We start from the raw sequence: 72,089 nt of genomic DNA, 5'->3' as shown, positions 1-72,089 counted from the left end.
TCCTGAAGTTCAATATGTTTGCATTGCCATTAACCCTCGCTGCTCAACGCACTCTACTTGCTGTGAACTCCCAGTGAACTCCCTTGATGGAGTGCTGGCGGATCACGCGGCACGTTCACTGAAGGGCCACGTGGGAGTTTGGCTTATGGATGAAACAGACCTTGACTTGGTGAGCTGCCTCAGATCGGTGTATTTCTATAGACGCCGTTTAAATACCATAAAACCTTTTTTGAAACGATAGGAAAAGATTCCGGCTACGGCCAAGTTGAAATTGGTAAGAGATGCATTCTCTTAAAGCAGGGCTCCCCAACGCACCCACCAACACCTTTTCCAGCTCCCGCCAAGTGTTTTCAGAAAGTGGGAGGGACCTGTTATATCTCAAATTTGAAAATGTGGGGAAACGCAAGGGGAGAGCGAGGTGACCTCTGATGGTTGGAAACGGCATGCACAATCCAGACATAGATCCAAAGTCATTGGAGGGGTGACGGCGAGCGAAACCCATGCATAAAAAAAGGAGAAGAGTTGGTTTCTATATGCAGACTTTCTCTACCACTTAAGGAAGAATCAAATCAGCTTACAATCACCTTCCCTCCCCCTCCCCACAACAGACACCCTGTGAGGTAGTTGAGGCTGAGAGAGTGTGACTGGCCCAAGGTCACCCAGCTGGCTTCGTGTGGAGGAGTGGGGAAACAAACCCGGTTCTCCAGATCAGAGTCCACCCCTCCAAACCACCGCTCTTAACCACTACACCACGCTGGCTCCATAGTGAAAAGACCCAAATTAGCTGCTCTATTCTCTGATCTGAACTTGTTTAGATTCCAACTTGGGGCTGTTGGAAGAGGCATGCCAAAGAGGTGGCCTTAACAGTTGTGTGAGGACCTCACACTAGGGCTGTTGGGGAAAAAAATCGGCAAAATTCGGATCCGGAAAAATTCGGCCTGTTTTTATTCAGGGAATGCCAAAGTCTGAACTCCCCTGATTCGGATTCGTGGAATTTGGCACTCAGTTCGCAAATAAATTCGGCCATTTAAAGCCATTAAAAACACATTTGTGCCTTTCCGTGGCTCCAGGGGGGCATGTTTGGAGGTAGAGGTCCCAAACTTTCAGTGTAGCTTGAGGGGACCCTTCTTGCAAGAACCCCCAAGTTTTGTAAATATTGGGTCAGGGGGTCCTGAGATATGGGGCCCAGAAGGGGTCCCCTCAAAATTGCCCATTGGAATAAAGCCAGTAAAAACACATTTGCGGCTTTCCACGGCTCCGGGGGGGGCATTTTTGGAGGTAGAGGTCTCAAACTTTCAGTGTAGCTTGAGGGGACCCTTCTTGCAAGAACCCCCAAGTGTTGTGAAAATTGGGTCAGGGGGTCCCGAGATATGCGGTACCCCCATCTGCCCATTAGAATGAATGGGAGAAGGCGATCCGTAATGTGCATCTAGAGAGCGGCAAATCCAAGGCAAAACCTCCCATTGTTTCTGGGGCAGCCAGAGAGAGACTCACCACCGACCCACACTGACCTCCAAGCGAAGGTGGCAACCAGTGAAAACAGCAACAATCACACTCGCAAAGAGATCAAGCCCCCCCCCAGGACTGGTCACCCCCCCCACCACACACAGTAGAAGCCAGTCCGTGGCTTCTAAGAGCCGATGTAACTATGCCGAAAGTGCATCCCGCTCAAAGCGTAAGTAAACAGCGTAAGTATCATGGGTACCGTACGTATCTTTTCATTTCAACACAGCCAAAGTGCATCTTATAACGCTACTTGCGTAAGTGCGACATGCGCATATTGCGTCTCTTCAATATTGATAGATGTCATGCTGCTGGATTCAAATCTTCCACAGCAACACTCACACTCGCAAAGAGATCAAGCCCCCCCAGGACAGGTAACCCCCCAAATCACACTCCACAGAGGCAATCAAGCCCCCCCCCCAACAGAACAGCCCCCTCGAACCAGAAGATGCAAATTCCAAATGAAGGAGAAGAACGGGCCAGGCAGAGAGAGAGTGAGAAACTCACTGACATGGGATGTACTAAAACGAATGACAGGCTAGCCCATTGTAAACAACAGGAGCGGCTGCACAGCCCATTGGAAACAATAGGAACCAGCCAGAGAGAGACTCTGTTAACCCACAACTTCCGGACGAAGTTGGCAACCAGTGAAAACAGCAGAAAGCACAGTCCCAAACAGAGGCAATCAAGCCCACCACCCAGCAGAATAGGTAAACCCACCCCCCTTTGGCTTCCTCCCTCACAGACACACAGACACACACACACACCACACACAGAGAGAATCTCCCCCCCTCACACATACACACACACAGGAAAAAAGTTATAGACAAAAGCCCCAAAATGGGTTATACTGTGGATGGCTTCTTCTCTTCCATCAAGAGCAGGGACTGGGAGTCAGGACTCAGGAGTAATTCAATACGATTCTAGCAGACTCACACACACAGGCTCTCTCTGGGCATTTATGCACGGGAGGTTTTGCCTTGGATTTGCCGCTCTCTAGATGCACACATTACGGATCGCCTGCTCCCATTAATTTCCAGAGCCGTGGAAAGCCGCGAATGTGTTTTTAATGGCTGTATTCCAATGGGCAATTTTGGGGGGACCCCTTCCAGGCCCCATATGTCAGGACCCCCTGACCCAAACTTTACAAAACTTGGGCGTTCTTGCAAGAAGGGTCCCCTCAAGCTACCCTGAAAGTTTGGGACCTCTACCTCTAAAAATGCCCCCCCCCGGAGCCGTGGAAAGCCGCGAATGTGTTTTTACTGGCTTTATTCCAATGGACAATTTTGAGGGGGACCCCTTCCGGGCCCCATATCTCGGGACCTCCTTACCCAATCTTTACAAAACTTGGGGGTTCTTGCAAGAAGGGTCCCCTCAAGCTACCCTGAAGGTTTGGGACCTCTACCTCAAAAAATGCCCCCTCCCCGGAGCCACAGAAAGGTGCGAATGTGCACACGCACCCCCCCACCCACGGGGATCTCTCTCTCACACAAACAGACACTCCCAGTCTCTCTTTCTCTCCCCAGGCCGCACAGCGGCTGGGGTCACTCACTCATCCACGACTGATTGGCCAGAAGAAGACCCAGCTTGGCCGCCGATTGGCCGCGGGAGAATGCTGCTTTTGGGGCTCTGAACTTGTACGAATGTATCCGGCGTCCACCCGAACTCACTGAGTTCGGTTCGTCGTTTTCCCGTCTTTTTTTGACTTTGGTTCTATCCAAAGTAGAAACCGCCTAATCAGGGAAAATTCGGCTTTTTTTCTTTTTGGATGGAACCAAATAGACAGCCCTACCTCACACCCACACACATGTGCACAAACGCACACACATATACATGAAATTGCACTCTACTAAATCAGACCATCGGTCCATCAAGGTCAGTTTTGTCTGCTCAGACGGGCAGCGGCTCTCCAGGTTCTCAGCTTGAGGTCTTTCACATTCCCCACCATCTGATCCTTTTGAGCTGGACGTGCCAGGGATTGAACCCGAGACCTCCTGCATGCCAAGCAGATGCTCTACCACTAAGCCACAGCTCCTCTCTACACACTGTGCCTTGCCAGATAAGGCTCTGTGCTGCTAAGCCTGAACAGGAGAGAGTATCAAACATGATTGTGCTGGAAAGCTCTGTGTTGTTGTTTTTTCATTAGATAAATGTGTTTCTAGAGGGGAGTACGAATGTCAGAAACACTAATTAAGCAGTGTAACTTTCTTCCCCATGGGCAGGCACTGTAATTTGCAAGCTTCTCATGTAACTATCATTCAAAATGATATGGTCAAGCAAAAAGTTTGGGGCTTGCAAATTTAGGACGGCAATGCAATCCTAACTGGAGTTATGCCCTTCTATGTGCCTCAGTGGGTTTCAACTGTGGGCGGAGAGGTACCGGCTGGATATTAGGAAAAGGTTTTGTACAGTAAGGTCTTTTTTGCATGGGAGTTTTACCTGAGGTTTGTTGCTCACTGGACCCACACTTTCCTGGTGGGAATCTATGCACCAGCAGTTCTCCAAGCTCAAATCAAGTCCCCTCCCCCTGAAATGCTGCTTTGTAATTGGCTTACTTTGTAGAGCTTACTGTGAGGGGGAAAACCCAAACCCAATTGCTGCATAAAAAATCATTTTAGAAGAAAAAACAAAAAACGGAGCAATCTGAAAGGAGGGGAGAGAAATCCAAGCCTCGGTTTTAAAAAGCCTTTCTTAGGCTCAGAAAGAGCTCCCAGGAAGCAGGAATCATTTGAATCCCTGCCTCTTTACACCCTGCTTTGTAATTGGCTGTGATAGAAACCAAGCTTCTGTGTCCCACACTTTGCCTTATGCATGGGGATTTCAAGCGGGCTGAGTTCAGGGGAGAGGGAAATGGGAAACCCTGGGACTTGTGAGGGCTGGCCACGAGGTCATCCCTAATGGAGGGAAAACTCATGCATAACTCCAAGGTACAACCAAGACAGACCGGGGGCAAACGTGAGTGAAAGTACCCATGCATAAACGACCTAAGAGTCTTCCAACTCTATCATTCTATGAGTCTATGGTCGTTTATGCATGGGAGTTTTTCCTGAGGTTCGCGGCTCGCTGGACCCACACTTTCCTGTTGGGAGTCTATGCACCAGCAGTCTCCAAGCTCAAATCAGGAAGAATTTCAATCTTCGGCACTTGAAATGTTTCTTTGTAATTGAGAGAAAAGCCCCCCCCCCAAAAAAAACCAATTGCTGCATAAAAAAGCATTTAAAGAGCATTTTAAGAACAAAAACAAAAAAACAGAGCTATTTGAAAGGAAGGGGGGAAACCCAAGCCTCGTTTTTAAAAGCCTTCTGCTCAGGAAGTACTCTGAGGAAGCAGGAAGCATTTGAATCCTCGCCCCTTGACATGCTGCTTTGTAATTGGCTGTCTGCTTGCTGTGAGAGAAACCAAGCTTCTGTGTCCCAGTCTGCCTTATGCGTGGGGATTTCACCCGGGCTGAGCTCAGGGGAGAGGGAAGAATCAGCTTAATAGAGGGACGGGAAGTCCCAGGATTTGTGAGGGCTGGCAGCATGGTCATATCCAATGGAGGGAAAATTCATGCATAACTCCAAGGACCAGAACCAACGGGTTAAAATTAAATCAAAAGAGTTTCCGGCTAAACATTAGGAAGAACTTTCTGACAGTTAGAGTGGTTCCTCAGTGGAACAGGCTTTCTCGGGAGGTAGTGAGCTCTCCTTCCTTGGAGGTTTTGAAGCAGAGGCTAGATGGCTGTCTGTCAGCAATGCTGATTCTATGAACTTGGGCAGATCAGGAGAATTCCCAAGCATCACGGATGCAGCGATGCCACTTCAGGTTGCTCAACTGGAAGTGACGTCATTGCCTTTGCACCATTTCTTCCCAGTTTCTCCCTCCCACTTCTCTGAAGAGTGAGGGTGGGAGCAGGCGTGGGACATGGGAGGTTGCTCACCTGGCCACCCTTGGGTGGTCCCCAGAACTGCTTTCTTGCATGTACCCACTCATGGAATATTTAGGTCCTACTCTCATGGCAATTATGGAAATGATTTAAATCATACAAAAATACCGTGCAAATTGCAAATTAAAATTGTTTGTTTCATATGCAGCATATATTTAAACGCGTACACCATTTTATCGTCATCCCAGCCACCTCAAAAACTCTGAGAAAAAGGGGAGGAAACGCTTTTCATAAAAAAAGGAACCAAACAATGTTGCAAGGCAGATTAAGACAAAGCCTGCCTCAAGATCATAGTTGAAGAGGAGATTTGAACCCCAGTCCCACAAACGATGTGCTATAGGACACTGCATGTGATATAATCTGCTTTGAGCATTTAGAGAAAAATGATGTTATTATTAACAGTATTTTTACAAGAACATGCGGGCACATCCCATTTCACCTCCCCCACTATTTCATCTTTCCCTTCCCTGGCAGTTCCCATAGATTCTCCCCTTCCCCTGCTTCCTTCTCTCCTTCCCGCCACCTCCCCACCACTAGCCAACCTACTTTTATCTGCCCACAGATTCGACATACCTTTATTCAAGAGGGCTTTTCTACACTGGCAACAGGGTTGCACTGTGCAAAATAACTCACAAAGTTACTAGGATAAATGATTAGGGACTGTGGTTTATATTAATGTGCACAGTGTGCTATAAGTAGGATCCTACAATGTAATTTTGCATAATTTAATGTGTCTTGTTACTGCGCAGGCTTTGCTTCACTTCTGTTTTTACATGTCTGGTTGGCTCCACAACCCTAATCCTCTTGCATTCTTTATGGAATGTCCCATCCTATTGTATCAACTCACTGGGTGCAATCCGCCTTGAAGCCCAGTGAAAAGTTGGACTAGAAATAATGGGGTGCATCAACAGAGGCCTAACATCCAAATCGCAAGATGTCATAGTTCCACTGTACACCGCATTGGTCAAGCCGCACCTGGAGTCTTATGTGCAGTTCTGGAGGCCTCACTTTAAAACACTGGTTCCCAACCAGGGGTCCGTGGACCCCCAGGGGTCCGTGAGAGCTAAATTAAGGTCCGCGAAACAAAGTTATAAACCCATAATAAATTAATATTTTCAATTAAAAGTTTCTATTATAAAAATATATATTCAAATATTATTCTAAGTTTAATGTTTAACTAACAGTTATGATTAAAGTTTATTTTCAAATTCTCAGAATTTTTATTTTGAACCTTGGGGTCCCTGCACCGAACAAAAAAGTCCTAGTGGTCCCTAGTCAAAAAAAGGTTGGGAACCACTGCTTTAAAAGGATGTGGACAGAATGGAGCGGGTGCAGAGGAGAGCGAGGAGGATGATCGGGGGCCTGGAGACCGAGCCATACGAGGAGAGGCTGAGAGAGTTGGGAATGATCAGTCTGGAGAAGGGGATGCTGAGGGGGGACAGGATTGCTCTCTTGAAGTATTTGAAGGGCTGTCACTGAGAAGAGGGCAGGGAGCTGTTCCTGTTGGCAGCAGAGGATAGGACTCGCAATAATGGGTTTAAATTGCAGGCGGAGAGGTACCGTCTGTATATTAGGAAAAAGCTTTTTACAGTAAGGGTTGTTTGACAGTGGAATCAGCTTCCTAGGGAGGTGGTGGGCTCCCCCTCGCTGGCAGTCTTTAAGCAGAGGCTGGACAAGCACTTGTCAGGGATGTTCTAGGCAGATCCTGCATTGAGCAGGGGGTTGGACTAGATGGCCTGTAAGGCCCCTTGCAACTTTATGATTCTATAGATGTGAATAAATAAAGACATATATTTTCAGTATGAAACTGGCTTCCATTCTCCTTCCAAACAAAATTAATCTCACAAAATTAGACGAAGGCTTCCATGATTATGCAGGCATGAAGACTCTGGCGTTTGCTTCCTACTGCTGGCCAAATCGTTTCTCTCCTTTAACGGCTCACCTTCTCACTGGAGCATTTTTCGCACCGGCGACTCAATTTCCACCAACCTTGGCCTTGCTCCTTTTGATCCCTGAGACGTGCTGGACCAGCTATTGCAGCGAGCGGGTTTTGTCTGAAGCCTTTTCATCCCGTTACTCAGCGGTTGCAAAGCCGCCAGCCGACTGGAGATCTCCTAAAGAGTTGCCGCCTCCCCGGGCGATCGCAGGATTTACCGCCACCGATCACATCCTTGCTACCGCCTAATCTGCAACACTGTCAAACAATAAGTAAAACAGAAAGCAGGCATTCAGAAACCCCCGGTGCCTAGAAGGGACTGCACACATTGATGTTTTCGGCTTTAAGTATGCAGGAGTATATACTCCAAAACCACTGAGTCCTGCTTCGGGCTGTGAATATGCAAAAAAGGGAAGAAGAGAGGAATATATTGCGGGGGAGAAACCATGCAAATGCATCCAATTTGTATGATGTATATTATCCTGTCTCTGGATTGCTTTTTTAACTCTGGGTTATGTTGTGCCCATATGTGGAGGGGTTGGGTATGAAGGGCAGAGCGTCTGTCTTGGACATCAAAGTCCCCAGGTTCAACCCCTGGCATCTCCAGTGCAAGTCTTGGGAAAGAATTTTCTGCCAGCATGAGAGCCAGCGTGGTGTAGGGGTTAAGAGCAGTGGGCTCTGATCTGGAGAACTGGGTTCAATTCCCCAATCCTTCACATGAGTGGTGGAGGCTAATATGGTCAACCGGGTTGGTTTCCCCACTCCTCCATATGAAGCCAGCTGGGTATCCTTGGGCTAGTCACAGCTCTCTTAGAGCTCTCTCAGCCCCACCTACCTCACAGGGTTTCTGTTGTGGGGAGGGGAAGGGAAGGTGATTGTAAGCCGGTTTGAGTCTCCCTTAAGTAGTAGAGAAAGTTGGCATATAAAAACCAACTCTTCTTCTTCTTCTTTGAATCATAGAATCATAGAGTTGGAAGGGACCACCAGGGTCATCTAGTCCAACCCCCTGCACAATGCAGGAAATTCACAACTACCTCCCTCACACACATATCCCCAGTTACCCCTACTCCATGCCCAGAAATGGCCAAGATGCCCTCCCTCTCATGAACTGCCTAAAGTCATAGAATCAGCATTGCTGATTCTTCTTCTTCTTCTTCTTCTTCTTCGCGAACTCTTCTTGTTCTTTAAAAAGGTAGAGAAAATCAGGATATAAAAAACCAACAACTCCTCCTCCCCTCCCCCTCCCCCTCCCCCTCCCCCTCCCCTCCTCCTCCTCTTCTTCTTCTTCTTCTTCTTCTTCTTCTTCTTCTTCTTCTTCTTCTTCTTCTTCTTCTTCTTCTTCTTCTGCCTGAGACCTTGGAGAGCTGTTATCAGTCAGAGGAGCAAAAAACTGAGCGAGACAGATCAATGGTCCGACACAGAATAATGCCTTTTCATCATATGTTCAACCATATGTTCATACGTATGGCAGCCATGGAGATGTAAAGAGGAAGATCTGGCTCCATCGTGGGTTGACTTTGGCAAAATGCTGTCCGGCATGTTCATGAGACTGGAGGCCAAACGACACGGTATGCCCAACGCATGCCAGCTCACAGGGGTGCTGCCCGACACAGAGACTATGACTTTTTCCGCAAGCTCGAGTTGCTCCTGATTTTGTTGTGAGTCGATCCACAAACACCGGGATCGGTTTGGGCAGGGTTCTTCCGCACATGTGCCCCCCTGTGCATTTTTACAATTGTGGAGTCAGTTTATTTTCTTCCGCACGTGAATTAAATAATGAGGATTTTCCAGGGAGGGAGATGTCGTCTTTATCAGTGATGTCAGAGCACACCTCCTGTATGTTTTAAAACACGGCCCTAAAATAGCAATATAACACTGTAGTATTGCAATGACAGTTTAAGCGAGTTTTCTGAATCCCCAACTTTCTTTTTTAAAATAAGTCTCTAGCCTGTTCCCTCATTGAGATATGCCTTTCCCCCTTATATCTATGTGAGGGAAGGAGATAGAGAACATAAGACAAGCCATGATGAATGAGACCAAGGTCCATCAAGTCCAGCAGTATGTTTATGCAGTGGCCAACCAGGTGCCTCTAGGAAGCCCACAAACAAGACAACTGTAGTAGCATTCTCCTGCCTGTGCTCCACAGCACCTAACAGAATAAGCCTACTCCTCTGATCCTGGAGAGAATAGGTATGCATCATGACTAGTATTCATTTTGACTAGTAGCGCCATGGATAGCCCTCTCATCCATGAACATGTTCAAAGCCTTCTTAAAGCCACGAGCAACGGACTCTAATCTGGTGAACCGGGTTGGTTTCCCATCTCCTACACAGGGTAGGGTTGCCAGATTGCTAGAGTTTGGAGTTAGAGGGTAAACGAGAAGTGACATAATCATGTTGTGTGCATGCATGCGCAATCTCCACCCCACATCGCCCCCAAAAACCTTCCGCAAGAAGAGAGGGGGGACCTGGCAACCCTACTGCTGGGTTCCCTTGGGCTATTCACAGTTCTCTCCAAACTCTGTCAGTTCCACCTACTTCACAAGGTGTCCGTCATGGGGAGAGGAAGGGAAGGTGATTGAGTCTCCTTAAAGGTAGAGAAAACCAGGGTATAAAAACCAACTCTTCTTCAAAATACTTGAGCTGATTAGCACTATTACGTCATGGCAACAACAATATTGCATAATGGTAGAAACACTGCAATGGTGGTAATAGTACCAATTTCATTTTTTTAAAACAAAAAGAAGTGACCAGACAAAGTAGTTCAGACTTTGGTTGTCAACTGGCACTATGTTTCCAGGCATGTGTGAGAAAGCAGTATCATCACAGGAGACGGACACACTCGAAATCAACTGGAAACTTTTGAACAGCTCATGGAAGGAACAGGCCCCTGTTTGCGGCTGCCTAGCAGGATGTGAGTGGAGCTGGCGGGTGTAGGGTTGCCAACCTCCAAGTACTATCCGGAGATCTCCTGCTATTACAGCCAATAGAGATCAGTTCACCTGGAGAAAATGGCCGCTGTGGCAATTGGACTCTATGGCATTGAAATACCTCCCCTCCCCAAACCCCGCCCTCCTCAGGCTCCACCCCAAAAACCTCCTGGCGGTGGTGAAGAGGCACCTGGCAACCCTAGGCAGGTGCCTGAGCATCTCTACATTTGGGCAACTCAGACAGCATATAGGGGGCTAGAGCACCTGCCCTATGAGGAGCGGTTAAAACGTTTAGGGCTGTTTAGCTTGGAAAGAAGGCGGTTAAGGGGAGACATGATCGAGGTCTGTAAAATTATCGGCTACGACTTGACGGCACTTTACACACACACATGGAGAGAGTGGACAGGGAGAAGCTTTCCTCCCTCTCTCGTAATACCAGAACACGTGGTCATCTGCTCAAGCTGGAGGGCGAGTGATTCAAAACAGAGAAAAGGACATATTTTTTCACACAACACATAGTTAAACTGTGGAACTCCCTGCCCCAGGATGTGGTGATGGCTGCCAACTTGGAAGGCTTTAAGAGGGGAGTGGACATGATCATGGAGGAGAAGGCAATCCATGACTGCTAGTCAAAATGGATACTAGTCATGCTGCACTTATTCTCTCCAGGATCAGAGGAGCATGCCCATTAGCTTAGGTGCTGTGGAGCACGGACAGGGTAATGCTGTTGCAATCATCATGTTTGTGGGCTTCCTAGAGGCCCCTGTGTGAACAGACTGCTGGACTTGATGGGCCTTGGTCTGATCCATCAGGGCCGTTCTTATGTTCTTTATATCTTTTGTTCCGTTCCCCCCCCCCACCAGTATTTATGTTAAACAGACCAAATGCATAATAATGGACGTGCTTGTAAAGACAGAAGGAAACTCTCCCAGACACCAAGTATTGGGAAAGCCTTTTATATCTCTAATGGCCCTTAATTTCCTTGGTAAATGCCTAATGCTTAATGAATGTTTTATTCTCGCCTCTATTTGCATATTAATAGTTAACTTGTGTAGCTGCTCGCGAGGAACAATTAGCCTTCTGTTTTGAGGAAGGCAATGGATGCAACCGCCACATGTTCACCTCCGTGAGAACAGGGAGGAAGTCTGACCTTGCCCCCCCACCTTGTGCATCTCTCACCTTCTGGGTGGTTCAGGGACTCTTGCACAGGAGGATAAAGGGAAACTGGGGGCAAGGAAGGGATGTAGAAGAGCAGGCACAAAGAGGGAACAGGAACGTTTCGGCTGTTGGAGTTCCAAAGTTGCCCGCAGGCTCAAAAAAGTCGGGGACCCCTGCTCTAAGAATGGTGTAGCGGTTAAGAGTGGCGGACTCTAATCTGGTGAACTGGGTTTGTTTCCCCACTCCTCCACATGAAGCCTGCTGGGTGATTTTTGGACCAGTCACAGTTCTCTCGGAACTCTCTCAGTCTCACCTACCTCACAAGGTGTCTGTTGTGGGAAGGGGAAGGGAAGGCAATTGTAAGCCACTTTGAGACTCCTTAAAGGTAGAGAAAAGTGGGGTATAAAAAAACAGTTCTTCTTCTTCTTCTTCTTCTTCTTCTTCTTCTTCTTCTTCTTCTTCTTCTTCTTCTTCGGCATTATACCCTTCCCCAAATCCCACCTTCCTCATGCTCTACCCCCAAACCTCCAGGGATTTCCCAACTCAAGAATTGGCAACAGGGTTGTCAGGTTCTTCTTCACCACCAGCGGGAGGTTTTTGGGGCGTAGCCTGAGGAGGGCAGGGTTTGGGGAGGGAAGGGACTTCAATGCCATAAGGACTTCAATGTCCAATGGCCAAAGCAGCCATTTTCTCCAGGGGAACTGATCTCTATCAGCTGGAGATCAGTTGTAAGAGCAGGAGATCTCCAGCTAGTACCTGGAGGTTGGCACTCCTGTTGGCAACCCTATGGCAGTGTGTGTGTGTGGGGGGGTCTATGTTCTCTTTGTTCTATGCTAGATTTTGGTACACTTCAATGTTGCTACCGGCTTCTCCCTCCCTTCCCCACCCCAACATTTTTACAACGGGCCCAGTTTTCCTTGGCTCAGTTTTTCAAAATTTAATTGTTTTATTATTTTGTGATTCAAGCCACCTTGAGCAGTTTTTGGAGAGGTGGCATATACATTGCCCAACGATCACAAATACCCAGAATGGTATTCTGCCCCTGTACATGGAGGTTCTGTTCGGCAGCCACACTTAATTGCTGCTGGTGCATCTTCTCTTCCATGAATTATGGGTATAGACATATCTTGAGGAGTGGGCCGGCATCTTTTCCCTACCTGCCCAGCTCTTCTGTGAGTGTGGCCTTTGCAAACTCTCCGATGTTTGCCTTAAACATGGAGATGCATCTCACCTCCGTCTCAATTACAGTAATTTCCCCGCACAACAACAGCTGTAATTAATGGCTGCATTTTTCTCCAGCGGCAGAGTTGAGCGATGACATGAAGTCTGGTGAGTATTTTTGTTTCAGTGACAAAGGAAGGTGATTAGCGGCTTGAAAGTGGCTGGAAAGCTCTCGCAGCCCCGGCGGGGATTAAAATTAGCAAAAACATTTTCTTTCCCTTTTCTTGTTTTCCTTCTCGTTTCTTTGCTCTCTTCTTCCCCCTCATTGTCTAGAGACTGGGGTATGTGCCAAGAACTGGAAAAGTGTCCCATCCCCTTCCAGTTGTTTCGTTGCTAGTGGAAACTCATTGGCATGAGCAAACATCCAGAGACAAGCTACAGATCAGGTTGGCTCCTGCCCTTTGAACCGGCTGTACCAGGCCTGGCTGGCTCAGATATGCATGTCTCTGGCCTGGGACTGGGGTTGATCTCCAGCCAATAGAGATCAGTTCACCTGGGGAAAATTGCTGCTTTGGCAATTGAACTCTATGGCATTGAAGTCCCTCCCCTCCCCAAACCCCGCCCTCCTCGGGCTCTGCCCCCAAAACCTCCCGCTGGTAGCGAAGAGGGACCTGGCAACCCTACCTGGGGCTAGGGTTGCCAGGTCCCTCTTCGCCCCCGGCGGGAGATTTTTGGGGCGGATCCTGAGGAGGGGGGGTGTAGGGAGGGGAGGGGCTTCAATGCCATAGAGTCCAATTGCCAAATCGGCCATTTTTCTCCAGCTGTACCGATCTCTATCGGCTGGAGATCAGTTGTAATAGCAGGAGATCTCCAGCTGTCACCTGGAGGTTGGCAACCCTAGGTTGGCTCCTATCCCTTGAACTGGCTGTACCAGGCCTGGCTGGTGCAGATATGCATGTCTCCGGCCTAGTGCCCCTATATTGGAAATAATTCACAGTGGGTAGCTGTGTTAGTCTTTCTGCAGTAGTAGAAAAGAGCAAGAGTCCAGTAGCACCTTAAAGACTAACCAAAATATTTTCTGGCAGGGTATGAGCTTTCGTGAGTCACAGCTCACTTCTTCTGGTATCCAAGCCAACTCCAAGCCAACTCCTATCCAAGCCAACTCCAAGCCAACTCCAAGCCAACTCCTATCCAAGTCAACTCCTTTGTACTGTTTCCCTTCTGTTCGATGGTGGAGGCTCTGGCAGGGCTTTTATGGTGGTGGCTCGTCAGGCTCTAGTCTGTGGCAGCCTCAATTTTTGCAGATTTTGTAAAATGGCGCTAAAAAAGGGGATGGATGTCTAATTCAATTGACGATGTTTAATGGTTGGAAGATTTAGTGATTTTCAGATCAATTTTCTGGGTAATTTTTACCGGGCTGATCTGTTTGTTTTTGCAAACTGTCTTGACTGTGCAATGGTAAAGAAAGGCAGTGCAGAAATCTTTTAAGAAGTGAATAAATAAATATTCTGCTTCTTACTTGCCTTGAAAGTCCCTTGCTGGGGTCGCCATAAGTCAGGTGCATACTGTACTCAATTAAAGCTACTTTTTTGTATTTAGGGTGCATCGCCTCTTCTCTGGGTTTTTCTATCAATACTAAATAAAGAACAGTAGAGGAGAGGGGTATTCATGGCTACTAGTTATTATGAATACTAGCCATGATGCATCCCTGTTCTCTCCAGGATCAGAGGACCGCACCTATTCTATTAGGTGCTGTGGAACACGGGCAGGATAATGCTGCTGCGATTGTTTTGCGCATGGGCTTCCTAGAGGCACCAGGTTGGCCCCTGTGTGAACAGACTGCTGGATTTGGTGGGCCTTGGTCTGACCCAGCATGACTTTTCTTATGTTCTTATATTCTTATGACACAGGAACAGATGGCAAGCCTAATCTTTCGTCTGATCCATCATGGCAGTTCTTACGAGTTCCCAATGGAACCTCCATGTTCAGAGGCAATGTACCACAGAATGCCAGATGTGGGCACGAAACAGTAAGAAAAAGCCAGAGCATTAGTGTACTACCTGTGAACTGCCAAAGTAAGGTTGCCAACCTCCAGGTTCTAGATGGAGATCTCCTGCTATTACAACTGATCTCCACCCAATAGAGATTGGTTCCCCTAAAGAAAATGGCTGCTTTGGCAATTAGACTCTGTGGCATTGAAGTCCCTCCCCTCCCCAAACCCCGCCCTCCTCAGGCTCCACCCCAAAACCTCTGCCAGTGGAGAAGAGGGACCTGGCAACCCTGTTCCAAAGGCATCCGTGTGTCAGAATCCCAAACTGAATAGACTCACGTTAGTCTGTTCCAGCAAGGCAGTGCACATTTTACTGGGTAAGGTCTAGGCAGCATTTAGTCTGTGACACCTAGAATCATAAAATCAGAGTTGGAAGGGACCACCAGGGTCATCTAGTCCATCCCCCTGCACAATGCAGGAAATTCACAACTGCCTCCCCCACACCACCCCAGTGACCCCCTACTCCATGCCCAGAAGATGGCCAAGATGCCCTCCCTCTCATCTTCTGCTTAAGGTCATAGAATCAGCTTTGCTGACAGATGGCCATCTAGCCTCTGCTTAAAAGCCTCCAGGGAAGGAGAGCTCACCACCTCCCGAGGAAGCCTGTTCCACTGAGGAACCGCTCTGACTGCTAGAAAATTCTTCCTAATGTCTAGACGTAAACTCTTTTGATTTCATTTCAACCCATTGGTTCTGGTCTGACCATCTGGGGTTGCCAGCTCTGGGTTGGAGATTTCGGGGTGGAGCTTGGAGAGGGTACGGTTTGGGAACAGTCAGGACCTCAGCAGGGTATAATGCCATTCCAAAGTAGCCATTTTCTCCAGGGGTACTGATCTCCATAGCCTCGAGATCCATTGTAATTCTGCAAGACCTGGAGGTTGGCAACCTCACACTTCCCCAAAAGTAGGACACTGCCATGATAATTTGCTGTTATTAATTTCTACCTGGAAAAAGAGGGAGGGGATCTGATGGTATTGCTTTACAAAATGATTTTGGAGTGAGCAGACAGATGATTTCTCGTTCTATGGTCGGAGCTATTAATCCCCGATAAATGAGCCCTGGAAGGCATGTTTTCCGCACTTCAGATTCAAAAATTGCCGGGTCGAGAGCGACAGGTTTTATCTCGGCTTCACCCACCTGCGGAGGAAATCTGAAGGAGTCGTGAAGAGGAGGAGGGAGGGGGGAAAGCCTATTTGGGCTAATCACATGAAAGTAACTTCCTACAGCGAGTGAGTGGTGGGAACTGATAGGAGATTACATCCTGAGCACGAGGATTTTGCAGAACATTTCGATAAAAGCGGGGCAAGATTACGGAGCAGGACATTCGGCTGCAGAGCACAAGAGCCAACGTGGTGTAGTGGTTAAGAGCGGTGGTTTGGAGAGGTGGACTCTGATCTGGAGAGCCGGGTTTGATTCCCCACTCCTCCACATGAGCGGCAGAGGCAAATCTGGTGAACGGGATTTGTTTCCCCACTCCTCCACATGAAGCCAGCTGGGTGACCTTAGGCTAGTCACACTCTCTCAGCCCCACCCACCTCACAGGATGTCTGTTGTGGGGAGGGGAAGGGAAGGAGATTGTAAGCGGTTTGAGTCTCCCTTAAGTGGTAGAGAAACTCAGCATATAAAAACCAACTCTTCTTCTTCTTTGTGCAGAGCTGGGAAAATTTAAGTTTGGGCAGGCTGTCCTGCAAACGCCGGCAAGTGCGGCAGCCAGTTAGGAGCATCTAGCATCAAGAGCGGACTTTTGAACAGTCGAAACACCTTCCCATATGTCATCTCTGTGATCTTGCCAACATCTTAAGAATGTAAGAACATAAGGAAGGCCCTGCTGGATCAGACCAAGGCCCATCAATAAGGTTGCCAACCTCCAGGTCCTAGCTGGAGATCTCCTGCTATTACATCTGATCTCCAGCCGATAGAGATCAGTTCCCCTGGAGAAAATGGCCCCTTTGGCAATGGACTCTATGGCATTGAAGCCCCTCCCCTCCCCAAACCCCGCTCTCCTCAGGCTCCTCCCCAAAAAACCTCCTGCTGGTGGCGAAGAGGGACCTGGCAACCCCACCCAACCAGTCCAGCAGTCTGTGCCCACAGTGGCCAGCCCGGTGCCTCTAGGAAGCCCACAAACTAGACGACGGCTGCAGCATTGTCCTGCCTGTGTCCCACAGCACCTAATATAACAGGCATGCTCCTCTGATCCTGGAGAGAATTTGTAAGAGAAGAAGAAGAAGAAGAAGAAGAAGAAGAAGAAGAAGAAGAAGAAGAAGAAGAAGAGGAGGAGGAGGAGGAGGAGGAGGAGGAGGAGGAGGAGGAGGAGGAGGAGGAGGCTTTGGAAGGCGGGGCTGGGGGCTATCGCACATGTTGTGAGAGAATGGAGAATGGGAGAACGATGTTCTAAGCCGCTTTACGTCCGAACTGTGGGGGTAGAAAAGCAGGACATAAACAAATCAATGCAAATGCATAGCTGAGTGACATGTCACTGGCCCTTCCATGTAGGGTTGTCAGGTCCTACCTGGCCTCCAGTGGGAGCCTTTTTTGCCTGTGTCTGTGGGCAAGCATTCTGTGCAGCGCAATTACCCCCAGGGTGCTGGAATCACACAGGACTCTCTAGCTATTCCTTCCAAAAACTCTAAGGAATTGCTAGAGCATCCCATGTGATTCGGGCACTTTTGGGGTAATAAGCGCTGCAAACCATAGAGTTTTTGGAAGGAATCGCTAGAGCGTCCCGTGCGATTCCAGCACTTTATGGAAACCATAGGGTTTTGGGATGGGAAAGGGCTAGAGCGTTGTCAGCACTTCTGGGGTAAACCTGGAAGTGCTGGAATCATACCATATGCACACTGCACACATGGCTCGCCATCCCCCCAGCTGGCCTACCTCTTCCCACCAGCCAGCTGAGGGGCAGCAGGCAGCCCGGTGAGTTGAGGGGCGATTGCCCGCCACCACCGGGCAGTTGGGAACCCTACTTCCACAACAGTGCAAAGCATTCTGGGATGCTCCAACTGTGCGCATGCAATTTATAAAAATACTACCGGCTCCAGGAATTGCTTAGATCTCGTGTGCTGTCTGACCTCCGATGCCAAAGGATCAATGCCAGCAAAATATAACAGACGCAAGCACGATGCGAAATTGGCATGCGTGGCAACGGCTTTCTTTTGTAGCCACGATGCACAGTCGCACCATTGCGTGTGCTCACTTTTAAAGACATCTTCTGTCCCATCCTTTGGAAATCTGCTTCACTGCCCAATAGATCTTACCCACGGGAAGCTTCGTTTGAAATGATTCAGCCCAAATCCTTCCTGATGCCAATGAAAAAGTGATTCCCCCCCTTCACAGCCCCCGGCAACCACCGAGAACAATTGATCTGTCATCTTTCTAACAGCCACTTATGTATTTGAAAACTATGATCATCTGCTATCATCTCGGATTGACAGAAAGTATAGCTTCCCTGGGTGGTCGCCTGCGATGCCATCTTGAAATAAATACCCTGCCTTCAAGATGCTACATAAATTGTGCCTTTTCTGTTCCCCAGCAAAGAGGGACAAAAAGTGTTTTCTGTCGCCGTGGGTCCTTCAGAAATCAGACCTGCCAAATAACACCAGTGTGAGGTCTCCCTCGAACCTCTTGGCATTCCTGTGTACCTCTTGGCAATCTCCCTGCGTAGCTTTTATGGTGCATTGATTGCGACCTTTCTGAATCTTCGAGACGTAATCGCCATTTCCCCAGCATTTTTATCTCTCCAGCGCATTCTGGGGTCACAATCGGGCTGGCAGAATTTAAGGACAGTGCCAAATTGCTCACAAAGGTAGTCACAAGATGGGTTGGGGGGGGGGGTCAGCAGAGCCCAGGGTTGCCAACTTCCAGGTGGCCCCTGGAGATCTCCCACGATTACAATTGATCTCCAGTCCACCATAATCTGCTCTTCTAGAGAAAATGGCTGCTTTGGAAAGTGGACTGCTGAGGTCCCTCCCCAAATGCCACCCTCCCCAGATTCCACCCCTAATATTTCCAGGTATTTCCAAACCCAGAGCTGGCAACCCTCTACAGAGCACCCCAGGCCCCATCTAGAGGTTGAAAGTAGGGGTTGCCACCAGGTCCCTCTTCGCCACCACTGGGAGGTTTTTGGGGTGGAGCCTGAGGAGGGAGGGGTTTGGGGAGAGGAGGGACTTCAATGCCATAGAGTCCAATTGCCAAAGCGGCCATTTTTCTCCAGGGGAACTGATCTCTATCGGCTGGAGATCAGTTGTAATAGCAAGAGAGCTCCAGCTAATACCTGGAAGTTGGCAACCCTAGTTGGAAGCCCTAGACGCACCAAAGGCCAGCGTTATGGTTGCCAACCTCCAAGTGGAGGCTGGAGTTCTCCCGGGTCTTTTATGCATGGCTGTTTCCCTCATCGTCATCCCTCCGACAACTTCTGGTTTTTGTGTTGATAAAGCATGCCGTTTCTGACCATCAGAGGTCTCCTGGCTTTCCCGTTGCGTTTCCCCGTGTTTTCAAATTCGAGGGGAAACAGGTCTCTGAAAATGTAGGCAAAACGTGGGCAAATGCAGGAGGAGAATGAGGCGACCTCTGACGGTTGGAAACGGCATGCATAATCAACACAAAGACCCAAAGTCATCGGAGGGGTGACGGCGAGTGAAGCATCCATGCATAAACGACCCCAGAATTATAACTCATTTCCAGACAACAGAGATCAGTTCCCCTGGAGAAAATGGCTGGTTTGGAGGGTTTACTCTAAGGTAATTATACCAAACTATGGACCCTCCACTTCCGAAACCCCGCCCTCCCCAGGCTCCACCCCCAAAACTCCATGAATGTCCCAACCCAGAGTTGGCAACTCTTGTGCATCAATGGCCTTCATTCCTCCTGCCAAGGTGTATATTGGCCATCGGCTCCCACCCACGAAAGGAAACAGAAACGACTTAACCATCAGCGAGAAGGTCACGCCGCTTGGAAAAGACTCCAGACCAATCATCTTTACAACCCTCTCACGATGCCGTAGCTCTCCCCGCCTCGACTCGTTCAGCAGGCGTGATGGAAGTGCTCTTTCATGTTCACTGATCCCATAATGCTCCCGTCGCCAATTTGTGGGAACAGAGGCTACGTAACGGGCGCCATCCATCTTGTTTCCTCGCCGAAACGAGGCGCTGGGAAAGGAGAGAGCGGCAGGAGGAGGTTAAGCCTAGAAATGAGAAGCATTTGTTTTGCCTCACTTAAAAGATATTTAGGTATCTTCCGAGGATGCTGCAAGACCCGCTGGGAGACTTTGGCCATGGATCAGTGGTAGAGCAGCTGCTTTGGATGCAGAAGGCCTCCTCGTCAATCCTACCACCTCCAGCTAAGGTTAACAGGTGACCTTTCTCTGCCTGACACCCTGGAGACCTGCTGCTACTCAGAGTAGAGAGCCCTGCGCAAGGTGGACCAACGGTCAAACTTGGCAGAAGGCAACTTCATAATTTCAGCTGCTACTGGTTCAGGGTGGCCATGTTTTGCGCAGGTTAGGGTTGCCATCCTCTAGATGGGGCCTGGCAATTTCCCAGCATCCAGACTGCTCTGAAGGGTGGACTCCGTGTGGGAACCTCCACATTCAGTGGAGTAAGAAGAAGAAGAAGAGTTGGTTTTTATATGTTGACTTTCTCTACCACTTTAGGGAGAATCAAACCAGCTTACACTCACCTTCCCTTCCCCTCCCCACAACAGACACCCTGTGAGGTAGGTGGGGCTGAGAGAGCTCTAAGAGAGCTGTGACTAGCCCAAGGTCACCCAGCTGGCTTTGTGTGTAGGAATGGGGAAACAAATCCAGTTCACCAGATTAGTGTCCGCTGCTCATGTGGAGGAGTGGGGAATCGAACCTGGTTCTCCAGATCAGAGTCCACCGCTCCAAACCACCAATTTTAACCACTTGTTTCTATATGAATTTATTGTAGTCTTTTCTTTTCAATTAATGCATGGTTTTGCATGTGATTCTCTTAATTGATGTTACTGTTTTGCATATAATTTGATAATAATAATTAATACACATATCAGAATTCATGGTCTACGTTGCTGTTTCTTTTCTTTCTTTTCTTTTTCTTTTTGCTTAGTACCTGGAGGTTGGCAACCCTAAGTTAGAGCTGTCATGACATTTCACACTAATTCAAAATTTGGCTACATTTTACATTTCAAATTGTCATTAAAAGCTCATATTTTGCTTTTGAAATTTAAATTTCGGCATGTCACATTATAAGAAGGCAAGAGTCACTGGAAAAGACAATCATGCTAGGAAAAGTGGAAAGTAGCAGGAAAAGAGGAAGACCCAACAAGAGATGGATGGACTCTATAAAGGAAGCCACAGCACTAGGGTTGCCAGCCCAAGGTTGGGAAATACTTGGAAATTTTGGGGGTGGAGCCTGAGGAGAGTGGGGTTCAGAGAAGGGAGGGATTTCAATGCCATAGAGTCCAATTTATAATGTGGCCATTTTCTCCAGGGGAACTGATCTGTCGCCTGGAGATCAGTTGTAATAGCAGGAGATCTCCAGCCACCACCTAGACATTGGTAAACCAAAAAATAGTACACTAGTGCTGTATCAGTGCTATGTAAATGAAAGGCAGCACATGGGCTCAACACAAATTAAGTACCCACAATATAGTTTGGATTTTCTTATTCTTATCACTATATACTTATAATATTTACAGTGTAAACAACCTAGAAAATTTACATTCATAAATGCTTGTCCAGTCTCTGCTAAAAGACTGCCAAGGAGGGGGAGCTCACCATTTCCCTAGGCAGCCCATTCCACTGTTGAACAACTCTTACTGTAAATTTTCCCCCCTAATATCCAGCCAGTACCTTTCCTCCCGCAATTTAAACCCATTCTTGCGAGTCCTATCCTCTGCTGCCAACAGGAACAGCTCCCTGCCCTCCTTTAAGTGACAGCCCTTCAAATACTTAAATAAAGCAATCCTGTCCCCCCCTCAACCTCCTCTTCTCCAGACTGAACATTCCCAAGTCCCTCGTCCTTTCTTCATAGGGCTCGGTCTCCAGGCCCCTGGTCATCCTCGTCGCTCTCCTCTGCACCCGCTTCGTTCTGTCCACATCCTTTTTGAAGCGAGGCCTCCAAAACCGCACACAAGACTCCAGGTGTGTCCTGACCAATGCAGTGTACAGCGCAACTATGACATCTTGCGATTTGGATGTTAGGCCTCTGTCGATGCACCCCAAGGTTGCATTAGCTTTTTTTTGTCGCTGCATCACACTGACATATATTGTTGACTGGATTTCCCCACCCCCCCCCCTTTAAAATGCTGTATTATAAAAATTTTGATAGTTAGGAAAATTGGGTGGTGGTGGAATCAGGTTGGGAAAAGAAAAATCCCCTTGTTTGCAAACCAATCCAAGATTTTGTTTGACACTTCGTCCCCCCCATTTGTTTCATCCTTCCTCAGGATGCTGACTGGCATAAATCCAAACATCCCCCAACATAAGAGACGTGTGGATTAAGCTGAAAATGTGCAAAATAAAAAAAAACTGACATGAAAGCACGCGGGATGTTTGTTTTTGCTTTACCGCAATGCAGCCCCAGAAGCGTTCCAGCCTGCGCCGAACTTCCTGGGCTGCAAACGACGAAGCGGGCGTCTCTCACTCACAAGCCGTGCAAGCTGTCATTAAAGGCATGTTTACATTAACAACAGAAGCTGGGCGCACTGTCTAGCAGAGAAAATCATGGCAATTACCCACACAAATAGCTCTGCCTGTACTCTTCCTGCGGCCTTTCTTCATGAGCAGTTAGGTACACAGAAATCAGAGAGGGGAAAACAGATCTCGCCTGGGGTTCGGTCACCAGAACGGGCCCGCCTCGCACAGCTGTAAGGTGACTGGGGACACGGGAGCCGGGAGCCTCAAAGGACCCGTTCGATTGATCAGACCTTGGCTCATTGGGCCACCAGGATGGTGGTCGGAGGAAGGAACCGCAGGCCATTCTGGACGGGGCAGCTGGCCATAACTTTGCTTGCCTGGGAGGTAGGGTTGCCAGCTCCGGGTTGGGAATTACCTGGAGATTTGGGGGGCGGAGCCTGAGGAGGTGAGGTTTGGAAAGGGGAAGGACTTCAATGCCATAGAGTCCAATTGCCAAAGCTGTCCTTTTCTCCAGGGGAATTGATCTCTATCGGCTGGAGATCAGTTGTAACAGTGGGAGATCTCCAGCCACCACCTGGAGCCTGGCAACTCTAAGGTCAGGTGACACATCATGACCATTACTGGGAAACACGCTTACCAATGAAAAGATCAATTTTCATTAGAAAGGTAGAATCAATTCACATGCAAATGTTTGCAAGCTTAATCAACTAATGAACCAATTAATCAACTAAATGTCCAATGATGAATTGACTAGAGTTTCCTTCGTCAAGTGGCAGCGTTAATTTGCGAGCATCATTATTAAATACCAGCTTGCTAAAGTCAATACAAATTAATTCAGCACATGAGGCCATTTATCTGGACTAGCAACATTGTCCATGAAATATGCTCCTCTCCCGAAACCTGCAATGAGATTAGTAAGGAAGCACTAAGATACATCATGAAACCATTAAAATGAGTAAAACAGCAGTACAGAACAGCAGCATGAAACACAATAAAACAGCTTCAACAGGGGCAATCAAAAATTATTACACAGTTATCTGTCTGAGCAAATGAAAAGTCCTGGCGTCTGAAAATGAAAAACCTAAGTGAAAATGTTTTTGACGTTTAAATATTCAGTCTGAGGTCTAAGGAACTGGACCGTGTGTGCTCAGTTTTGTGATTAACACAGGATTGTGATGTGTTTGGCCGGTTTGATCATAGGTATCCTGCAACATTCGTTTGAGGAATTCAAAATCACCCACAAAATTTGAACTCTGCAATTGTGCTGAAGTTTGAATATTGGCAAATCCTTGATTCACCTCTAACTTGCATCCTTTTAGACATGGTTTAGTAGGTTACCCCCAACTAGGGTTGCCAACCTCCAGGTACTAACTGGAGATCTCCTGCTATTACAGCTGATCTCCAGCCGATAGAGATCAGTTCCCCTGGAGAAAAGGGCCACTTTGGCCATTGGACTCTATGGCATTGAAGTCCCTCCCCTTCCCAAACCCCGCCCTCCTCAGGCTCCACCCCAAAAACCTCCCGCCGGTTGAAAAGAGGGAACTGGCAACCCTACCCCCAACCCACCCTATTTTTATTATGCCTTCCCTCCAAGGAGTTCCAGACAGTGTACACAATTCTCCTTCCCCATTTGTACCTCACAACAACCTTGTATGTTAGACCAAGGTAATCCAGGGAGCTTTGTGGCCTGGTTCACTATCTGAGACTCTAACCACTAGACATTGTTGGTCTCACTGATCCCATGTTTCATTTTGCCTGGGCATTACACATAGAAAGGCACCATCTGCCCTTCCCATGGTTGCCAACTCCGTGTTGGGAAATTCCTGGAGATTTGGGGGTGGAGCCTGGGGAGGAGAGGGACTTCAGCATGGTAATGCCATAGAGTCCACCCTCCAAAGCAGCCATTTTCTCCATGGAAACTGATCTATGTTATTTGCAGATCAGTTTAAATTCCAGGAGACCTACAGGCCCCACCTGGAGGTTGGCAACCCTAGCAGAGTCACATAGTGCCCATTTCTGATCCTCCCCCAATTGCTATGGTATTTAGGATTGCCAGCCTCCAGGTGCTGTCCGGAGATCTCTCGCTAATACAACTGATCTCCAGGCGACAACCAGTTCCCCTGGAGAAAATGGCAGCTTTGGCAATTGGACTCTATGGCATTGAAGTCCCTCCCCTCTCCAAACCCCGCCCTCCTCAGGCTACACCCCCAAAATCTTCAGGTATTTCCCAACCCGGAGCTGGCAACCCTAGCAATATTAGAGAATCTCCAGCTATGCATCTTTTGTGTTTTTTTGAGCATCTGGGGCCACAGGGCCATTGCCCGATTCACTTGCGGCTGCCTTTGTCTCCCTTTGGACCCAATTCACGCCCTTGCCTGTCGGGCCGGCTCCCTCCTGGAACATTTCCATCTGCAACCGAGTCTCTGTTTGCAAAAAAGAAACATCCAGCCCCAGATCACTATGGCTCCCATTCTTAAGAACCAGCTCTGACAGAGAGCCCCCGTGATATTCCCTCTAAAGGTCACACCGAGATGGCTTCCTTCTATCTACTTATCGGCGCTGCGCCTCCGCCAGCTTAAAGAGGGACTTCGCACGGTAAATTAAAGTTTAACAGTGTGTTATTTTGTGATAAGCGTGTCCTGTGTGTCTAAAGACACTCCGTGTTTCCTTGAATTTGTTGATAACTGCGCAGACCTCTTTGGCAAAGATGCAAGCGTTCACTGCCGCTAATGTGAAGGCACCTATCCTTGCCGCGACGACGGTGCGCGCAAATTCCACAGGCACAATTGATGTTCGCTGCACGCTGGCCTGCCCCAAGTTTGCTTAATTCAGCATGTGCTTTGAAAGGCATCCCCCTCCCCTCCACCCCCGGCTTTTTGTATCTTATTAGCCATGCTCGGATATTGTCCTTCTGCAGGGGTTTGGAAAAAGGAACGGCCGCAGGAACGGGACTGATTTGCAGCTGTCTAGCAAGCGATTCCAGCATGGGCCCTGTGCTCGTGCCGTGTGTCAGTGGTGCTCAAGCACATACAAATCAGCATACTGTAGGTGGGGTCGGAAGATCTCCTGGAATTACAGGTAATCTGTTAGGGTTGCCAGGTCCATCTTCACCATTAGTGGGAGGTTTTTTGGGGCGGAGCCTGAGGAGGCGGGGTTTGGGGAGGGGAGGGACTTCAATGCCATAGAGTCCAATGGCCAAAGTGGCCATTTTCTCCAGGTGAACTGATCTCTATCAGCTGGAGATCAGTTGTAATAGCAGGAGGTCTCCAGCTACTACCTGGAGGTTGGCAACCCTACTGAAGCCCCCCTCTCATCAAACCCTACTCTTCTCAGGCTCTACCCTCAAAATATCACAACCTGGAGTTGGCAACCCTACTAGCAACTCTAGTCACACAACTTGGAAGTAACAGAGATGAGATGGGGTGGAAAAGAGACGACGGGGCTAAGCATTCCTGTAGCACCCTGACCCAGAGAAAGCCCATTCAAATGTGTTACAAATGTCCCTCTCCTTTTTCTGCTCCCATGAGTTTGCTTCTCCTCTTCCTGTGAGGTCACTTCCTCCCACCACTATTATAATTTTAATTATTTAAAAAAAATATTTCCTGCATCATATCTGTTGCCAGCTCTGGGTTGGGAAATACCTAGAGAACTTAAGGGTGGGGTCTGAGGAGGGCAGGGTTTGGGAAGGGGAGGGACTTCAGTGGGATACAATGCCATAGAGTCCGCCTTCCAAAGCGGTCATTTTCTCCAGGTGAACTGATCTCTGCAAGTCTGGAGATCAATCATAATAGCGGGAGATCTCCAGCCACCACCTGGAGGCTGGCAACCCTGGTGACTCTAGTTCATGTAGCCAGACCAGTCAGATTCCATGTATGAATTCTTTGCTGCCCCTCTACGAAGACATCAACCCAGTGTGTGGTGGCTGTGAAAAAGGCAAATTCCATGCTGGCCATAATAAGACGAGGAATAGAGAATAAAACTGCTGCTATCATACTGCCCTTGTACAAATCTATGGTGAGACCACATTTGCAATACTGTGTACAGTTCTGGTCCCCACACCTAAAAAAGGATATTGCAGAGCTCGAGAAGGTGTGGAAAAGAGCAACCAAAATGATCAGGGGACTGGAGCAACTGCCCTATGAGGAGCAGTTAAGACGCTTAAGGCTGTTTAGCTTGGAAAGAAGGCGGTTAAGGGGAGACATGATAGAGGTCTATAAAATTATGCATGGTTTGGAGAGAGGGGACAGGGAGAAGCTTTTCTCCCTCTCTCACATAATACCAGAACGCGAGGTCATCTGCTGAAGCTGGAGGGGGAGAGATTCATAAACAGATAAAAGGAAGTATTTCTTCACACAGCACAATAGTTAAATTGTGGGACTCCCTGCCCCAGGATGTGGTGATGGCTGCCAGCTTGGAGGGCTTTAAGAGGGGAGTGGACATGCTCATGGAGGAGAGGGCTATCCACGGCTACTAGTCAAAATGGATACTAGTCATGATGCATACTGATTCTCTCCAGGATCAGAGGAGCATGCCCATTATATAAGGTGCTGTGGGACACAGGCAGGATGGTGCTGCAGTCGTCTTGTTTGGGGGCTTCCTGGAGGCCCCTGGTTGGCCACCGTGTGAACAGATTGCTGGACTTGATGGGCTGTGGTCTGATCCAGCAGGGCCCTTCTTATGTTCTTATGTTCTCCAGCATCCTACTTCTTTGTCCTTGCCTTTCTTCGTTCTCTCGATTCTTTGCCATCCCTCGTTCGGTTTCCGTTTCTGAATTTTCACCTGCCTCTCCCCCCCCCCCACCGCTCCCTTCCTGTAAATTATAGCTTTAATCCAGTGGCACTAATTGATCAAACAACACAGGACTTTAGGTGTGTTTTTTGAATTATTCATTTTATTGCTACACTTCATTTCCAATTCATTTACTGCGCCGAGGCTTCAATGTTACCCAAGAGTGAATCTTCATTTTCATCCCTCCGCTCGTAACTGGAGTTTCATAGCCCCGAGAAGGAAAAATAATAAAAAAGAGAGAACCCTCAAGTCTTTATGAAAGTGAAATAAAAAAAATTAAATCTTAGCCAAAGATCTTTTTTTTCCTGATGCGCGCCCATTAATTAATTATTTATGGCCTCCGGTAATGGGCCATTTAGGAAGCACTGTGCGTCGAGCTGCAGAACTGTATAAACTTTTAACGCGTCCTCTGCTTCTGAGCGGCTCTGCGTTCGAGAGCCTCCGGACTGTAAATCTCAGATCTAATCAGGCGGAAATATCAAGGCGGGCGGGCGCCACCGGGAGGGGCCTTGCTTATCAGACCAGTGGCTGTTTCACACATTACAAGGCAGCAAACCTAGGTTTCACACTGAGTGTCAGGTCTACCTGTTACAGCTCCTCCTTTTTAAAGAAATTAAAACATTTTTATTGAAGAAGAAGAGTTGGTTGTTATATGCTGACTTTCTCTACCACTTAAGGAAGAATCAAACAAACCATCTTATAATCACCTTCCTTTCCTGTCCCCTCCCCACAACAGACATCCTGTGAGGTAGGTGGGGCTGAGAGAGCTCTGAGAGAGCTGTGACTAGCCCAAGGTCACCCAGCTGGCTTCATGTGGAGGAGCGGGGAATCAAACCCAGTTCTCCTGATCAGACTCCTCTGCTCATGTGGAGGAGTGGGGAATCCAACCCGGTTCTCCAGATTACAGTCCACCGCTCTTAACCACTACACCACACTGTGCAAATGTTTGCTGGTTGGCCAGGGGCCGGTCACACACTTTCCACCTAACCTACCTCATAAGGTTGTTGTGAGGATAAAACAGAGGTAGAGGAGAACAACGTAAGCCCCTTTGGGTCCCCATTGGGGAGAAAGACAGACAGGCAGGAAGGAAGTAAATGAGGTAAACTTACTTAAATGAAGTAAGTAAGTAGTCAGACAAACAGAAGAAGAAGAGTTGGTTTTTATACCCTGATTTTCTCTACGTTTAAGGAATCTCAAAGCAGCTTACAATCGCCTTCCCTTCCCCTCCCCACAACAGAAACTTTGTGAGGTAGGTGGGGCTGAGAGAGCTCTAAGAGATCTGTGACTAGCCCAAGGTTACCCAGCAGGCTTCATGTGTAGAAGTGGGGAAACCAACCCGGTTCTCCAGATTAGCGTCCACCGCTCATGTGGAGGAGTGGGGAATCAAACATCTGCTGCTCTTAACCACTACATCATGCTGGCTCAGGCAGACAGACAGACTGACAGAAGCCCATACATGCCAATAGATAAAATGTATACAGGATACAGAGTACGATTCTTATTGCACAATTTGGGCTACCTGCTAGAAAATTTGGATACACAAAAGAAACTCACCTCTGCTTGTAGGTGGGGAGGGGCCATGGCTCAGTGGCGGAGCATCTGCTTGGCATGCAGAAGGTCTCAGGTTCAGTCCCCGGCATCTCCAGTTAAAGGGGCTAAGCAAGGAGGTGATGTGAAAGACCTCTGCCTGAGACCCTGGAAAGCCGCTGCTAGTCTGAGTAGACAATACTGACTTTGATGTACCTTGATGGTCTGATTCAGTATAAGGCACCTTCATGTGTTCATGTTCATGTGACTGCCCCTTCCCTTCCTCCTGACCCTGATGACCCAGACTAGCCAGAGGTTTGCAGAGATCGAAATCTAAGCAGAGTCAGCCCTGCATAGGACTTGGATGGGAGACCACCAAAGAAGTCCAGGGTTGCTACACAGAGGCAGGCAATGAGGAGGGACTGTGGCTCAGTGGTAGAGTAACTGCTTGGCCTGCAGAAGGTCCCAGGTTCAATCCCCCGGCATTTCCAGTTAAAGGGACCAGGCAAATCGGTGATGTGAAAGACCTCTGCCTGAGACCCTGGAGAGCCGCTGCCGGTCTGAGTAGACAATACTGACTTTCATGGACCAAGGGTCTGATTCAGTAGAAGGCAGCTTCATGTGTGTTCACGTGAAAGTAATTGCAGGAAATCAACATGCAAAACCAAAGGATGGGTGCAGGGTAGGGCTGTTGATTCGGTTCGGCCCGAACTGAAAATCAGCCGAATTTCCCTTGATTCGGCGGTTTTTAGTTCAGGACGAACCGAACTCAAAACTGGCGGGCAACCGGGGAGCCGACTTCAGTGAGTTCGGGAGTTCACGAATAAATCAGGCAAATTCAGGGCGTCAGTAAGCAGCATAACCGTCAGTAAGCAGCATTCTCCTCCCCCGGCCAATCGGTGGCCAAGCTGGGTCTCCTTCTGGCCAATCAGTCAGGATTGAATACTGGAGGAATCAGCTGATGTGCGGCCCGGCCGGGGAGAGAGAGAGAGAGAGAGAGAGAGAGAGAGAGAGAGAGAGAGAGAGAGAGAGAGGGAAATCCCCCTGTGTGTGTGTGGGGGGGGGGTGCTTGTGCACATTCACTCCTTTCTGTGGCTGCAGGGGGTGCATTTTTGAGGGTACAGACCCCAAACTTTCAGTGGAGATTCAGACAAGCCTTCTTAAGAGACCACCCAAGTTTTGTAAACATTGGGTCAGGGGGTCCCGAGATATGGGCTCCCCCCTTTTTTCTTTCCATGGCTGCAGGGGGCGCATTTTTGGTGGTACAGACCCCAAACTTTCAACGGAGCTTCAGATGAGCCTTCTTAAGAGACCCCCCAAGTTTTGTAAACATTGGGTCAGGGGGTCCCGAGATATGGGCTCCACCCCTTTTTCCTCTCCCCCCTTTTCCATTTCCGTGGCTGCAGGGGGCGCTTTTTGGGTATGCAGCCCCAAACTTTCAGCATAGCTTCAGACAATCCTTCTTAAGAGACCACCCAAGTTTTGTAAAGATGGGTTCAGTGGGGGCAGAAATATCGGCTGCAGAGGGCGCATTTTTGGGTGTGCCGACCCCAAACTTTCAGCGGAGCTTCAGACAAGGCTTCTTAAGAGACCACCCAAGTTTTGTAAACATTGGGTCAGGGCCCCCCGAGATATGGGCTTTCCCCTTTTCCCTATTGGGATGAATGGATCACCCTCGAGAGATGCATACATATGGATCTCATATTGGATACAAATAGAATCATATTGGATTACCCAGCCTCCCAGCCCCTCCTGATGGAACAGAAGACAGCCACAGTAAGACCCCTTTGGGGGCTTTAATCTATAATTTTTCCTTTCTGTGTGTGTGTGGGGTGGGGGAAGCAGAGTCTGTGTGTGTGTGGGGAGGGAGCAGTTTCTTTGGGTGGGGGGGAGCCAAAGGGGGCTTTTGCTGGTTCTGCCTGGGGTGCGTGTTCCCCCTCCAGTCTCTCTCTCCCTGGTTTGAGGGGGGGCTTCAGTTTTGTGTCTTCAGGTTTTCCCTCATTCATAAGATCAGTTAGGTTATTTTGATGCTTGCTCAAAACTGGTTTTCAAATGGTGACTTAAAGAATGCATCTGCCTGGTCCCAAGTCAAATGCAAAAGGAGAAATTCCACCCCTTCCTGCTCATTATGCATAGCTAGCTGCCTCTGTCCCTTTCCATGGTTTGCAAACTCCCAGGTGTCAGGTGTTGCTTTGCACTGTTGCAAAGGTGTTGCATTGCATGCTTGTGTTGCTTTGCAGTTGTATTGCTTTGCAAATTTTTTCACACCTGCCCCGCCCTTGTCTCAGCTGTTTGTCGGGGCTGGGAGCTTTGTGCTGGGCGGCAAGCTCTGCTCGGAGATACACATTAAGGGTGGGGGGACCCCTTTCGGGGCCCTTATCTCAGCCCCCCCTGACCCAATCTTTACAAAATTTGGGGGGTCTTTCAAGAAGCGTCCTTTGAAGCTCCTCTGAAAGTTTGGGCCTTTACCCCCAAAAATGCCCCCCCCAGAGCCGTGGAAAGCGTGGTTGTGTTTTTAATGGCTTTATTCGGCCGAATTTTTTCCCCGAACTTTGAATTCCCGCCGAATTGCATGGACCCGAAGCGGGGGAGTTCGGACTTCAGCACATCCCAAATCTAAACGGGCCGAATTCAGCCGAATCCGAACTATACCGAATTTTTTTTAATTCAACAGCCCTAGTGCAGGGTCCGGACTCCAGCAGCACCCGGATCGTACAGGGCTGCTTCTCTCTTCCAGCCTCTAATGAGGCTGCTTCCAGGCTTTCTTTTTGCCTGCCGAGTCCCCGTAATGCCGTGTCTGGCTCCCCACCGCTGCCCATGCATCCCCCACCACCAAATATCCTGCCCAAACCAGTTATTATTTGCAGATACTCAGCCAGAATTGGCCTTTTTAAGCACTGCCATTAAGCAGGTAGAGAGCTGGGGGCGATAAAAATTCGTCGTGCCTTTAACCGTTAAACGACGTTTTTATGGAATTTTAATGGAATGTTTTCTGGTGTCGGTTGTTGTTTTTAACATTGTTTTTATTTTATTTTCCGTTAAAACAGTCCCCATGACACGGCGCTTTACGTTCCAAAAAACGAGCAAAAGAAAATATTGTCGATGTGATCGAGGAGGTGATCACATTTTGTATTCTGTATTGTTACCTGGTTCCTTCGTGATGGAACGGACTGTACATTAATGTAACTAAGGAAATATGTTAGGGAACTGCTGCTTCCCAAAGTGACGGTGGATTATGGTTCTAGAAAGCCAGTGTTGTGTAGTGGTTAAGAGCGGTGGTTTGGAGTGGTGGACTCTAATCTGGTGAACTAGATTTGTTTCCCCACTCTTCCACATGAAGCCAGCTGGGTGACCTTGGGCTAGTCACAGTTCTCTTAGTGCTCTCTCAGCCTCACCTACCTCACAAGGTGTCTGTTGTGGGGAGGGGAAGGTGATTGTAAACTGGTTTCAGTCTCCCTTAAGTGGTAGAGAAAGTCGTCATATAGAAACCAACTCTTCTTCTTCGTTGTCTGGTCTTCACACGATGAATTGACAGAGGTTTGGAAGGGTATCGCGGTTGCAGACCCTGCCCCGGCCTTCCCACATGCACCTGTATGTCTGCACAAGGCCTATGCTGTCCATAAAAATGAAGCAGAGATCCTTTGCAGGAAGAATTGTTGTAGCCAGTGTCAAATCTGCTCGTTTGTAGCTCAACTGAAGAAAGGGGGTACTGTATGTATTGAAAAAGCTCCTTGTATGTATTCAAAAAGCTCTCACAAAAAGTGAGAGCCAGCATGGTGTAGTGGTTAGGAGCGGCAGGCTCTAATCCAGAGAGCCAGGTTTGATTCCCCACTCCTCCATGTGAGCGGCAGACTCTAATCTGGTGAACCGGGTTGGTTTCCCCACTGCTCCACATGAAGTCTGCTGGGTAACCCTGGGCTAGTCACAGTTCTCTCCAAACTCTGTCAGCCCCACCTACCTCACAAGGTGTCTGTTGTGGGGAGAGGAAGGGAAGGAGATTGTAATTCGCTTAGATTCTCCTTAAAAAGGTAGAGCATATCAGCATATAGGGTTGCCAGGTCCCTCTTCGCCGCCAGTGGGAAATTTTTGGGGTGTAGCCTGAGGAGGGGGGGATGGGTGGGACTTCAATGTCATAGAGTCCAATTGCCAAAGTGGCTATTTTCTCCAGGGGAACTGATCTCTATTGTCTGGAGATCTGATCTCTATTGTAATAGCAGGAGATCTCCAGCTAATACCTGGAGGTTGGCAGCCCTATTGGCATATAAAAACCAACCTTCTCCTACAAGATTAGGAGTGGGATCTGCATAGGTAAGGCTGCCAGATTCCTGCCAGGGGCAGGAGATCACCCACCCCAGCTCCTGTTTCCCACTGCAGCTCCAGCAGCTGGTGGGAGAAAAAAAGGTTTTTTTAAAAAAATTATTCATGCTGTTATGTCACTTCTGGGGAAAGGGGTCCGTCAGTGACGCCAATCCACTTTCCAAATTGCCAGAAATTCTATGGCTAAACCATAGAGTTTCTGGTGATTCCTACAATGCACTGATGTCACTTCCAGGTGTTACATCTGGGGGAAGCCCAGGTGTTACATTTGGGGGAAGCCCAGAAGTGACATCAGTCCTCTGTGGAACTATCAGAAACTCCATGGCAAGTTCACCAAATTAGAGTCCGCTGCTCATGTGGAGGAGTGGGGAATCAAACCCGGTTCTCCAGATTAGAGTCCACTGCTCTTAACCACCACACTGGCTCTCCTAAATCTTTGTCTGCATTGTGGAGGAGAGCCTTCCCTTTTGGCATTGAAAGTATCAAAAATGTTCCCTTGTGGAGATCTGGAAGTTAGATAGGTTAGTATCTATGTATGGGCATTTGACATGGTTGCAGAAGTGCAGAAACTTTCCTGTCCAGTCATTAAGATAGTGGGGAAATTGCTGGAATTGGCCCATTGCTTGTTGTCTTGGAGATCTGATCAAATTCTCAGGGAGGAGATACCAAGGTCCTCAGGGAAACAGTCTTCTGATTGACTCTTTCTTAGGATGGGATTTGCATGATTGATGGAGGAGCTGCCCTGCATTCCTTACATTCATTGCATGACTCACTCCCATTCAATATTATTTTGATGCAAACTCCATCTATCATTTCTAGGCCCATGCTGAGAGGTACGTGTGTACAAGTGGGGACCATACATTACAAAAATGGGGGTCCCTGTGGGGTGAGGGTTCCGAGGGAATCACTTGGCCAAGTAGCCTTTTCTCCTTGGGTAGCCTTAAAAATCTGGCCTGACCTGCTGGGTCTGTCCATTTTAACATTATGAACACTCATGAAGCTGCCTTACATGAGAGCCACACGAGAGCCAGTGTGGTATTGTGGTTAAGAGTGCTGGTTTGGAGAGGCAGACACTAATCTGGAAAACTGGGTTTGATTCCCCACTCCTCCACATGGGTGGCAGTTGCTAATCTGGTGAACCGGGTTGGTTTCCCCACTCCTACACATGAATGCCAAAAAAACAAATCAGTGGGTTATAGATCAAATCAAGCCTGAACTGACCCTAGAAGCTAAAATGACTAAACTGAGGCTGTCGTATTTTGGTCACGTCATGAGACGACAAGAGTCACTGGAAAAGACAGTCATGCTAGGAAAAGTTGAGGGCAGCAGGAAAAGAGGAAGACCCAACAAGAGATGGATTGCCTCAATAAAGGAAGCCACAGCCTTCACTTTGCAGGATCTGAGCAGGGCTGTCAAAGATAGGACATTTTGGAGGGCTTTCATTCATGGGGTCGCCATGAGTCGGACGGCACTTGACGGTGCTTAACACACACACACACACACACATGAATCCAGCTGGGTAACCTTGGGCTAGTCACAGCTCTCTTAGAGCTCTCTCAGCCCCACCTACTCGCATGGTGTCTGTTGTGGGGAAGGGAGGGGAAGGGAAGGTGATTGTAAGCCGCTTTGATTCTCCCTTAAGTGGTAGAGAAAGTTGGCATATAAAAACCGACTCTTCTTGTTGTTCTTCTGCGTCAGACTACCTGTCCATCAGGATCTGTATTGTCTGCTCAGACTGGCAGCACTTCTCCAGGGTTTCAGGTAGAGGTCTTTCAAATCATCTACTGACTGGTCCTTTTAACTGGAGATGCCAGGGATTGAACCTGGGACCTTCTGCATGCCAAGCAGAAGCTCTTCCACTGAGCCAGAGGCCCTCCCAGGGGGAAACTGAGGCAGGCTCTGTTATCACACATGAAGCTGCCTTATTGGTCCACCAAGGTCCATATTGTCTACTGCCAGCAGCTCTCCAGATTCTCACATAGAGGTATTTCACATCATAAAAACATGAGAACATAAGAAAGGCCATGCTGAATCAGACCAAGGTCCATCAAGTCCAGCAGTCTGTTCACACAGTGGCCAACCAGGCGCCTCTAGGAAGAAGAAGACAAACAAGATGACGGCAGCAGAATTATCCTGCCTGCATTCCAAAGCACCTGATGTAATAGGCATGCTCATCTGATCATGGAGCAGGTGTACATCATGACTAGTATCCATTTTGACTTGTAGCCATGAATACCCCTCTATGAACATGTCCACTCCCTTTTTAAAGCCTTCCAAGTTGGCAGCCATCACCACATCCTGGGGCAGGGAGTCCCACAATTTAACTATGCGTTGTATGAAGAAATACTTCCTTTTATCTGTTTATGAATCTCTCACCCTCCAGCTTCAGTAGATGCCCCCCGTTCTAGTATAATGAGAGAGGGAGAAAAGCTTTTCCCTGTCCACTCCACACCATGCATAACTTTATAGACCTCTATCATGTCTCCCCTTAACCGCCTTCTTTCCAAGCTAAATAGCCCTAAGCTTCATCTACTACCCAACTAAGGATTGAACCTGGAACCTTCTGCATGCCAAGCAGGTGCTCTACCACTAAGCCACAGCCCCTTCCCATTAGCAGAAGACCGGATTATTGTAAAACCACTTTTCGCCTCACCACCGAAGCAAGGAATGGAACTGCTAAAAGCTGCCCTGATTTTCCAAGCCTCTTTATGCAAGGCAGGTGATCCACTGATACACCCAATTAATGATTATGGGGTGTTTGAGTGCAACAGTGATGGAGTCCACAGAAGCACTGTTTTCAGATAGATTCACAGCTGGTGCAAAGGTTTTGCCAGCCCAGCCAAGGAAGGCCCCGGTCATTTAAGGTGCAACAGTGTCGGCAAAACTTTCTGGACCATTTGCGTTGGGTAGAAACGCACTCGGACCGTCCCCGTGTTGCAATAGCTCGGAGCTCACTGGATCCATGAACGCTGGCTCCTCGAAGGGGCGGGTTTCAGAACCATTAACATCTAAGCGGGAGCGAAACTCCGCGAGGAAAATTTCAAAATGCTATCCGGGAAGCCGCTATCTTTTTATGACTTCTGTTATGACAGATATTATTCCACTCAAATGTGGTTACCGGACCATTAGTATTTAAATCAGCTGATAGTACGTCGGAAGCAATTCCTGCCAAAACTAACTTTACAGCTGGCCATGGCGACGCAAAGTTCTAATGGGCCGATTTAAGCCGTTTATGTCAAACGAGCTCTGAGTTTTCGCCTGCGGCGGTGATCAAGCACAGACGTACAATTTGGTGAGATTAACGTTTCTCCTCCGGCCACAATGGGAGGATTATGAGGTCGTGGGTGGTGGGCAAAAATGAGTTGCGGAGGGGAAAATGTATAGAAGGGTGCCTTTAAAAAAACCCCGCAGACTAAATGTCCTGTGGACAAAACCGACAAAAGAACAGAGAGAGCCAAGAGGATGTTGTTTCATTATTCCGAGGGTCATTTACCCCACAGGTGATTCGTTCCAGAGAAACAGTGGACTAATCTTTGGCCCACATGGCTCGCCGTTGTGTTGCCAAAACTGTGATGCTTTCTGTATTTCAGAGCAGAGGACATTTTGCGATGTGACCTTGGAAGACTCAGCTTGAGGGAGAAGAGCCGGTGGCCTCTATTGACAATTGTCTGGCTGCCATTCATCTGTGCAAAACTCCACCCAGTGATGGGCAGAGCTAAGAGCCCACAAATGAGGATCTAGCAAATTGGGCACCATCTTGCTTCTCATCTGCCATCCTTTCTTCACCTGTAGGAAGAGACAGGAGGGGACATCTGTTCCACTAGTGATGATAAACTCCCCGCACCTTTGGAGGGGAGCCATGCTGGTCTGCCATATAAGAGCTAGATTTGAGTCTAGTAGCACCTTAGAGACCAACAAAAAATTTAGCGTATAAGATTTCCTTCTCTGACGAAGGGAGCTTTGACTCTCAAAAGCTTATACCCCCAAAATCGTACACATGAACACATGAAGCTGCCTTATGCTGAATCAGACCCTCGGTCCATCAAAGTCAGTACTGTCTACTCAGACCGGCAGCGGCTCTCCAGGGCCTCAGGCAGAAAAGGGTCTTTCACATCACCTACTTGCCTAGTCCTTTTAACTGGAGATGCCAGGGATTGAGCCTGGGACCTTCTGCATGCCAAGAAGATGCTCTACCACCGAGCCATAGCCCCTCCCCGTAGCTCTCTAAGGTGCTAATGGACTCAAATCTAGTTCCTCACTGCTTTTATCATACTTGAGTAACCAGTTATAAGCAATATCTCTGAACATTGGGTGGGGGGGGGAGAAACACTTTTAATCGAGGGTTCTATGCTAGTGTGCAATATTTTTCTACATGTGCATTCTCACATAGCTGTTGAGGAATTAAGTTTGGCATTTGCCCACCCAAAGCGGGTAAACTCCCGCCCTCGGCTCCAATCCCCACCTCAAGAAATTGAGAAGGGGGAAAATAACCTCTATAGTGACAGTCTAGGAGTTCCCACATGTCTCTATGGTCTTTACCATAAGGATCAGGGGAATTCCTAGAGTGTCACTGAGAAGTGGCCTAACGTCCTCCCCAAAACACCGCCCTCCCCAGGAACAGCCTTCAGAATCTCCTGGCATTTGTTGAGGCAGTGCTGGCAACCTCTGTTATGGGGAAAGGTGGCACACTATCTAAGCAACTGTGCAACGCTTTCTTTCCATGTCTGTGTTGCACTGAGTGATTCTCTGATTCTCACAAAGCATGTTAGAATGTGGGTGTCTTATGGTACTCATCTGCTGTCAGACACCCAATGTGTTCACACTGGTCATTTGCTGACAATTTAAAGTGAAAGCATTTCAAGTGCATTTGCCTCTACCCTCTCTGGAGCTCATAGTATTTGTTTTCACATCGACAGACTGCCGGGATCGACTGTTGGCACATGTTCAGAACGTACCAGATTGCTGAGTGTGACGGAAATTATGATCTTCGCAGCCTTGTGATTCTGTTCAGGAGGTTGTGAAAACTACAGTTCCCATCAACCCCAGAAAAAAGACATTTTGGGGGAAGTTGGGAAGAGTAATTTGCATGGAAAGAGGCTCCAACTAGTGCATTCTCACACTTGATGCTTTGTTTTGTAACAAGATCCTTCCCCCTCCCCTTTGACATCTTCCTTCTTCAGTACCAAAATACACTTTGCACCTTTCTTCATATAAGCCCAACAAGTACACATGAACACATGAGGCTGCCTTATACTGAATCAGACCCTTGATCCATCAAAGTCAGTATTGTCTACTCAGACTGGCAGAGCTCTCCGGGGTCTCAGGTTGAGGTTCTTCACATCACCTACTTGCCTTGTCCCTTTAATTGGAGATGACGGGGATTGAACCTGGGACCTTCTGCATGCCAAGCAGATGCTCTACAGACTGAGCCACTGCCCCTCTCCTGGTAATGGTTGCCGTTCCCATTTTAATGGCACATCTAATAATTGGAACCAGAAGAAGCATTCTTCCCCAAAGCATCATATACCAAGATCTATGTTTTATGAGAAAGGAGAACATTTTAGTCAAAGAAAAGCCACCTACTCATGGCTTAGAAAATAATGGATTTTGAAGATGGAAGAGGTAAATAACTTAGCTCTGGACATTAATATAGTAAGAGGATGTGCCTTTCCTTCCTGTATGCTGCGAACAGTTTGGAAAGGAACACACGTACACCCATGTACGCATGCAGCTGCCTTACCCTGAATCAGAACATCAGTCTATCAAGGTAAGTATTGTCTACTCAGATTGGTAGTGGTTCTCCAGAGTCAAGGACTTTCACATCACCTACTGCCTGGTCCTTTTCAGCTGGAGATGCTGGGGGTTGAACCTGGGACCTTCTGATTCTGAATGCAAAGCAGATAATCCACCACTGAGCCACAGCACCTCATGTGAAGTTGCCTTACCCTGAATCAAAACATCACTCCATCAAGGTCAGTATTGTCAACTCAGGCTGGCACCAGCTCTCCAGGGGCTCAGGCAGAGGTCTGTCACATTACCTGCTCCTTTTAACTGGAGATGTTGGGGATTGAACCTGGGACCTTCTACATGTCAAGGGAATGCTCTACCCCTGAGCTACAGCCCCTCCCCATAAGGGAAAGGGGGAACTGGTGGGGAGGAGGAAGGACCCAATGGGGAAATGAAAAGAACACCTGCCTCTGTGTGAGTGCGTACTTGCAGTTTGCAAGTGTCCAGTCAAACTCATGCAGATGGTTGCCCAATATTTAAGAATATAAGAAGGTATTGTATTGTTGTAAGAAAGGCCATGCTGGATCAGACCAAGGCCCATCAAGTCCAGCAGTCTGTTCACACAGTGGCCGACTGCATAACAGGGCTGCTTGAAACCCTGGGGCCGTTTATGCTTGGTAATTATCAATGCTTTCCAGGCTGAAGTGCCCCGCATATTTTTTTTATTTCTTCATGCTGAACAGTCATTCCAGATATCACTGTGAAGTCGGCACATACCTGCTTTGCATTTCTTAAGAGCCCCTTTAACGCGACCTTTTGTATTTGCTCCGCCCCTGCATCGAAGCATTCACTGAAGGAAGCATGCAGAATCCCAGCCGCGGCTTAGCTATGCAAACGACTATTGCTAATGCAAAGGAAGGAACGAAGGAGCAGGCGAGTGGGGTGTGTGTGGAATTCGTTTGACTTTCTCCTCTTGCATCGGGACCCGTCAGACCAGAACCAACAGGTTGAAATTAAATCAAAAGAGTTTCCATCTAGACATTAGAAAGTGTTTCTAACAGTTAGAGCGGTTCCTCAGTGGAACAGGCTTCCTCAGGAGGTGGTAAGCTCTCCTTCCCTGGAGGTTTTTAAGCAGAGGCTAGATGGCCATCTGTTAGCAATGCTGATTTTATAATCTTAGGCAGATGATGAGAGGGAGGGCACCTTGGCCATCTTCTGGGCATGAAGTATTGGTCACTGGGGGTGTGGAGGGGGGGAGGTAGTTCAGAATTTCCAGCATTGAGCAGGGGGTCGGACTAGATGACCCTGATGGTCCCTTCCAACTTTATGATTCTATTCTATTATTCTAATAGTCATTTTAAAGGTCAGATTTTAAAAATCAGCATTGAGTGAGGAGCAGAATCGACCCTGCATAAATGGCCTGGGAGTTGTTTTAAGTTGAACATTGGAGTCTTCCCTCACCACTCATCATGCTGTGTATATCATGCAGAAACAGCCCATAAACTCAAAATGCATCTTGTTTTTAATTTCAAGGAGTAATAATTTGAAGGGAAGGCAGGTGGACTCATAACGAAAATGAGCCTTATGAACATGAGCCTGTAGGCTTTAAGAGCCCATTATTTTTTTTAAAGTCAGCAGCAATGCCAGTAATCACAGGTCAGTAATAAAAGGTTCCAGATACACAAACTTGGCCTTATTTTTGCTCCTGACTTAACCCCTGGATCCTGCTTTATTCCCCCAGCCTTGCCAATGACCACCCTATGCCTAGGGTTGCCAACCACCAGGTGAGGCCAGGAGATATCCTAGAATTACAACTGATCTCCAGAGTCCAGACTACAGAGAGAGGCCGTTGGATTATGAGGGCTTTCGTTATGCCCAAATCCTTGTTAAGTTAGCAGAGTGCACAAAGGCTATTGTGTGCAGAAGCAGCCTTTTGTCTATTCAACTAATATACTTCATTTATTGTAGGAAATCCATTTCTGGATAGGATAAAATATAGTTCCTGATCTATTCTAACTAACTAGGATGGAGGGAGATCAAGGACGTGCATCCTTCCTTCATGGTAGCAAGATGAAGAAGACGTGCCTGTGTGTGAGAGGAGGTGAGGAAGAAGCAGGAAGGAAGGACGTTTTCCCTAAGAGGAGCAATCGACACATTAAAGGGATAGTTCAGAGCAGTAGAGAAAGGATGCCCTGGTGTCTTGTCCCCTCTGTCCCTCTGACTCACTAGGAGCCAGCATGGTGTAGTGGTTAAGAGCGGTAGTTTGGAGCAGTGGACTCTGATCTGGAGAACCGGGTTTGATTCCCCACTCCTCCACATGAGTGGTGGAGGCTAATCTGAAGCACCGGGTTGGTTTCCCCACTCCTCCACGTGAAGCCAGCTGGGTGACCTTGGGCTAGTCACAGCTCTCTTAGAGATCTCTCAGCCTCACCTACCTCACAGGGTGTCTATTGTGGGGAGGGGAAGGGAAGGTGTTTGTAAGCTGGTTTGATTCTTTCTTAAGTGGTAGAGAAAGTCGGCATATAAAAAGCAACTCTTCTTCTTCTTCTTCTTGTCCCCCTCTGAAGTCTGAGGTTAAGAGACAGCTTAAAGTCCTTCACTTCCAACATAGGTTCCCCAGGAGAAAATGGCTGCTTTGAGGGTGGGCTTTATGGCATTATACTAGGATTGCCAGCTCCAGGTTGGGAAATACCTGGGAATTTTGGGGGTGGAGACTGAGGAGGGCGGGGTTTGGGGAGGGAAGGGACTTCATGACATAGAGTCCAATGGCCAAAGTGGCCATTTTCTCCAGGGGAACTGATCTCTATCGGCTGGAGATCAGTTGTAATAGCGGGAGATCTCCAGCTACTACCTGGAGGTTGGCAACCCTACATTATACCCTGTTGAACTTCCTCCCCTCCCCAAACCCTGCCCACCCCAGGTTCCACCCCCAAATCTCCAGGAATTTCCCAGTCAGGAGCTGGCAACCCTATGCCTTGCTTAGGGAGCCAGAGTGGTGTAGTGGTTAAGAGCGGCGGATTCTAATCTGGAGAACCGGGTTTGATTCCCCACTCCTCCACATGCAACCTGCCAAGTGACCTTAGGCTAGTCACAGTTCTCTATGAACTCTCTCGGCCCCACCTACCTCACAAGGTGTTTGTTGTGAGGGGAGATGGGAATGTGATTGTAAGCCACTTTGAGACTCCTTAAAGGTAGAGAAAAAGTGAGATATAAAAACCAACTCTTCTTCTTCTGCTTACCTCGGCTACTGATGAAGAAATGACGTTCATCTATGTATCAACTACAAACCTGTGAAGAAATCAGTTCCCCCGAAGGAAACGGATGCTTTGTAGGGTGGACTGTATGGCCATTTATGCAGGGGCAGTTTCCCTCCTGGTCACCCTGCCGACTGCTTTAGAGCTTTGGTTTGGTTATGCTGGCCTTTTCCAACCGTCAAAGGTTGCCTCACTCTCCCCGCATGTTTCCGTGCAACCTCTGCACCTTTTCTGGATTCATGTTTAGCCAGCATCCAGAAAATGGGGGCAAAATGCGCGGAATCATGCAGGGAGAGTGAGGTGATCTCTGAGAGTTGGAAAATGTCAGCATAATCAAAGCAAAGCCCCAAAATAGTTGGTTGAATGACCATGAGGAAACAGCTGTGCATAAATGGACGATGGCATTTTACCCCTCTGAGGTCCCTCCTCTCCCCAATTCCACCTCCCCAGGCTCCACCCCCAAATCTCCAGGAATTTCTCACGCCAGAGTTGGCAAACCTACTTGGGAACTATTGTTCCCGGAAGTTAGGTTGGAGTATACATGAACACCTGGACATGAAGCTGCCTTATACTGACTCAAACCCTTGGTCCATCAAAGTCAGTTTTGTCTCCAGGGTCTCAGGCAGGGGTCTTTCACATCACCTGCTTGCCTAGTCCCTTTAACTGGAGGTGCTGGGGATTGAACCTGGGATCTTCTGCATGCCAAGTAGATGCTCTACCACTGAGCCACAGCACCTCCCCTGACCTGACTTAGGACATAGATAACATTTAGTTGTGACCAAAGAAGAGAGTGCCCTCCTGCTTTTTTACAGCAATTTAGAAGAAATAATTTTAGCTGCTACAATTTCTCATATAAAAGGTACAGGTCCCCTGTGCAAGCACCGTGGGGTGACGTCACATCCCAACGTTTCCAAGGCAGACTTTGTTTGCGGGGTGATTTGCCAGTGCCTTCCCCGGTCATCTTCCCTTTACCCCCAGCAAGCTGGGTACTCATTTCACTCATATGGGGTAAGAAAACCACCTGTTGTGTCCTTGTCAGCTCACCCTATCAACATAAAAAAGTCAGCAGCACCTTCTTGCCAGCATGGTTGCTGTCCACAGCAGTGCATGAACCAGGGAGCTGAGCTTCCAAGGACTTGGACTTCTGACTGAGCATAGAGATGCTGCAGTGTTCGCAAATAAATGTGCAAAAACCAAACATCCCTATGCCCAGTTCCTCTTGAGACGAGCATCCCAGATGTTCACATCAAACATATAAAACAAGCCCTATTTACGGATGGTTATAAACTGAGCGATATAAAATGAGCATTGCTTATGGGTGGTTTTGTGTTTGCACAATTTTTGCATTCAGCACAGATGCTACTTGTGTAGCCACTGTTGGCGCATAATCACAATTCCCCATCTTGCTTCGATTCCGTACGGCCCAGGGTCACCAAAGGCACATCACGCTTCAATTAAATTCAGCCATGATTCTTGTGAGCACATTGTTTTTCATGCATGCTCAAGTTTTACTGGATCAACTACAGTTCCCAGGTGGCAGTACGAGGACACACAAGTGTTTGCAATCCAATGCAGAACACTCAAATTTTGGAGGGAAAAGATAGGAAGTTAGAGAGAGGAGCCACACCTTTTTGCTTCTTCACCCTCTGCCGTTCAATGCAGCCAAAGGAAGCACCATTGTTATAAACCTTTTTTACTTTGGTAGTTTCAGCAGGCCCTGACCTCGACAGCCTAGCCTAGCCCAATCTCCTCAGATCTCAGTCGGCCCTGGCTAGTGTTTGGATGGGAGTCCTCCAAGGAACACCAGGGTCGTGACGTGGAGGCAGGCAGCGGCAAACCACCTCCAAATGTGTCTTGCCTTGAAAGCTCTACGAGGTCACCATAAGTCAGCTGTGACTTGACAGCACTAGTTTCCACCATCAGTTGAGGCAGAGAGCAGACAAGAGGAGGGGACCCCAGTGCAGCAAAGCAAGATGATGATACACATTTGCAAAAAACTATTTCAATTACAAGCAGCCGTTTTTCAGTTGCCTGAGGGTGCCGCTCTCAGTTTGTGATCAAATTGTGGCAATGTGTCATGTTAATACGTATGCTATGCTGCTAGAGCTCTTACTTTTAGGTTCTGGGTGGTTCAATCCTAGTGCATTGGTTGCCCTGACCTGGATGGATCTGGTCAGATCTTGGAAGCTAAGCATGGTTTGCCCTGGTTAGGAGACCACCAAGGAAGTCCAGGATTGCTAAGCAGAGGGAGGCGTTGGCAGACCACCTCTGAACCACTTCCTTTGATACCCCTACAGGATTGCCATAAGTTTGTTTGTGACGTGACAGCACTTAATTATTGTTCTGACTGGGATGCCCCAGGCTAGCACGATCTCGTCAGATCTCTGAAGCTAAGCATGGTCAGCCCTGGGTAGTAGAATCATAAAGTTGGAAGGGACCACCAGGGTCAGCTAGTCCAACCCGCTGCACAATGCCGGACATTCACAACTACCTCCCCACCCTCCCCAGGGACATCTGCTCCATGCACAGAAGATGTGGAAAAAACCCTCCAGGATCCCTAGCCAACCTGGCCTGGAGGAAAATTGCTTCCTGACCCCAAAGTGGCGATTGGCATTTCCCTGGGCATGTAGGAAGGGCCACAAGAGCCAAACACTGACCCAACCCTTCCTGCCCTCCCTTTCATGATCTGCCTAAGGTCACAGAATCAGCATTGCTGACAGATGGCCATCTAGCCTCTGCTTAAAAACCTCCAGGGAAGGAGAGCTCACCCCCTCCTGAGGAAGCCTGTTCCACTGAGGAACCGCTCTGACTGTCAGTAAGTTCTTCCTAATGTATAGTACTTGGATGGGAGATAGGGCTGCAAACCTCCAGGTAGTAGCTGGAGATCTCCTGCTATCACAACTGATCTCCCGCCGATAGAGATCAGTTCACCTGGAGAAAACGGGCGTTTTGGCAATTGGACTCTATGGCATTGAAGTCCCTCCCCTCCCCAAACTCCACCCACCTCAGGCTCTGCCCCTAAAACCTCCCGCCGGTGGCAAAGAGGGATCTGGCCACCCTACCATCGACCCAAATGTAGACAGATGGATAAATGTATAAGGATTACCTGAATTTGGTTTCCATCTTCCTTCCCTGTCCTCCCCCCCCCCTTTGTGTTGGGTCAATTAGATTGTAAGGTCATTACCTTCTATTGAAAACTGCCTCAAGCTCATCAGCAGTATGTAAATGTAGAAAATCAATAAATAAACAGATTTAAATGTAGATATTGATGAGGTCTGGGGGAAAAAAAGGAAATTCACGTTTATGTCACATGAAAAGGTAGATTATGCTAAAAGAATGAACATGCAAATTTGCTTATATTTGCATCTATTAGTAATGTGTTTTGTTTGTGCACGCTGTAGAATGGGACCTGCACCTACCTGGAACACTAAAGTGCCACCTTCTGGCCAGTGGAGGAACTGCTCTGCTTTCTGAAATTTCAACAGACTCAGGTCCTTTATGCATGGGTTATTTGACTCAAGTTCACACACACACACACACACACACACACACACACACACACACACACACACGGTCTGCTCAGAAGCAAGTCCTGTGACATTCAATGGGGTCATTTATGCATGGGAGGTTTACCTGAGGCTCCTTACTTGCTGGACCCATGCTGGATTCCTGTTGGGAATGTCTGCACCGGCAGTCTCCAAACTCAAAACAAGTCCCCGCCCCTTTCAATGCTGCTTTGTAATTGGCTTACTTTGTAGAGCGAGAGAAAAGGGGAAGGGGAAGGGGAGATTTGCGGCTCCATGGTACAATTGGGGATTCGAACCTAAGTCTGGCTCTCCGTAAGCAAGAAAGAAGGTTACCCCCCCCCCTGTACCAAATGATGCCTTTATGGCCACCCAAAGCCCAAGATTGTTTTTGAGAATCTGAGCTAACATGCTGTATCTTGTTTCCTATTCCTTCCAATGGAGCTGGTGGTGGGTCGTGCCCTCAGTTTGCTTCATTTGCATGTGAGGATGCCAAAGCAGTATGGAGCGTCTCACATTTGGCTCAGGCTTGTTTGGAGACTGACGCACGCTTCCTTTGCTTCATGCTTGCTTTTCCCCTCTCTTCTTTGCAAAACTGGGCCAACACCTAACTGTGCGGGTATTTGTGATTCGGTGTTTGGTTGCTATGGTGACACAAGCCAGATAAATACCTTGTCAAAGACTGAATGTGACTTGGGCGGCACTTATGCCTGGCTGCTCAAACTCTGCCGGCAATGGGTGGGAAAGAGTTAACCGCAGACACACTATGCGCACGTACCCAAGGCATTTGAAGCTTGCTTAAGACAAGGAGTAAAAGCAACTTAATCCAGCCAGACCCTTCGAAGTTAATGGGCCTAGGAATCTAAGAAGTCCGTTTTAGGGGGAATTGGCTCAATGGTAGAGCATCTACATGTCTTGCAGAAGGTCCCAGGTTCAATCCCTGGCATCTCCACTTACAAAAAGAATTAGGTAGTAGGTGATATGAAAGACCTCTGACTAGGGTTGCCAGCAGCGGCTCTTTGCCAGCAGCGGGAGGATTTTGGGGTGGAGCCTAAGGAGGGCAGGATTCGGAGAGGGGAGGGACTTCACTGCCATAGAGTCCAATTGCCAAAGCAGCCATTTTCTCCACGTGAACTGTTCTCTGTATCAGCTGGAGATCAGTTGTAATAGCAGGAGATCTCCTGCCACCCCCTGGAGGTTAACACCAACAAAAATAAACATCTCTGTACTGTTACCATAGGTTAGGAAATTAGTACAAGAATGTGCTAGAATATCTGCAAAAATAGTTTGTATTGGAAAACCAAACAAACAACAACAGCAAGTGCTATTTACAGAAGTGACAATTCACATCAGTGAAGTGCTATGTACATAAATTGCCATAAGCATATACAGCAATCTAGGCATATGTATTTTTCGTATCCTGAATGCAGGTAGATGTTCAATGGATGTTCATGTTACTGAAGAATAAGGTGGGATGCTGGGATACGATCGTTTCGAAGTCTTCTTCAGTCCCACATCTACATAAAAGTACACAATACACAATGTTCTAAACTATCCATACAATAATCAATTACTGGTATACATCGTATTACAATAAAAAAATGTTACTCACATTTCACCATAGATGTATATATTCACTTCAATGAAAATTAACATATCCTCATATGGATACATGGTAGACCATGCATCCATATGAGGTAAGGCCTGGAGACCTCCCGCTATTACAATTAATCTCCAGGCAATAAACACATTTGTGCAGTAGAGAAACACACATCTGTTACTCCATTTTAAGATTGGCCACATCTTTCAATTAAGCAGAGGCTGAAGGACCGGGAACTTGGGTTCTGCCCACCATGTCACTGCCACGCCAGTCCAGGAAGAGGCAAAAGCCTCTTTAACCCCATCCTCCCTGGTATGAACATCAACGAAGACTAAGGTTGCCAACCTCCAGGTACTAGCAGGAGATCTGCTGCTATTACAACTGGTCTCCAGGTGACAGCGATCAGTTCCCTTGGAGAAAATGGCTGCTTTGGCCATTGGACTCTATGGCATTGAAGTCCCTCTCCTCCCCAGACCCCGCCCTCCTCAGGTTCCGCCGCCAAAACCTCTCACCGGTGGCGAAGAGGGACCTGGCAACACTAACGAAGACTCTGGCGCCCAATGTGAGCCTTGTGGTTCCCTGTGAGAGGCCCTGTTGTGGTTCCTACAGGGCGGGAGGCCTCAAAGAGCCCTTTGTGAGTGCCTTAGTCCATAGCTCTCTGTCCACAAGAAGGCCACTCTGATCAAGCCTTGGTCTTGTCTACATTGGAGAGGAAGGGGTAAATAAAGAGTCCTTTGCCCTCCTCACAGCTCATTCATGAAAGAAGACATGAACACATGCAGTGCAGCTGCCTTAAACTCAATCGGACGTTTGGTCCATCAAGGTCAGTATTGTCTACTCAAACTGGCAGCGGCTCTCCAGGGTCTCAGGCAGAGAAAGGTCTTTCCCATCACCTACCTACCTTGTCCCTTTAACTGGAGATGCCGGGGATTGAACCTGGGACCTTCTGCATGACAAAGAGGCTCTTCCACTGAGCCACAGCCCCTCACCCCAAAACTTGTGGTAGGGTATGAGCTTTCGTGAATTACAGCTCACTTCTTCAGATGTGTTCATTCTGACAAGAACACCTTATACTGAATCAGACCCTCGGTCCATCAAAGTCAGTGTGGTCTACTCAGTCTGGCAGCAGTTTTGCAGGGTCTCAGGGTGAGGTCTTTTCCATCACCTGCTGCCTGGTCTTTTTAAACTGGAGATGCCAGGGATTGAACCTGGGACCGTCCACATGCAACGCATGGGCTGTAGCACAGAAGCACAGCCCCTCCCCTTATTAGGTTGACTTAAAAGGCAAATGCGATCTTGAGCTGTATCAACAAAGTTAGAGTGTCCAGATCATGCGAAGTGCTGGTATCGCTTTACTCTGCTCGGGTTAGACCTTAACTAGAGTACAGTGTTCAGTTTTGGGCACCACAATTTAAGAAAGATGTAGACAAGCTGGAACGTGTCCAGAGAAGGGCAACAAAGATGGTGAAGGGTCAGGAGATCAAGTCCTATGAGGAAAGGTTGAAGGAGCTGGGTATGTTTAGCCTGAAGAGGAGAAGACTGAGAGGGGATATGATAACCATGTTAAAGTACTTGAAGGGCTATCATATAGAGGATGGTGCCAAGTTGTTTTCTGTTGCCCCAGAAGGTTGGACCAGAAACAATGGGTTGAAATTAAATCAAAAGAGTTTCTGTCTAAACATTAGGAAGAATTTTCTAACAGTTAGAGAGATTCCTCAGTGGAACAGGCTTCCTTGGGAGGTGGTCAGCTCTCCCTTCCCTGGAGGTTTTTAAGAAGAGGTTAGATGGCCATCTGTCAGCAATGCTGATTCTATAACCTTAAGCAAATGATGAGAGGAAAGCCATCTTGGCCATCTTCTGGGCATGTAGTAGGTGTCACTGGGGGTGTGGGGGGAGGGTAGTGTAAATTTCCTGCGTTGTGCAGGGGGTTGGACTAGATGACCCTGGTGGTACCTTCCAACTCCATGATTCTTTGATTCTATTATTCTATCTCCAGATGACAGAGATAACTTCCCTTGGAGAAAATGGCTGCTTTGGAGGCTGGACTCTTTGGCACTGTACCCTGCTGAGGCCCCTCCTACATCCCTCCCCAGGCTCCACCCCCAAATCCCCAGGGATTTTCCAAACTAGAGCTGGCAACCCTAGTGCAGATTGAGTCCCTGGGCTGCCAGTTGCCAAGGTTGCCAACTCTGGGTTGGGAAATTCCTGGAGATCTGGAAGTAATGTTTGGGGAGGGTTGCATTGGAGAGGAGGGACTTCAGCAGGGTATAATGCCAAAGAGTCCACTCTCCAAAGCAGCTGTTTTCTCCAGGGGAACTGATCTGTGTAGTCTGGAAAATGGCTGTAATTCCGGGCGATCTCCAGGCCCCACCTGGAGGATGGCAACTCTAGCCCTGCCCCATCTGTCCTAATAATCCAAAATGGATGGGAAGGGCCAGCTGAAGCCATCCCTCCATCACCATCCAGGGGTAGGGTTGCCAACCTCCAGATGGTGGCTGGAGATCTGCTATTGCAACTGATCTCCAGGCAACAGAGATTAGTTCCCCTGGAGAAAATGGCCACTTTGGACTCTATGGCACTGAAGTCCCTCCCCTCTCCAATCCCTGCCCTCTTCAGGCTCCACCCCCAAAATCTCCAGGTATTTCCTGATCCGGAGCTGGTAACCCTATCCAGGGTGGCTATTTTGAGTGCCAGGGCGCCCCGAGGCTGCTCGCTCAGCTACTGCGAGAAACAGCTGCATCAAGCTGAGCCCCGGTTTCATTTGCGATTTTGTTTGCCCGCTGCTGTACGGGATGGAAGCTGCTCTTAGGATGGGGGAGAGAACCAGAGGAAATAACCGTCAACCAGAAAACTTGCCAGCAGATGAGAGGCTTCTTTGATTGCTTACATTCAAAAAGAAGAGAAAATGGATAAGGTAATGAGTATTTACTCTTCCCTTCACAGTTCCTTTAATGTCATCTTGCTCCTAATTGCCACAGCTGACAACCATCTTCCCAGGCACAATCAAAGGGCCACTCCGCACTGCCGCTCACTCGGCGTGGTCTCGATTCTCCTTCCCCGACCAAACGTCCCATGGTTCACCTTCAGGTTCGTTTCTGATCCCCGGGTGTGCAAGACCCCGATCTTCCTTGGCAACTTCATGGAACAAGAGAGAGACGCGCCCCCTGCCCTCACCAGGTCGGCATTCTGCAAAAAGCCCTCCTCTCCCTGACGTCCCAGCCCCATCTCCTCATCGGCAAGGGCGGTGTGTTGCAAGAAACGGCATATGCCGTGACAGATGTTGTCGAATCAATCCAGGGTAATGATGAGAGAACGAAATGACTCTTCCGCCATCGCTGAGTTGGAATGGGCTTGTGGTAGCAGAGGGAAAGGAAACGGGCTGAGGGCAGATGAGGGGAAATCGAATCCAGGCACAGCGATACGTACCTGGCCTGTTTCATTTTGCCTGAAGAAGAAGAGTTGTTTTTTATATGCTTTCTCTACCACTTAAGGAAGAATCAAACTGGATTACAATCTCCTTCCCTTCCTCTCCCCACAACAGACTCCCTGTGAGGTAGGTGGGGCTGAGAAAGCTCTAGGAGAGCTGTGACTAGGTCACCCAGCTGGCTTCATGTGGAGGAGTGGGGAAACCAACTCGATTCACCAGATTAGAGTCCACTGCTCCAAAGCACCGCTCTTAACCACGACACCATGCTGGCTCTCTGCTGTGAGGGCTGTGGCCCAGATCACACTCCTTAATCCTGGAGAAAAACCCTGAAAGTAGAGAGAAGAGGGGCTGTGGCTCTGTGGCAGAGCATCTGCTTGGCATGCAGAAAGTCCCAGGTTCAATCCCCAGCATCTCCAGCTAAGAGGACCAGGCAGTAGATGATGGGAAAGACCTCCACCTGAGACTCTGGAGAGCCACTGCCAGTCTGAGTAGACAAGACTGACCTTGATGGATCGAGGGTCTCATTTAGTATGAATGAGGAAGCATCATGTGTTCATCACCTGGGACCAGTGCTGGTGTAACATTACCGAAGGTCAAAGATATGGCTGGTGGGCTGCAGGGAAGTTCACATTCAAGAGGGCGAGGGCCATGGTTCAGTGGATGAGCCTCTGTTTGGCATGCAGAAGGTCCCAGGTTCAAACCCCAGCATCTCCAGCTAAAAGGATCAGGCAGTAGGTGATGTGAAAGACCTCTGCCTGAGACACCTGGAGAGCCGCTGCCAGTCTGAGTAGACAATACTGACCTTGACTGGCCAAGGGTTTGACTCAGGATAAGGCAGCTTCATGTGTTCATGAAATACCTGGAATGGATGGATTTGGAGGGGGCTGTGGCTCAGTGAAAAATAATTGGCTTGGCATGCAAAAGGTCCCAGGTTCAATCCTCAGCAGCTCCAGTGAAAAAGCTCAGGTAGAAGCTGATTTGAAAGACCTCCACCTGAGACTCTGGAGAGTTGCTGTCAGACAGAGGAGACAGTATTGACCTTGATTGAACAATGGTCTGACTCAGATGGCTCTTGAAGTCTCCACAAGTCACATGGTGAGGGGCTGTGGCTCAGAGGAACAGCCTCTGCTTGGCATGCAGAAGGTCCCAGGTTCAATCCCCAACATCTCTAGTTAAAAGAATCTGCCAATGGCGATGTGAAAGACCTCAGCCTGAGACCCTGAAGAGCTCTGCTAGTTGAGTAGACAGTACTGACCTTGATTGGTCATTGGTCTGATTCAATATCAGGCAGCTTACAAGTGTGTCCATGTGTTTAGCATCTTTTCAAGGCCCACAAGGGTGTGTGGGGTCAAAGTCCAGTGGAAGCAAACCCCAAAGATGATGGTAATGGTGCCTCAGGCAGGCAGGAAGACCTGACTTCTCTTCTGCTTAGAGCAGCCACATCTTTCCAAGGCCAGGAGGATACAGCTGAGACCCACCAAGCATGGTTTACATCTCTGGAAAGTTATTGAAAATGTAAAGAAGAGTGGGAAAAAGGACCACCAGCAGTGGCCACAGCGGAACAAGCTGGGGGCTAACTTGCTGTGGCTTGATAGTAAAGCATCTGCTTTGCATGCAGAAGGTCCCAGGTTCGATCCCTGGCATCTCCAGTTAAAAGAACCATGCAGTAGGTGATGTGAAAGACCTCCATCGGAGACTCTGCTGTCAGAGGAGACACTTGTGAACTTGATAAACCAAAGGCAATGTTGTGTGTTCAACTTCAGCCTTGCATGGGTTAATTCCTTTTATTTACTAGCACACCTTCGGCATCGTACAAAGTAAAAATACACCAGGAGCTCCTTTAAGTAGTTTATTAAACTGTATCAAGTGATTCTGTCCCTGCATACTTAGCAGAACAAGTACTTCCTTGGATCTAGGGCTGTGCATAGCGGTAAACCCAAACTGAAAATAAAACCGAAAATAGACATTTCAGCGTATATATTAGATATTCGGCTTTTTCGGGTCTCGATTTTTCGCCTTTGCTCAGATGCACGACTCTGTCCCTTCTCCCATTTTTCTATCTTTGACTGGTTTTGTTTGAGCGGGGGCCCTTTTGAGGCTGTGTAATCAGAGCCACCTTGGTCTGACCAACTTTCCAGGTCCATCACCCAACAGAAGATTAATTTGTATTTATTTATTTTGTTGGATTTTTATCCCACCCTCATCCCCAGTCACAGCCGGGCTCAGGGCGGCTACCAACAAGTATGAACATGCAAACACAATAAAACCATAAAATACATACTCCAATAAATATACATTCAGCAACTCTAAAAACAATAGTTAAAAAGTCCAAAAATGGCACTCGTCACTAGAGTACAGCCACCACCACATAACATAACAAGGCAGTCATCCCTTCCCCTGGATAGCAGAAGAGTCATTAAAAGACGGGGTTCACCTAGTCTTTTAGTTGGAGGGATATACCCTCCAACTAAAAGCACCAGCTTCAACAGCTGCTGATCGGGCTTCTGAAGAAGACTCCCTCACCTGCATGGATGAGCAATCTCCTTCAGAAGAGCTGCCATGGTCGAGACTTCGTCTGGCTCTGATATCGCCACCGCCACCCCTTATGAAAACCTGCTTTCAAACTGAAGGTCGCTCTGAGTAGGGGCTTCGTTTACTTGCACTGTGACCATTTCTTGAAATTGGATTTTTGATGACTATATTAAAGGACTGTGCACAGGATGTCATTTGCCACCAAAATAAATGTGTTCTGTGTCTTATTTTTCTTGCATTTAAGCTGTTTCCCTCAATTTGGAAACGAATTGCATGGACATCATGCAAAGCGACCCAGATACGAATGGAGTCGCCATATTCAGAGGTGCCAGCCTGCCAGTTGGCTCTTTCTGCCAGTTCTTGGGAATGCTGACCTTCTGAACCTGAAAACCGATTGACAGCTTGGCTCTCACAAATGCCTGGAGGATGGGAGTGATCTCTTTGTGGGCCCATAAAATGTGACACACACACACCCCGGTCTCAAACTTCACCAAACTTCGGTGTCTGTAAGGAGAGTCCTCTGCTGCTAAGCTGCAAATATTGATGATTGTACCTATAAATTCCATAGCTATAATGGACCCGGATTTTTTCAGGAAACCCAGAAATAAAGCCAAATACTTATTTATCGGTATGGATATTTGGCTTATTTCGGTTTTCCGGGTTGGGGGGAAACGGGGTCATTAACCCTGAAATTTAACAGGATTCTTTTTTTTTGCACACCCCTACTAGGATCTGATGTACCTTTGAAACCACCTTAGATCAAGACACAACATTGGTTCATCTAGCTCAGTGCTTTCTCCTCTGATTGGTAGTGGCCATCCATAGACTAATGCAGAGATCTAGCCTAAATCTGCTCCCTGAGACCTTTCAAACTAAAGATGTCAGAGAAAGAGCCTGGGACCTTCTGCATGGAAAACCCCCAAGTCTTCATGTGAATCCCAGCAGCTCAACTGGAAACTCACCTCCTGTAGAGCACCATCCTCCTTCTTTCCACCGCGGCAAGTAGGGTTGCCCACCTTCGGGTGGGATCTGGAGATCTCCCAGAATTACTACTAATCTCCAGACTACCGAGATCAATTCCCTCTGGAGAAAATGGCAGCTTCAGAGAGTGGATTCTATGGCATTACACTCTGCTGAAGTCCCTCACCTCCCCAAACCCCACCCTTCCCAGGCTCCACTCCCAAATCCCCAGAATTCCCCCACCCAGAGTTGGCAACCCTATCTGCAAGAGAGGGAGAGTCCTAAGAAAACAGGGGGTGAGGATTGCAACCCCCATCGCTGATGCTAAAATGCAATTTAAAAAATCCTGTATTCCTGGTGCTGATCAGACAGAATTTTGGGGAAAAGTTTCTGCTCCAGCTCTCTAATGGTTTCATTTTTATCCCTCTCTTCCTCCAGGTAGCTCAGGGCAGCCTATATGATCCTCTCCTCCTCCGTTTATTCTCACAGGTAGCTCAAACCGATTAGAGCTGCTGTCCCAGGATCAGCCCAGGAAAAATGTGAACCCCGGTCTTCTCCACCCGACCCTCTAACCCAGCATTTCTCAACCAGGGTTCCCCATAACCCTAGGGTTCCACGAGAAATCACTAGGGGTTCCACGAGAAAAAGTGATGAATAGGCTAATAATATGTAAATCATATTAAATCATATGTAATCATATGTAGGGGTTCCCTGAGACATGAATATCATTTCAATGGTTCCACAAGGGTAAAAAGGTTGAGAAATGCTGCTCTAACCACTTCCCCATGCTGCCCTTCTTTTCCTCCCCAAATGAGCCTTTTTGACCAGACAGATCACCCATTCAGCCAAGGCAGAGGGCAGCAGCTTGAGTCTCCGTGCAAGTTATGAGCACTGGAATTTTTTTCACCAAAATTAAAGGACCTCCGCAGCTTTCAAACCATCTTGTTCAACATGCGTATTACGGAAAATTCGGCACATAGTCCTGACAGCAGTGTGGTCCAATTCCTTTATGAGCATTTAACGATGTAGATTGTGGCTTCCCCCCCTTCCTTTTATGATCTCTCTGTGTTATTATGCTTGGCTCCCTGCTGTGCCATCCAGCGCCTGAAAGCCAAATTAATCTGTGTTTTCTTTTCCCAGCGTCATTAGGAAAATGACTTGTAAATATAGTCCCCCATTCTACATTGTCGAGTCAGGTCCCCCCCACCCCCGTAAATGTTTGGTTCGTGTTGTTTGCAGAGACCGGTCCTACATCCGTTGCATGAAAGACTTTAGGAGCAGAGACTCCAGCAATAATAAGAATTTGCCTTTGGCTGGGAGAAAATTCAGTAGAGCTTTTTTTTTTTTTTTGTAGCATCTATTTGAGGAGGGGGGATGTTGGGATATGCAAAATGGTTTCTGTTCTTTCTGCATTTTTCAGCTTTTATCTGCCACTTGGTCTCAGAATCGTATAGTTGGAAGGGGCCATACAGGCCATCTAGTCCAACCCCCTGCTTAATGCAGGATCAGCCATCCCTGACAAGTGCTTGTCCAGCCTCTGCTTAAAGACTGCCAGGGGGGGGGGGGGACTCAACACCTCCCTAGGCAGCTGATTCCACTGTCAAACAACTCTTACTGTAAAAACGTTTCCCCTAATATCCAGCCAGCACTAATATCCAGCCAGCACCCCTTCTGGATGCACACCTTAACGTGGTGAGGGGGTTTGTGTGTGTCAGGGAAGCTGAGAGCAATACCGTAAGGGGTCTAGACTGTTATCAAGAGACTAAACTCCTAGCAGAGTCACTCAAGATGGAATGGTCACAGCTGAGACACCAGACGAAGATGCATCCACCCCCTTAAGGGATCAATGGCCACATCCGCAGAAGAGAACAGGCAGTTCCAATGGGGATGAGGGCACAGGAATCCCTGAAGGTTAGCTACTGGGCAGCAGCAGTAGTGGAAGGTGACACTGGCGGAAGATCTTTCGTAGACAACGGCAGTGCCACTACAGCTAACCCTGGTTAGTACTGCGCAGAAGAAGGCACTAGTAAACCACTTCTGACCAACCTTTACCTTGAAAACCCTATGATGAGACAATCCAAAATGGAAAAAGTAATAGTGCTGGAAGATGGGACCCCCAGGTCGGATGGCACTCAATCTGCTACTGGGGTAGAGCAGAGGACAAGTACTAGTAGCACAGTTCTTAATGATGCGATTGGACTAAAGCCGAAAGGATGTTCAGTGGTTGACATGAATAGATGCAAAAGGAAAGTCCGAAGCTGTTCGACGCATATAATAGGAACATGGAATGTGAGAAGTATGAATCAGGGTAAGCTTGAAATTATTAAACAAGAAATGGAACGTATGGACATTTCAGTCCTGGGAGTAAGTCAATTAAAGTGGACTGGATTAGGACATTTTCAATCAGAAAATTACAAAGTGTTTTATTCAGGGAATGACAAAAAGAGAAGAAACGGAGTTGCTTTAATAGTGAGGCAAGATGTAGCAAAGGCAGTCAGGAGCTATAATGCAAAGTCTGACCGAATAATATCAATCAGATTTCAGAGAAAGCCGATCAACATAAGCATCATTCAAGTTTATGCCCCAACTACAGATGCTGATGAGGAAGAAATTGAAAGTTTTTATGCCAGTGTTCAGGAAGAAATTGACCACACACCTAAACAAGATATGCTGATAATCATAGGTGATTGGAACGCAAAAGTAGGAAACAAAGCAGAATCAAATGTTGCTGGCAGATTTGGGCTAGGAGCATGGAATGAAGCAGGAGAACACCTCGTAGAATTCTGTGAAGACAACAATCTGTCCATTGCAAACACATGTTTCAGGCAACCAAATAGGCGATTGTATACATGGACATCACCAGACGGCCAGTATAGAAATCAAATAGATTATATAATTGGAAGCAGAAGATGGAGAAGCTCTATTCTCTCGGCCAAAACAAGACCAGGAGCCGACTGCGGTACAGATCATGAATTGTTAATATCGAAAATCAAGATAAAGCTTAAGAAAAACACCAAAACATTCATAGCACCAAAATACAATCTAAGCAATATTCCGGAAGAGTTTAAAGACCATGTAAGGAACAGATTTGCATTACTGAGTTCAAGTGAATGTAAACCTGAAGAACTATGGGTAGAAACTAGAGATATTATCAAGAAAGAATGTGCAAAGACCATTCCTGTAGCCAAAAGAAAAGAAAAACCTCGATGGATGTCTGAGGAAACTCTTAAAATTGCCAGATATAGACGAGAAGCAAAAGTAGAAGGTGACAGAAATAGAATCAAAAGTCTAAATGCAATGTTCCAGCGACTTGCACGTAGAGACAAAGAGACCTATTATAATAACCAGTGTAAAGAAATAGAAGAGAACAACAAAAAAGGAAGAACAAGAGATCTGTTCCACAAGATCCAAGAAATTAAAGGGAAATTTAAAGCAAGGTTAGGCATGCTGAAAGATCAGCAGGGAAATACATTAACTGAACAGGACAAAATAAAGAAAAGGTGGGAACAATACACTGAAGAACTATACAGAAAAAGGATAAAAGATTATTTACAAGAAGAATCTTTTGAAGAAGAACCTACAGTTTTAGAAAGTGAAGTGAAAGCTGCATTGAGAGTAATCGGGAGAAACAAATCACCAGAAGAAGATGGGATATCAATAGAGCTATTCCAAGCCACAGAAATGGAGTCCATCAAAATCTTGACAAGAATATGTCAACAGATATGGAAAACAAAACAATGGCCCACAGATTGGAAATGATCCATTTACATTCCAATTCCCAAGAAAGGAGACATCAAAGATCGCAGCAACTATCGGACCGCATTAATTTCTCATGCAAGTAAAGTGATGCTCAAAATCTTACAGGAAAGGCTGTTACCATATATGGAACGAGAAATGCCTGATGTTCAAGAACATATAATTAGGAAAGCAGGATTAGATTTAGATGAAGGTGGGGACTTTTCTCTCACAGTAAGCACTACAAAGCAGCATTTCAAGGGGTGGGACTTGACTTGAGCTTGGACACTGCTGGTGCAGAGATTCCCAACAGGGAAGTGTGGGCCCAGCAAACAACGAACCTCAGGTAAAATTCCCATGCATAAACAACCCATAACTCAGCTGCAACCTGATAGCCCTTTCTGCCACCAACAGTTTGGGGATAATCATCAGCACCAGCAGAAAGATGACATCCAATTTGGGAATCAAACCTACCAGCCTGCCACAGAATCCCTGGTGGTAAAATGCTATTCTTGTTTATTTAATTATTCCATTACACTTTCCTGCCTCTCAAGGGCATTCACGGAGACTCAAAACAAGCATTTATTTAAAAAAATTAATGTGTTCAAACATTAATGCTGTGTTGGTAGAATCATGACAGTTACCAGCAAATTCTGGTCATAAGGGAAAGTTCTGCCGCATTGACTTGGGGGTTGAGTTTTCAAACCCATTTCGATAGGGTTGCCAGGTCCCTCTTTGCCACTGGCAGGAGTTTTTTTGGGTGGAACCTGAGGAGGGCGGGGTTTGGGGAGGGGAGGGATTTCAATGCCATAGAGTCCAATTGCCAAAGTGGCCATTTTCTCCAGGTGAACTGATCTCTATTGGCTGGAGATCAGTTGTAATAGCAGGAGATCTCCAGCTAGTACCTGAAGGTTGGCAACCCTACATTTCGAGCATTCGGCCCAAATCATTTGCTGATTGCGATTCAATTGCAATCATGCACAGGGACCTGGGACTTCTCAGTAGCCTCGAGATCCTACGGTTATCTATGTTTGTGTTGGCTTAGGGATGCTAGGAACCTCTCAGCATGCAGATTTAGCAGGTGACTGAACATGCATGGTGGTAGTGGTGCAAAGTGCCATCAAGTTGCAGCCAACTTATAGTGACCCCATAACGTTTTCAAGGCAACAATTATTTAGTGGTGGTTTGCCCTTGCCTGCCTCTGCGTAGTGACCCTGGATTTCCTGGGTGGTCTCCCATCCACCATGACCCTGCTTAGCTTCCAAGATCTGATGAAATGGGGCTAGCCTGGGCCATCCCGGTCATGGCAAGAGATGAACAGAGGTGGTTTGCCATTGCCTGCCTCTGCATAGCAACCCTAGTAATAAGAACATAAGAAGAGCCCTGCTGGATCAAACCAGTGTGGGTCCATCTAGTCCAGCATCCTGTCTCACACAGTGGCCAACCAGTTCCTCTGGAGGCTCAACAACAGGGCATAGAGGCCGAGGCCTTCTCCTGATGATGCCTCCTGGCACTGGTATTCAAAGGTTGACTGCCTTTGAATGTGGAGGTTCCTCAGTGGTCTCCCATCTAAATACTAAACAGGGCTGACTTAGTTTAGGTTCTGAGATCTGACAAGATCAGGCTACCCTGGGCCATCCAGGTCAGGATATTGCAGTAGATTAAAATCCTGTTCCTTTGATAAAGAAATGTCCTCTTGTATTATTACACTACAGCCCAATTAACTTTTATAAAAAGGCCCCCCTGATAAAATCTGTTTTACGTAGGTTGTGGAAAGACAGAAGCATGGGAGCCTTCCTGGGGCCCCCAGGCAGGCCATTCCACAAGGTGGGGGCCATGACACCGATGGCACATCGACAGGTTGTTGCTGAGCTTGCTCATTTGCTGGGTGGCACCTTCAGAAGCTTGTTCTTCCATGACCAATACAGTTGTGGCGGAGCATAGGAGGCAAGGCGGTCCCACAGATAGGAGGGTCTAATGCCATGATGTGCTTTGCAGGTAATAACCGTACTTTGAACTGAACCCAGTAACTAAAAAGTAGCCGATGGAATGTCTGCAGAATGGGTTGGGGGGAAGAAGAAGTAGAAGTAGAAGTAGAAGTAGAAGTAGAAGAAGAAGAAGAAGAAGAAGAAGAAGAGTTGCTTTTTATCTGCAAATTTTCTCTACCACTTAACGGAGACTCAAACCGGTTTACAATCACCTTCCCTTCCCCTCACCACAACAGACACCCTGTGAGGTAGGTGGGGCTGAGAGAGCTCTAACAGAGCTGTAACTTGCCCAAGGTCACCCAGCTGGCTTCATGTGTATGAGTGGGGAAACAAATCCAGTTCACCAGATTAGCATCCGCCGCTCATGTGGAAGAGTGAGGAATCAAACCTGGTTCTCCAGATCAGAGTCCACCGCTCCAAACCACCACTCTTAACCACTACACCATGCCGGATATGCACACTAATCCTAGCTTATGATGGAACAGAGTCTGAACAACAGACCTGAAACCATTAAGACATTTCTGCCTCTCTTTTCAGTGTCAAAGAGATAAACTGTTGGCCAAGGGGAAGAGGATGCTTTTACACCTGCTTCATTTCCCCTGTGGCCAGATGCGTGTTGCCCAGGGGTGTCAAAGTAGGGTTACCAGCTCAGGGTTGGGAAATACCTGGTGATTTTCGCGGTGGAGCCTGAGGTGGGCGGAGTTTGAGAGGGGAAAGACTTCAATGCCATAGAGTCCAATTGTCAAACCAGCCATTTTCTCCAGGGGAACTGATCTCTTTCGGCTGGACATTAGTTGTAATAGCAGGAGATCTCCAGCCACCACCTGGAGGTTGGCAACCCTACCACTGATCCATCAAGTATTGTCTACTCAGACTGGCAGCAGCTCTCCAGGATCTTGGGCAGAGGTTTTCACATCAGCTACTGCCTGGCCTTTTTAAGTGGGGATACCGGGGATTGAACCTGGGACCTTCTGCATGAAAAGCGGAGGCTCTTCCACTGAGCCACAGCCTCTTCCCCATAGTCTGTAGTCTGGAGATCAGATGTAATTCTAGGAGATCTCAGGCCCCACCTGGAGGTTGGCAACCACAGCCAGAGCTGCTCCGCAACAGTCCAGAAGCAAATCCAGATTGGCACCTAGATTACAATTCAGTGATGGAGGACTTGGTGTTCTTGGGGACACGGTGTGGAGACCTGAGCTGGTTGAGTTAAATCAGGGGATAGAGTAGGGCAGGTGGAGGGGTCATGGCTCAGTGGTAAAGCCTCTGCTTGGCATGCAAAAGGTCCCAGGTTCAATCCCAGGCGTCTCCAGTTAGAAAGGCCCAGGCAGTAGGTGATGTGAAAGACCTCCACCTGAGACCCTGGAGAGCTGCTGCTGGCCTGAATAGTTATTACTGATTGTGATCGACCAATAGTCTGATTCAGTAGAGGCGGCTTCATGTGTTCACGCATCCATGAGTGGAGGACTAGTGTGTGGATGGTTGGCTTGGATGCCATACTTTGGAAAAACTGGCTATTGTGTGTTTTTTCTAACTTAATTTTTTCCCATGACAATGAGAGCCACATTTAAAGAAGGGGGAAGGGCGGGAAACCCAGGAAGCAGTTTTAAAAAAAATCAGAATTCACAACCCGCTGCCTTTTCGTCTGACAATTTTGAGCTGTTCATAAATTTGCATATTTAATTAAATGCCGTAAGCAAATGATGGTTTTATTCTCTCTCTCTCTCGCTTTCTCTAGCTCGCTCGTCCCCCCCCCCCCCCCCATCAGATGCCAAGTTCCTATCAGAAGGCTGCCGGATTTCTCTCTTTGTGAGCAAGGCCAGATAAGGCTCCCTTGACATTCAGGAAAGGAAAGGATGCTTATTACTGGAAAGTCTTCAATGCACGCGTGGAGATGTAAAGGGATGGGGGGGAGGGGATGCCTCCTCATTTAGGGTTGCATTTGGAGCGCGTTGTGCAAAAAGACGCATGCTGGCCAAGTATTACGGGGAAGGGGAAAGACAGAAGTAAGAGAAGAACCTGGGAAACGCACGTCCGTTTTTGCCCCCCTCTGGTACTTAAAAAGTGATTATTATTTCTTAGTCAAAAAGGGCAAGAGTCCAGTAGCACCTTCAAGACTAACAAAAATATTTTCTGGTAGAGTAGGAGCTTTTGTGAGCCACAGCTCACTTACACTGCAATCCTAAAGAGAAGGGCAAGAGTCCAGTAGCACCTTAAAGACTAACAAAAATATTTTCTGGTAGGGTATGAGCTTTCGTGAGCCACAGCTCACTTCTTCAGATACTATTCAGATTACTATTCAGATATTATTTCTTAGACAGGCTGGAGGAATCGCAGGACTAATGACGGAAGGATTCCCAGGCAGCACACTCCCACGACTCACAGACCAGTTGGCAGGCTGACAGTGGGACAAAAATGCTGTTTTATGGAAAGTAAGGTCACCCGGAAGAAAGACATTAGAAAGCTTCATCGCCCTCCTGCCTGGACTTCACATGTTCCTTGCCATCCTCTCGGCTTGCGCCTCTGTGAATCGAGAGGAGCTTTGCTTCCCCTCCAACCTGGGAGAAATAACTCCATTTTTCCTCATCTTGTGAGCAGTAGTTCTCGCAATGTGGGATGTACCGCAGTAGACTGCTCACGATAAAGAGCTTGCCTTTATCATGAGCAGAGCCAGCGTGAGAAAGGATGCCCTGGTGTCTTGTCCCCTCTGTCCCTCTGACTCACTAGGAGCCAGCATGGTGTAGTGGTTAAGAGCGGTAGTTTGGAGCAGTGGACTCTGATCTGGAGAACCGGGTTTGATTCCCCACTCCTCCACATGAGTGGTGGAGGCTAATCTGAAGCACCGGGTTGGTTTCCCCACTCCTCCACGTGAAGCCAGCTGAGTGACCTTGGGCTAGTCACAGCTTCCTTCGAGCTCTCTCAGCCCCACCTACCTCACAGGGTGTCTGCTGTGGGGAGGGGAGGGTGATTGTTTTTTTATATATATATATAATTTTTATTGCTTTTTTATAATTAAACAAAAAATAAACAAAAATAAAATCATAATACAATACAAAAAAAAATACAAAATCACACAGAGAGCACTATTACATCCAGTACAAATACAATGTATGTTATCCTTCATAAAATATATAGTGGGGAGGGGAGGGTGATTGTAAGCCAGTTTGATTCTCTAAGTGGTAGGGAAAGTCGTCATATAAAAACCAACTCTTCTCCTTCTCCTGCTTCTTCTACAGACATGACCTGGCTGAATCCTGGCTGGAACAAGGAAGAAAGGAGGCTAAAGCGACCGTGCGTTTTCGCCCAAAGTGTCTCCTCTCAGCCATAAAATGCAAATCACAGGCTCATGCAGCCTCAGTTTACCCCAGCTCCATGAAGAGTACAGGGAGGGGACTTACCGTGCATTCCTGAAGGGAATGTCTGCGCCGGGCTTTGGAGGCAATGCAGTGGTGCTGCCTCCTAAAGAGGTTTCAACCCTGCCGCACCTCTGCCCGGTGCCAAAAATCGGTGCAACCTGGCTTAGGAGGCCAGTGTCCCTGCCCCCAGACAGGTGCTGTGACACCCCAGGAACGCCTCCCAGGACACCACCGTGGCCTTTGCCCGCATCCGGACGCTGGTGGAAGGCTCCGTCAGCATCCCGGCTGCCCGGACGCTGGTGCTGTGGGCCCTTGTACCAGCTCAGGCCTTCGCCGGCTTCCAGAGGCCTTTTGTCCTGGCCGTCGGCGCGGTGCAGGAATGCGCGGTTGACTCTTTAACATCTATAGTTTCAGTTTTAGAAACCAAGCTCACTGCATTGGGTTAGCGTTTTAAAGGAGGAAAAATGCATCCTTTAAAAACAGTGTGCTGTAGTGGTTAAGAGCGGTGGACTCTAATCTGGAGAACTGGGTTTATTCCCCACTCCTCCACATGAGCGGCGGACGCTAATCTGGCGAACTGGGTTGGATTCCCCGCTCCTCCACATGAAGCCACCTGGGTGACCTTGGGCCAGTCACAGTTCTCTCTGAACTCTCTCAGCCCCACTGACCTCACAAGGTGCCTGTTATGGGGAGAGGAAGGGATTGTGATTGTAAGCCAGCTTGCTTCTCCTTAAAAGGTAGAGAAAGACCTTCTATGCATGGCTGTTTTCAAATATGAGATATAACAGGTCGCTGAAAACACGGGAGAAATGCGGGGAAACACAGGGGGAGAGTGAGGCAACCTCTGACGGTCGGAAACGACATGCATAATCAAAATAAAGTCTGAATTTTTCAGAGGGGTGACGGCAAGTGAAGCAGCCATGCATGAAAGACCAAAGCCAGCATTTAAAAACCAACTCTACGCCTTCCTTTAAATCACAAACAGCAAAACATGGGAGCCAGATGTGAATAATGGAACAGAACAGAGGCTGAAAGGTTAAACCCCCTCACTTTTCCTTTCATGGCCCCCAGGCACATTGAGGCCACAATCTAAAACGCTACGGTCCAGATACAGCTGTTCCACCCTAGTGGCTGTTTGTAAGAACTAGACTGTAATGAAAGGACCTTTTCTGAACCACAAGTTCTCCCTGGCCACCCTGGCAGGGGATGTGGGTGTAGAGTTGCCAGATCCAGGTTTGAAAACTCTTGCAGATTTGGGAGTGGAGCCTGGGCAGGACAGGAACTTCAGTGGGCTACAATGCCGTAGAGGTAGGGTTGCCAGGTCCCTCTTGACCACTGGTGGGAGGTTTTTGGGGTGGAGCCTGAGGAGGGTGGGGTTTGGGGAGAGGAGGGACTGCAATGCCATAGAGTCCAATTGCCAAAGCGGCCATTTTCTCCAGTCGAGCTGATCTCTATCGGCTGAAGATCGGTTGTAACTAGGGTTGCCAACCTCCAAGAGGTGAACGAATCACTATAGCCAAATACTCAAAAAGTGTAATAAACATAAGCATAATGCTATATATATGTATTTGGCTATAGTGATTTGTTCTGTACCTATTTTCTAACCTTAGGTACTAGTACAGAGGTGTTAATCTTTGATTACTTAACCTCCAAGTGGTGGCTGGAGATCTCCCACCGTTACAACTGATCTCCAGGCGACAGCGATCAGTTCCCCTGGAGAAAACGGCCACTTTGGTCATTGGACTCTATGGCACTGAAGTCCCTTGCATCCCCAAACCCTGCCCTACTCATGCTCCACCCCAAAAACTTCCCACTGGTGGCAATGAGGGACCTGGCAACCCTAGTTGTAACAGCAGGAGATCTCCAGCTAATACCTGGAGGTTGGCAACCCTACATAAAGTCCGCCCTCCAAAGCATCTATTTTCTCCAGGGGATCTGATCTTTGTAGTCTGGAGATGAGCTGTAATTCTGGGGGAAGCCCAGGTGCCATCTGCAGGCTGGCATCCCTTCCTCTGCCCCAGGAATGTGTCTCTGAGCATGTGCATAATGCCTCTCCCTCGTGATCTGAATGCCACAGCAGCAAGCCCCCTGAGATCTGGGATCAGAGTAGGGTTGCCAACCTCCAGGTAGTAGCTGGAGATCTCCTGCTATTACAACTGATCTCCAGCTGATAGAGATCAGTTCGCCTGGAGAAAAGGGCCTCTTGGGCCATTGGATTCTATGGCACTGAAGTCCCTCCCCTCCTCAAACCCCGCCCTCCTCAGGCTCCGACCCAAAAACTTCCTGCCAGTGGCCAAGAGGGACCTGGCAACCCTAGATCAGAGATAACGGGCCCGGGGGTCCAGTTTGTAGCCAAGTCTGAGGATCTGCCCCTCTTCTGTTGGTTTTTTCCCCCTCTGAATCAAGCTGCTCCTGGTACATTTCACATTGCTATTCAATCTGCACTTGAAGGTCAACTTGAGAAGAGAATTGGTGGGGGGGGGAGGCTTCTTAAAAACAACGGCAACGTCATTATGCCGGGGATGCGGCAAGCGCCGCTCACCCTTATCGGTAATTGGAGGGGACGGGGAATTGCAGCCCAGCAGCCACCAGTCCTTGTCACAGGGGCATCAGATAATGTTTCCCCGGATGACCTCTGGTCTTCGGGTGTGTGGGCATTTAACTCTTGCTGATTGACAGGCACCGAAAGACAGAGAACGGAGGAGAGAGAGGGAAGGGTTCGGCCTTAGCAATGGACAGAGTGGAGCGCCAAGAAGATGTGGACCTGGGAGGTCCCAGTTAAGATCCCCAGACTTCCACCAGGGGCAGGGGACCCCCTGCTTTGGGGACCCTCCCCCTGGTGCTGTTCAGCCAGCCGGCAGGGGCCTAGGCCTCTGTTGCCAGCAACGCATCAACGTCATTTCTGGCGCTCACCGGAAGTCAGGTTGCCAACCTCCAGGTGGTGGCTGGAGAGCTCCTTCTCTTATAACTGATCTCTAGACAATAGAGAGAAGTTCACCTGGAGAAAATGGCTGCTTTGGCAATTGGACTCTCCCCAAACCCTGCCCTCTCCAGCCATTTGTACTGCTACCAGTTCTACCAAACAATGCCAGGAACCCCTCTGGAAAAATGTTGCTAGCCTTATTGAATTACGTTTGCGTCCTTCTTGAAATCTCTTTGCTGTTTCATCCCAGAAACAACCTACAGATTTGACTCAAACATCTCTAGGCGAAATTAAATAGTACCATTCTCACATAATAAACACTGCTAATCCCATTCTGCAGTGTAACCATGAGGAAACACATATCCACAACACTGTCTTGAATTTATAACAGGAATAATGTAATACACACAGTTTCTGATTCAAGTCCTATAGCACCTTAGAGGCCAACAAGATTTTGGGGGCATGAGCTTTCAAGAGTCAAAGGCAAGCTCCCTTCATCGGATACTTTGACTCTTGAAAGCTCATACGCCAAAAAACTTGTTGTCTCTGGACATGAACCTAGTGGTTCTATTGCAGACCAACATGACTACCCTCTGAAACAGTTTCCAATGAATTTCATCATGTGCTGAAGTCTGCCAGAAGGAATCCTATGTTGCAACATGAACACGAGAGAACACAGGGCTTTCTTCGTAAAATACTACAAATCCCATCCTGCAGTGTGACTTGAATTATCATGTGTAATGCTTTCTGGCGGCCTTCAAGCAAGAATGCTTATTTTACAGGAATCCGTTTCCAGAGTTTAGATGAATGGGATTTACATGAGTTTCTCAAAAGTGTTTCAGGCTAGATCCAGAATACAATCTGGCACAAAATCCCTCCATATCTCTTGCCGGGCATTTAATGGACTGCAAGAAACAGGCCTATTTCAGAGGTGAACACTTCTGGAAATAGATTCCAAGGCCAGACTGAAAGAGCAGTCAGTCTCCACCCGTAGCACTATCTGATCGTTGCTAAATTCATAAGCACGGTGTTTTCACTGATAGCGCTCTGTCCCCGGCGGAAACTGCTGAGGGTTATTACCAGCTCCCTAGTCTGGTTGCTGATAATCAGCTGTGTTTATTTATACATCTGTCTGAAGCAAGAGAAGGAAATCTGTCAGTCCGGGCAGGACACAGCAACGTATTTATCGCTCCGCGATACTACTGCGAGTTACGCACTTCTAAATGGGAAGTGCTGGCGCGAGCCTCCTTTATTTAATTCAGATCCTATCGACGGCGCTCTGAGATTCCCAGCTGGGTCACGGAGATTCAGGCATCTTAATGGTTCTTTATGGAGTGCCGAGGGGAAAAGACTTGAGGACGGTTGTTATCCCCCCACCCCCCGACAACGATGAGAGCTTATTAACACATAAGCTGTTCCTTGTGCTTTCACACCGAGCCCATAGCTCAACGAAATCATGCACTGTTGAGCTTGGTTATGGCTGTGGAACAATGGGCCACCTGCGGGAAGGGATGGCTCAAGACACTATAGCTATGCGGCAGCAACAGGGTTGCAACCCTGCAGGTGGTGGCTGGAGATCTCCTGGGATTACAATATAAGAAGGAGGAGGAGGAAGAGGAGGAGACGAAGATGACGACAACAAAGAAGAAGAAGAAGAAGAAGAAAAAGAAGAAGAAGAAGAAGAAGAAGAAGAAAAAGAAGAAGAAGAAAAAGAAAAAGAAGAAGAAAAAGAAAAAGAAAAAGAAGAAAAAGAAAAAGAAAAAGAAAAAGAAGAAAAAGAAAAAGAAGAAGAAGAAGAAGAAGAAGAAGAAGAAGAAGAAGAAGAAGAAGAAGAAGAAGAAGAAGAAGAAGAAGAAGAGCTGGTATTTCCCACCCTGGAGCTGGCAACCCTAGACCGAGGCCTTCCCATGTGTTAAAAACATAAGAACATCAAGAGCCCTTCTGGATCAGATCAGTGGTCCATCTGAAATCACATCCTCCTCAAACTCCACCTCCCCACCACCCTCAAAATCTCTCATCATTTGCTAAGGCAGTGCTGGCAACCTTTTATGACAACCCTCTTCTTTGCCACCTAAGGTTGCCATCCTCCAGGCAGTGGCTGGAGTTCTCCCACTATTACAACTGATCTCTGGGCGATAGAAATCAGTCCCCCTGGTGAAAATGGCCGCTTTGGCAATTGGACTCTATGCCATTGAAGTACCTCCCTTCTCCAAACCCTACCCCTCCTCAGACCCCACCCCCAAAATCTCCAGGTTTTTCCCAACCTGGAGCTGGCAATCCTACCCTTCAGCATGGGGATAATCTAAAACAGGGATCTCCAATTTTTTTTAGCCTGTGGGGGGTGCAGCACATGTTATGAGTCATAAGGCCTAGAAACTTGACGGTTCAGCTCCGCACATGCTTTTTGGACTCCAGCCACCAAGGTCTTTTGCACAATGATAATGGAAGGAGAAGGACGCCAACTGTCAAAAGGGGTCAGGCCAGACAATTGCCAGAAGACTTTCTGACCAAACAGTCCCTGACTTACTCACAGGGAGCAGCAAATCATTGTCAAAGAATGAGACACAGCTGACAAGCAAATGCATAATGGGAAAGGGGAGGCCTTGAACTTTTGGCTTTTTGCAGCCTGAAGAGCCCTCAGCCCCAAGACAGCCCGGCTTTTAGCCCTGGTTCTTTCTCTCTCTGCCTGCTGAGCTTCCTGCTGTGTTGCATGAACTACAAATTACAAAGAGGGCCATTAAACATGCAGATATTAAAAGCTCCCCCCTACCCATCTCACTTCCTTCACCAACACAGCACAGTGAGCAGATTTTCTTCTATCACAATAGATGTGTATTAAGCTATATCATGGGTGGAGGGAGAAATGGGATGGCCTGTGAAAAAGTCAATAAGCACAGAGAAAAGATGCAGATACGGAGCTCAATCTAAAGGGCGCTCTATGCCAGTGGAAGTAGGGTTGCCAGGTCCCTGTTCACCACCAGCGGGAGGTTTTTGGGACGGAGCCTGAGGAGGGCAGGGTCTGGGGAGGGGAGGGACTTCAATGCCATAGACTCCAATTGCCAAAGCAGACATTTTCTCCAGGTGAATGGATCTCTATGGGCTGGAGATCAGTTGAAATAGCAGGAGATCTCCAGCTAGTACCTGGAGGTTGGAAAAAATCCAAACAGCACTACAAGGTAGTATTAACAAAAGATAAATTTATAGGAGTGCAGGTAAGTGTAAAAAGTGAGACCTAGGTAGAAATCCTTTTGGTCCCTTTTTGAAGTAGATATGATTGTCATAAACTTCTCTGATACGAGTAGCTGATGAAGCCACGTGCGAAACGTGTGCATGATCTAGACGACACGTCCGGGCACCTCTTCTTGGCACCTCCTTGCTGTGGTCCTTGGTTTTGACATCTTGTGTCCAGCTACTGAGAAGCACAGGAAAGTCTTATATGGACAGCTATATTGTTTTTATGTGATTCATTGGACAATTTCCCTTGCTATATTGCATATATTGCATATCTTGCTGGACTATTCATGCTAATTGTATAGAAAAACTTTGATTGTGTTCCCTTTAATTCTTGTATATATGTTCACTTTTTACACTTACCTGCACTCCTATAAATTTATCTTTTGTTAATACTACCTTGTAGTGCTGTTTGGATTTTTTCCATTATCTATACAGCACTGAGCCTTTATTCTTTCCAGTACCTGGAGGTTGGCAACCTTAAGTGGCAAGCAATTACATAATGTAACTTTCCCCATCCCTCCTGCAGCTCTTGGGGGGTGTAGGTGTAGGGTTGCCAACCTCCAGGTAGTGGCTGGAGATCTCCCACTATTGCAACTGACTTCTACATGACAGAGATCAGTTCCCAGGGAGAAAATGGCTGCTTTGGAGGGTGGACTCTATGACATTATTCCCCATTGAGGTCCCTGCCCTCCCCTCCCCAACCTCTACCCTTTTTGAGCTCCACCCCCAAAATTTCCAGGTATTTCCCAACCCAGAGCTGGCAATCTTAGACAGCTAACAGGAACGGTGCAGTAGATAGGGTTGCCAGGTCCCTCTTCACCACCAGCGGGAGGTTTTTGGGGCAGAGCCTGCGGAGGGCAGAGTTTGGGGAGTGGAGGGGCTTCAATGCCAAAGAGTCCAATGGCCAAAGTGGCCATTTTCTCCAGGTGAACTGATCTCTTTCTGCTGGAGATCAGTTGTAATAGCAGCTACTACCTGGAGGTTGGCAACCCTAGCAGTACATGAAGTGGGGCTCTGTACTGGGAAGAATGAATTGTTGAAAATTAGGGGTGCCAACCTCCAAGTGGAGCTTTGTTTCAGCTGATTTGAGATTTCTTTTTGTTTTCAGATTTCTACAGTCCAGACCCTATTGTATTGCTCATTGGATGCCCCATACTGTTGATTGTCCTTGATCTGTGCTATGTAATCTGCCGTAAATCTCAGCAAGAAAGACAGATTACAAATAACCCCCACCCCCCTGTGGCAACCATTATGTGGCCGCACCCACCACCCTATATCAGAGGGGAGGGACTTCAATGCCATTGAGTCCAATTGCCAAAGTGGCCATTTTCTCCAGGGGAATTGATTTCTATTGCCTGGAGATCAATTGTAATAACAGGGGATCTTAGGGTTGCCAGCTCAGGGTTGGGAAATACTTGAAGATTTTGGGGGCGGAGCCTGAGGAGGGCAGGGTTTGGGGAAGGGACGGACTTCAATGCCATAGAGTCCAATTGCCATAGAGTTCATTTTCTTCAGTTGAACTGGTGTCTGTTGCCTGGGGAGCAGTTGTAATAGCAGGATATCTCCAGCCACCACCTGGAGATTAAAGGGAAAAACAGCACCAGCTCCAATTAACAATAATCAAACTGAATTTTATAATGATTACTCAAAAATAATTCAGTATTGGTGTACTATTCTGTACATTTGTCAATGATGTAATCAAAACAGTCACAACCAAGGTGTCACAGGTTACCCCACCAATGAAAAATAAAAGTATTATAAACATCAAAATGAAATAGAGTCCAAAATGTACAATTCGAGTTCAAATCAAAGTCCAATACTGAGTCCTCTTGAGAGAAAATGAACTGGTTCCGGGAAGATCCAGAAACCATCTGGTATGAAACTTGCAATAATACAGTGTTCATCAAGGTCCAAAGTACAACAAATCCAAGACAACACCTCCGGATTTGAGTGTGTTTTGCCTGGAAAGAGCTTCTTCAGTTGATTAATCAATTTTCATAAGGATACAACGACCTCAACTTCTTCAGTTGATTAATCAATTTTCATAAGGGTACAACGACCTCAACGACCTCAATGACCAGCGGCCCCACGGGCTCTCCTAGCTTAAGCTGGTGCTTTTTTTGGAGCTGGTGCTGTTTTCCCCTTTAACCAGTGTTTTCTCAGCACACGTTGTGATTTATTGAGATTTAACCACCTGGAGGTTGGCAACCCTACTGAAGGGTCATGGTGGGCGCGGTCCCTCTTAAAACCCTAAAAAAGTTAATTGGTTGGGTGCCATGGATGAGGTTCTGAGAAAAGCAGTGCCTTTTCTGGCCGAAGGAGGATTTCCCCCCCCCCCCCCCGTTGCCTAGAAAGAGCCTCATGAAAATCAGGCACACGTGTTATTCTTTGGAGAATTCGTCCCTGCCCTTTTCAGATCCTTGCTGCATTTTAAGTAGAGACGCTGTCAAGTCCACCTGGCTCTGATTGACATTCAAACCTACTTTGATTTACACACAGGACCGCCTCGGTGGTTTCGCCTGAAGGACAGACTGAGCACGGTTTCGAGCCAACTTTGTCCCCGTCCCATGGCTGCTTCTCAGGCATCTTTTCACAAGCTTAATTTAAGTTTTGGCGAACTTGTGGGAGGGGGGTGAGCATCTATCATTTTAACAAGGAAATACAGATTTTTTTTTACAGGAGTAAATAAAAAGAAAAATCTGCTAGGGAAAGTCAGTCCTCTATTTCTGTTAATCTGTGCTGTTATTGAAACAGGGACGCCAACGGCAGCACCACAAAATTTTATCGACTCGGAAGCTGATATGGAGAGTATGTTGACCAGTTTGTTTTGCAATGATTTATAGACCAATAAGCCAGTTGAGGAAAAAGGTATGAGAACACCTGGGCACACAATCTAGGTCCCAGTCCCAAAGACTCTAATGCTAGC

Source organism: Euleptes europaea, chromosome 9 (genome assembly GCF_029931775.1).
Source record: "Euleptes europaea isolate rEulEur1 chromosome 9, rEulEur1.hap1, whole genome shotgun sequence".
NCBI lineage: Eukaryota > Metazoa > Chordata > Lepidosauria > Squamata > Sphaerodactylidae > Euleptes > Euleptes europaea.
The sequence above is the reverse complement of the archived record's forward strand: the minus strand, read 5'-3'. Positions refer to the sequence as shown.